The sequence below is a fragment of the Haemorhous mexicanus genome, chromosome 10 (assembly GCF_027477595.1).
Source record: "Haemorhous mexicanus isolate bHaeMex1 chromosome 10, bHaeMex1.pri, whole genome shotgun sequence".
NCBI classification, from domain to species: domain Eukaryota; kingdom Metazoa; phylum Chordata; class Aves; order Passeriformes; family Fringillidae; genus Haemorhous; species Haemorhous mexicanus.
In genome coordinates, this window is record NC_082350.1 from 15,455,577 (window position 1) to 15,523,869 (window position 68,293).

Genomic DNA, 68,293 nt, shown 5'->3' on the forward strand with positions numbered 1-68,293 from the left:
TAATTGTCTGACTCTACTCACTGACACTCACTGAGACCACAACAGATTTTTCACTAAATACCTTAGTATTTGAATTTTGCTGCCTCCAGCTACTATTAACATATTTTGCATTCATTCTTTGAATAAATCTCCACTAATGTTTCCAGTTAAAGTTCACAAACATATATTCAATTTATATTTAATGAGACAGTGTGAGTTCAGTAAATGAGTGCTAATTAATTGAAGCATATGTATAGTGGGCTGAGAGGATTAATTAGTTAATGTTTGCAGAGAGCTCTGAAAAATGTGAAAAACTATCTAAACATGAACTGTGCTTTGGAAGAAAGAAGGAGAGCAAGGAGATGAAGAGATACAGAACATTATATCTAACATTGAATGAACACCTCAAAATAATGCATGGCTTGTCATCAGTGTTGTCTGCAATGTGAAACTAGCCACACATTAGTTAAAATCTGGTTAATCAGTTGGTACTTTCAGTTAAAAGTAAAATGGGCCAAATTCTCCAGCTCTGTCTCCACTGGGACAGTGCCACATAGCATGACTAGCCAAAGTTATCCAGAGTCACTGGACAAGCACCAGGAGGGGACAGCATGGCCCAAGGGCAGGAACAGTGTTTGAAGAGTTCCCAGTGCTGGCTTGCTGAGTCCCAGTGGTCTCCAGCTAAATGTAGAACACAAATTTTTCTAATGCTCCCACCCACTTCCATGGCACCCAGCAAATCCCTGAGCTGAGCACTGGGGCTGAGCTCCTCTCTGGCTTCAGGGCAGAAATCACCAATGCTCAAACCTTCTGCTGCACCCCCTACACACATCTTCCCTCTCCTCCTTCCTCCTCTCAATGATTTCCACTCCTGGGCACTGTCTGTGTACTTGGAGACCTGCCTGGCAGCATGAATGAAGAAAAAGAGCATTTAGAGCTTTCTAGCACAGTCTGCCACTGGCAGGGAGAAGGAAGCTTGGCCAGAGTTACCTCCACTGCTCCCCTGGGCTGTGCTGAGACAGCTCAGACCCCACAGCCCCAAACCCATGCAAATCCACACAGCCCCAGGGCTGAGAGTCTGCTCTGCAGGCATCATCTCAGGGAATGATGGACCCTTAAGCCAGAGGCAGCCAAAGCTGCCCCACCTGCTTTCACTAGCCCTCCCCAACACTCAAAGGATAAGCAGGAAATATTTGTGGGCAGACAGCCAGAAAGATTTTCTTTGACTTTTGCCATGGTAGTTCATTCTGTACAAAGCTGTAGAGAAGGGGCAGAGCAAAGTGAGTCTTTGGGAAGGCTTCTTGAGACAGTGTAATTGATGCAGGGCAGTATAATTGATGTAGGTTTGTATCAGAAGAGCTTTCCAGGACAACACAGTGGTAAACCTTATGCTCCTGCTAAACAGCCCTAGAAATTAATTTGGCTGTCTGCAAACATAGACTAAAACAGTCTGCCTGACCTCAAGGTGAGTCTTTCAACCAAAAGAGGGCAAGGAATGTGCTTCCCCCTTCACCTCCTGAAAACTTAATAAAGTAGGATGAAGAAAGAGAGCTTACCTGTGACAGGCTGCTCAGCACCTGGGCTGTGCTGTGTCCTCAGCAGGCACTGAATGCACAGGAGTACAAATGTCTTCCCACCTTCACATGAGGCACTGAATAAGAGGGAAAACCAGCAGAGTATCTGTGAGGGGTCCTGCTGGGGCTTAGGTGGCACTCTGGTGCTGTGGCAGCAGCTCCAAGGAACAACTTTCCCAGGCATTGTCCTGGGGAAGGCTGAGAGAAGATCAGAGAAAAGAATGATAAACAATTCTTACCTTAACCTGCTGCACCTGTTATTGTGAACATGTGGAATGTGTTATGGAGATTTGTTTACCAAAGGGTGGTTTCTTATTAGCCAATGGTGATTGTATTTGAATTGGTTCCACCTGGATCATGACTCCCTGTAAGGGCAATGGGTTTCTTAATAAGTGTAGGATAATAGAGTGATTGATCAGCCTTCTGAGAATCATGGAGCCAATGCTAATCATTACCCAGCTGGGGGCCCGCAGTGACATGGTACCATGTGTCCCATGCAGGTGAGCTCCATAACCAGCACCCAAAACCCTAAACCAGTCATGTACCTATTGACCCCTGAAGTCAGGGGAAACCTCCCAGCTCTAACTCCCACAGGATGGGACAGTCTATTAAACAGTTTCTGGGCTGCTGTGATCTACCTCAAAAGCCCACACCCAAAGCAACATATTCCTGGAGAGATTTGGTTAGTTACAAACTCCAACAAAAGGCAGCCTCACCTCCATAGGTGCCTCCAGCCTGCTGCAGAGAAAGGCAGCTCAGTGCAGTCTTGGGAGAGATTGTGGCTGTGCCCCAGGCACAGCTCCCCACAGGTCAGAAAAAGCTTCTGCAGCTTGTCTGGATGCAATTCTGCAGCAGTACCAAGGAGGAGAAAAGCCCTTGGGTGGCAGGGGCAGAGAAATCAGAAAGCTCAATAGCCAGATGCAAGGATGCCTGGAGAGCAAAGCAGCACAGGACAGCTTCATTTCTAGAATTGTCTGCCACTGGGTTTCATTATCCTCCCAAAAGGGATAATGACCTGCTTGCATGATGTTTCTGCTGTCCCACCAGTGCCACCCTGCTAACTTGAGGGGCTCTCTGGGAAGCATCCCCCAAGAAAAAATCCATGTAAGCACATGTAAGCTCCAAGCAGCTGCTGCCAGCATGCCTGGTGTGCTGCTCAGTGGAGAACCATGTCTTCTTCCAGGAGAATAATCCTCATTTGTTCAGTAGACTTAGGAGGGTCTCAGTGGTAAGGAATGCTGCATGATTTATTCAGCAGTGCCTTTCTCCTGGAAGGACATAAGCCATTCTCTTAGGAGACCTACAAAAAATCACATTAACACTAATGTGTTCTTTGATGATTAGAGAGTTTCCCTGGCAACACTCCATCAGTGCAGGCTGGCAAAATATATTGTCATAATTGGAGATAGACTTTTCCCCCTTTTGCATTACAAAGTAATCCAGCTGAAGGACTCCAACTGGATTCTTCCACATCTGGTGCCTATTTTCAAATAAAACCATCTCCTCTGAGATTATGGAAGAAGCAAGTTTTCAGGAATTTCCCCACACTGTCATTTGTGTGCTCATGTGGTTTTGTTTAACACAAAGCAAGAACTGCATCTCCCATCTGTTGCTCCTTGGCTCATGCAACATTTAGCTGTGTTTTGTATTAATGATGGTCACCATTAATAAAAGAGTTTGTTGATTAGGAATTTATACCACCTTTATAATTAATAGGAACCTCTTGCTAAATCTCCTCTATGGTACTTTCTGTCCTAAATTCTCAAAGCACTTTCTCTTCCTACCTAGATCCCACTGGCAGGCCATAATCTACCATGGGGGACCCGCTCAGCCTCTAATTGGGAAAAAATGGAGACATGGCAGGGCACCAGCTGGTGCAGCTATTGCAGGAAATCACAGCTATCAGGCTTAATGAGGGAGACCACAGCAGCTATTAGAGAAGCTGTTGCACCACACATCAGTAGAATTTCTATATTCTTCAGTAGATAAGTGCAGTCAAAACCTCAAACATTTGCTAGAAGTGTTGATTAAGTTTGCAAGCACCAGCACCCACTCGGGGATACCAACCTGACCATAATTATCTGTGTGACTAAGTCCTGACAAACACTTCCCTGGGAGAAGATAAGAGGCTTTAGGAACTGATACCTGCCAAGACCTGTTCCATATTCCCAGTCTGGCTACTGAGAAAATTCAAGCAGCTTCAAGCCTCAAAGAAAACTTGAGGCAATCACTGGTGAAAAGACAAAGCCTTGATCTCTCCCCAGAAGTTGGACTTGAAGTCTAATAATGGGTCCTGAAGAAACAGGAAGCATAAATTATTTCTGTTAAAAGTACAGAATTAAAGTTATGTTAATAGAAGTCATTTAGCCATCTGAGCAGTCTCCTAGCAATTGCATAAATTACTGACAGAACAAGGAGTTTCAACCAGAGCATTATTTCATGGACAGACCCTGACTGATTTCCAGGCAAGCAGTAACAAGCACTCTGGAGGGAGCTGCTCTGTCCTCAGATGAATGGAATTAACAAGACACAGAAAGCTGTTTAATAAACAAAATCCCCCTTTTTCTCATGTGAGCTGTACAGGAGCAGAGTCTGTGAACAGGGAAGCCTTTGCTTCTTCTCTGGATTTCCCAGACCGTCCCCTCATCAAGCCTTTGCCACTCTCTTTAAGCCCATCACTTCTAAGCCCCAACTGCTTTGATCTGCAGCAGAGAGCCCGTGGCACTGCTGACACCTCCTGAGAGGGTTTGTCACCTCTGTAAATCCATATGCTCCACTCCAGGCAGTATTTTGACTGGTCTCTCTCTGCCTCTGGGGACAGAATGGCAGGGTTTTGGTTTAAATCTGCTATTCCCCTCTAAGACTCAGCCATTTGTAGCTCATAAATTGCAGTTTAGCAGATAGATTGAGATGTTCAAGTTTATCTTCCCACACAAGTAACAGCAAATTGTAGTGTGAGCCCTGTGTGCAATTTTGCTCAAGTGCCCTGAGGCTGGGAAGTGGCTCAGGGAAGCTGTTTTGCTGGAGATGAGCACTTTCCCAGGCACCATCTTTCCAACACAAAGCTCTTCTCCCTCTGAAGTGGCTCTGGGAAAAGTGATGGATAGACTGCAGGCAGAAGCTTTGTAAGTGGCCCAAATTGAAAACAGTGAAGTAAAACTGCTGGTTTGAGAAAAACATCTCAGAACTTCTTCCTGAGTTGGGAAAAAGGTCATTGGACTTCTTTTATTTGTGCCTGAAAAGGTTCTGTACATTCCTAGGGAACAGCAACAGTCCTGCTGAATCACCATGAGGAAAAGCCTGTATCTAGGCAGATCTGGCTTTGCAGACAAGAAGCTTCAAATAGGACTAGAAGGATTTGAAAGAAGAGCCAGCTGTGCACACATTTACCACAGGAGAGCTGGATCCTCCAGCTACTATCACAGTGAAGTTTATCACCATGGGCAGAAATGAGTTTGGGAAGCTTCTTTTCCTGAGGCACTTCCATGTGGAACCACGGCTGTAACCACAGTCTATCTATAAAGTGCCTAAAGCAATCTCAGGCCCATCCATGTCTCCCCAGCTGAAGGCACAGAGATAGCACAGTCTGGCTGATACCACAGCAGAGGTAATCTAGATTTTAAGGAGACATAAACTAAAGACTTGTGGCAAATGTTTTTAGGGCCGTGGTGGTGTCAGACTGGAAGGAGCATTTCTGTCCCCCCTGAGTTCTCAGTCTGTGCCAGTCATGGGTGATCAGTGCCAGAGGACAGACTGGCACACCTGCAAAGCCACAGGAACACCTCAGGTCTCCTTATGACCCACTGCCACCCAGAGCTGGGTTTGCTGTTTATGGCAGCACACAGCAATTCCCCCATGCCAGACCCCACCCCAGGCAATGTGAGGATTTTGGCCTCATGTCTGCCTAGCCTCATCTTCTGTAGGGAGGCACCACAACAGTCTGGCATCTTGGCCCCCTTCTGCCACTGCATTTCTGGGGGAAAGCAGAGAGAGATGGGGCTGGCCAAGACCCCCTGTCCCAGGTTTCTGTGGCAGGTTCCAGACCCACAGCACTGGTGGGGGCAGAGCCTCACCAGCTCCCTGTGGAAACTGGCTAACCAAATCTTCCTGGTTTTCCAACTGTCTGCAAATCTGCAGCTCAGTAACAGGAGGGAAGGGGAATGGCACAGTGCTCTATCAAAGGCTCATCTCTGAGAAGCAAACCCATCACTGCTGCTGCTTCCATTCAGCTCCAGCACGACCTCTATTATTTACCACAGCTCTCCACAACCCACAGAGACATCAAGTGGCCAAAGAATCCAGTTGCACATACTGAGCAGACTGCAGACTTGCAGAGGAAGGTTTGGGAGGAGAGTGGAACATCTGATCTTAAGCAAAGTTGGGCCATTCACTGGCCCAATTCATTGGCCAATCCAGCAAGGATTATTTTCTCCACATTTTTACTCAACGTTATTTCTTTTTATTTTTCCTTTCTCTCTTTTGATTATAAGCCTAGTAAAAACATGCAAAAAATTAAAAAAAAAAAGAAGAAACCAAATAAAACCGCAAGAAAACATGCAAAAAAACCTCACCAAACAAAACAAACAGAAAAGAAACCAGGTGATCCCTGAAGACTGAGTGTACACACCCACCAGTCCACTCAGACACTTCAGGGTGTGTGACAAAGGCCCTCAACACAACAATCTGCTAAAGGAGACCCTGGCACTGGGGCCTGTGCTCAGGCAAGAGAGGCATCACAGTAAACAGGTTCTCAAATTTATTTCCTGGAGTCTGCCCTCCCTCTCCTTCTCCCTGTATAAAGTAAATTGGCTATTAATATTATTATTGTTTCGGGTTTGTTTGGGGGTTTTTCCCCCTGAATCCGTGCTGTGATGTTATCAGCAACAGAAAGCAGAACAGAATAGAGGGGAGAGGTCTTTCTCTCAGAGAGTTGGGAAAAAAAATTTCAAAGCTAATCCTAGACCAAAACTCACATCACTCACTCCTTTCTACACCTTCCTCTCTGATAGTGACAGACTGTGGCTGGGGACCTTGGCAGGAAGTTCAGGAGCCCCAGAGGTGCTGATAGGTGCCACCCCCAGCTGATGGTGCTGCCAGGAGCCTGCCAGTACCTTCTGGGAACCAACTTACTAAATCTTGTATTAAATCAGTTGATTCAGTCTCACAGCAGAAGCTAAGAGGGTGAGGAATCTGTGGGACAAGTGTTCTGTGCAGGTGTCAGAGGTGAAGGACACAGTCATACTTTTGCAAGCCAGCCTTACAGGTTTCCTGTGCTTCAGCTCTGAAACACCACAGCAGGGTCTCTGCTCCCAGCAGTGCTCTTTCAGAAGAGACTTTTGCTTTCCCACTCCCAGGCAATTCCCATCAGAGTCTGCAAAAGGGCTGAGACCATGCTCATGCCTCCAGGTCTTCAGCTACCTCAGGAACCTTAATTAGATGCACACTCAATCCCTCCTGCTTGGAACAAGTAACTCCTCAAGTTTTCAGTTTCCTAGAAGGAACAAGGAGGAAGAGTCCTGGGACAGAGACCATGGGCTCTTGAACAGAGAGGCCAGGCTGAAGGCTGAGGAAATCTGTCCCCAGCCCCAGAGCACAGGAGAAACCAGGCACCAGGACCCACCAAGGACCTGGCTAGGTCAGCTCTCAGTCTCCCTGCTGCTGTAAGCTTGCCAGTGTACAAGGGAAGCATGTGATGGGACTGTTACAGAAAACCTGGGTTAAACCTGCCAAGAGACCAGTGTTTCACACAGGTTCAGGCACTCATTTGAAGCAGCAGCCCTTGCAGTCCTGAAACATTAAATCAAGATAAATTTCTCCCTAAGACACACCTTCACTTCTCCTTCTCCCACTGTTGCCTGTGGAGGTTTAATACCCAACTCCAATTCAGCTGCCTGGCTCTGGGGAGAATCAAATATGCATTGCTTCCTGAGCAGCAGAACATGAAAACCTGTTTTCCTTCACGGGGATTCTCCTGTTGAGCACCCACAGCAATGCCTAAGATGCCTCTGCCCAATTTCACCAAAGCTCACCTGTTGTAGGTTCAAAGGGTAGAGGAGCACTGACAGTTTCAGCTCAAGCCAGGCAAGGAAAAAGGTATATCCCAAAAGAGTTTCCACAGAGGAGAGTTCCTCCAGCTCAAACCAACACCTCCACAGTAGCTAGGCAATGACTGTGTTTGACAGAGCAAAGCTTGTTTTACTGCACTTCAGATGTCCTCTCCCCAGGGCTCCCACCAGTGCCCTTTCATATATGTTTGAAAATAACATCCAGATAAACTTTCCAGCTGGATTTGTCTTTCCAGTTCAGGTTTAGAAGCTGTGCAGTCTGCACGAACTGACATTGCTGCAGTCTGAGCTGCACGAGGAAATCCCACTTATAAAATGCAAAGTTTGTTTGCCATTACCCTCAGCTCAGCACAGGTTCCAGGAGTGCAGCTGGGATAGACATCACCCAAGGGTGTTCCCTGTCCTGGCAGTGGCACCTCTCTGAAAGTGCCCCTATTGTCTGCAAGTCAGGACAGAACTGCACAGAGCTGCTCCAGCCCTGTGGATGTCAGACAGACAACTCCATGGAACCCAAAGGACAATTGTCCTCTCTGTGTTTCAGATTGGTCTAAAACTGGGCTATAGGGGACAATTATTCTTCAAAATCAATTTTTTGTCATGAGGCTACATTTCAGTTGTCTCAGGAATGGTGGTGCTGGGCTGGTAATAGCTGCCTGCTGAGGCAGCCTCTGAATTCACTGCCCAAGAGAACACTTCTTATTAATAACTTTTGTCACAAACCACAGGTCCTTTTTTTGACTTTGAGGAAACATGTTGGTTTATTTACTGTGTTAAAAAGCTCCCGCTGTCAGGAGTCAGATGATTTGCTTTGGGTTTTCATTGAATTGTGAGACAGGGAGTATTTTAAGTAAGATATTCCCTTTTCCCCAGGAAGGCAAAGCAAACCCCCCAGTTTCTTCTAGAAAAAAAACACAATAAAAATGCTCTTTTCCCTTCCTTTGCATTTGTGGTCTTTTCCCCCATGCCCACGCCACAGTAATCCTGATTTCCCTGCATCTCCCCCTGATTATTTATCCACACAGTTGTTTGCTGGCTGGCTGAACCATTTGGCCCCCAGGCCCTCTACTTGCCACCATTCAGAGGGACACAGCTCCCAGAAGATCCTTGGAATCCTCATAAGCACCAACTCCATCCATGTGCTGAAGGTGAGGCTGCCCCAGGACCACCCATCCAGGCAGTGCTGAGCTTGGCTCCCTACAGCCTGGACATGCCAGGGGTTAATCCAGTGACTCTGTCAATGCCTGGATCACTGCAGAGGCAGGACACAGCCAGGGCTCCCTCCTTCCCGAGGGACAGCAAGGCTCCCCCTTGCACCACCTCCCATGGTGTGGGAGCTCAGCTCATCAAAAAGCAGCAGGGCCTGGAGAGCAGAGTGTTACCAGAGCAATCCTGAGTAGCCAGCACACTCTCCTGGCTCAGTGGAGACATGGCTTTGCATCTCAGAGTGCAGGCAGAAGAAACCCCAGCTTTCCAGCTGGCCAGCCACTCCTTTCTGGCTGCAGAATGCTGCTATGCTGATGCAGAGGGTGCTGCCTGGGGCATGTCTGGATCCCCTGGAGCTGTGGGAGCTGATGTCAGCCTGAGGCAGGCACATCCCACACACATTTCCTGGTCAATAGTCCAAGGTGTGTCAATGCACTGACCTCCTAAGTCATGTTTCCAAAACCCCAGGATTCCCCAGGAGAGGTCTGCTGTTGGCAATGTTTCACATACCTTGCTTGGCACCAGGCACCTCTCACTGGTACCCTCAACCTTGCCAACACTGCACTTCCACTGAACTGGACGATGGTCCCAGATCTCCCATTTTCTGCTCTGCTGTCCTTCCTGTGGAGGAATCCCCAGTGCTTCAGGAAATTGGGCTCTTCAGGAGCTACTTTTCACTAGCAGAGGGATACTAATGAATTGAATTGCCTTTAAGTCCCTGCATGTTCTTTATTTCCAGCTTACCCAGCTAAAGCTTATTTGATTTCAAAGATAATCCAATAAGCATCAGTTAATAAAATTAACTTTGCAAGGACTGGATTTCCCTAGTGCATGAGACAGATTAAGGGACAGGCCAAAAGGGAAACAGAGCTGAAACTTCTGTTATAAAAAGGCATTTCTGTTAAATCCTGAACATTTTCCTTTGTGCAGGTGAGGGTTCAAAGGACTCCTGCCCTGCAGAAGGCCAGGCCAACACTGTCTGTGGGCGAGTAAATCCCTCTCAGGTGTTGAAACAGGCACTGCACAGGTCCTGAAAAACTCAGCTTGTCCTGGCTGGTCCTGCAGGCCCTGGGAAGCAGGAATGATGCTGCAGAAGTTACAAACAAGGCAGACCTGCCAGGTGCCACTCCCTGTTGCAGGCTCTGCTGTCCCCAGATTCACTCTGAACCCTGCCCAGCCCACCCAGGCTGGAGCATCTCCACCATGGGGGCACACCATGATTGTCCTGAGGAATGAAACAAATGGAAGGAAGACTCAGGAGGAGAATGGAATATGCAATATGCTTCCAAGTGAGGACAGCAGTGTCTGAAAGACCTGTGATAGTGTTCCTTTGCATCCTGTAACATTTCTATTGCTGCTTGTGTTACCTGATCACAGCTGGAAGAACTCATTCTCTATTAAGACCAAACTGAGCTTTCTATAAGGCTGAAAACAAGGGTTTGGTAAAAGCTCTCTGCTATCCAAATGTGCTTCTGAATGATTAGCACCAGATTAAGTTCTTTCACTTTTAACCACAGAACCATTTTCTTACCACAGCCAGTGTACTTTTGAGACAGTTAACTCCAAATGGCTGAAGGCAAAACCCATCACAAGGACTCTCCTGAGCTGCTGCAGGGTTTTCAGAGCAGTTTGGCTTCCGAGCACTGACACAGGAGTAATCCCTTTAGTGACCCCAAATACATTCTCAGGCACAAAACATCCTTTGACACTTCAATTCACATATCATGAAAACACCATTTATGTCAAGAAAAAAAAAAAAAAGGAGCAAGATGCTTAGTTACAAGGAAATGCCATTTACCAGTAGTCTGGGGCTGCTACAAGCCTGAGCTCAGCCCATGAAAAATTAAAGGCAGCAGAGACCTCTAATGCATCACATATCAGGAGAACCATTAAATAATCAGTCAGCATCCAGTTTTATAGGCATTTTGGGCATAATTCAATCTCCATTCATTTTAGATCATTTCCTTAATGAAGTAATGCACTGGACATAAATATTTCAGTGCAACTCTCCAATGCTCTTTAAGTAGTAAGCAGCTTTCAGTAACACAGAACCCAATTAAGCTGTACAGGATAAAAACTGACATACAAAAAAAGCTAAAGAAGGACTAGACGCAGGAATAGTGATGTGCCTAAGTCCACAAGACATAGATACAGCCATGCTCCTGAAGAGCCATTAAAGACAAAAAACAAAATCAGAACAGAAGAAAAATCTGGGGTCATTAAGATGCTATTCTATAGCTAGATTTCCTCTCCCTTACATGTGCACCTCAAGCAATTTGAGGTAAGGATTGTTTTTCTGGTTCAGGTTTGCACAGCACCAGCACAGTGGGATGGGTATTTTGAAGGGAATTTTCCAGTGATGCTTTTCCTGCCTTCATGCTCAGCAAAAAGGAAATGGGTGAGTAAGAAACTGGTTTCCTTCAGTGCTTTTTGCTGTCGTTCACAGCACTAAGTGGTAGTTTTGCTACAGAATATCTCTCTTCCACAGATTATGGAAGCTCAGTAAGACATTGAAAATACTTACTAGGAGGTTATTACAGCAGCCATGTTGCAGCCCATACCCCATCCAGACCCTCCTGCACTGCAGGACAGCCACTCCTGTCCCCTTTGGCGGGGACGCTGCCAGGCCAAGTTCTCAGACAGGGTGCTTGGCACATGGGGGCCCAGTACAGCCTTACAGAGGTGCCACACATCCAAAAGTCACTGCAAGCTTCAAAGCTGCAGCCACAGGTTTCTCTGGGATTCACACCACAGTATGATAAGAGTCTTCAAAACAGAAAGCACTGCAAGTCCAGGAAAACCTTTTACTGCCTTTGAACCACAGGCTGAAGTATTTCACACCAAAAGTTACAACAAACACGGGGAAGGTAAGCTAGGGAATTAATTTTAGCATGTAAGAGTCAATTTTGAATCCTCTGAAGAATAAACCAAAACACTTCACAACAGAAGGAGAGAAAAGTTTAAATCCATCAGAAGGATGGGAAAGAGTCTTTCCAAGTGTGAAAAAGCCTATTCCCAGGAGAGCAAGCTGGGAAGGGCTGGTGATAAAAGGGAGGAGTCACTGGTGGAGACTGGCTGCCAGCTGGAGCTGGGTGTGAGTGGTTGTGTTATTTGTCAAGCAGAACTCCCTGTTCTTTGGTGACTTTTGACTTCATGTAATGCTTTAAAACTTGTCAATTTTTTTTTTTTTTCCCCCATAATGTCCTAGTAGCTGATGTGTGGCAGTGAGCAGCATTCCTGTGGCTGCCACCCCAAGTCTGAGGTCATGGCACCTCTGCTCACAGCTCATCACACTTTGAGCTTGCCCTGGGCCTAAGGCAGGAGCCCAGGGAAAAGTACTGCCCCTGATCTTCCCTGGATTACACTGTGTACTGGCCTATTACTTCCATTCTGCTAACTTTTTAAAAGTTTTTGGTTGTTTGGCTTTGCCACGTATTCAACAATACTAAAATCCACATTTTCCTGCACAGTTTCTGTAATGAAATAAACAGAAGGTGTTCAATACTGCAATAAGAAAATTGCCTAAATACTACCCTGCAAGCTCTCAATGCTTTAGGTGCCAATGGCTACCACCACCCATGCTGCCAAATGATAGATATAAAACAAATTTAAAGGAACACAGGACTCCAAAGACTGCTGGTCAGCCTAGAGGAGGAGCCCTCTCTGCTGTCAGCTCCCAGCTGCAGGGTGTTGAAAGGCAGAGTGGCAGCCCAAACTGAGCTCTGTCTGTGAGCAGCCTGGCACAGCCCTGTAGGGAACAACTGTCCCCATCCAGCTGCTCAAGGGATGCTCAGCCCAGCAATGTTCCACTTCTGGGGGGTTTCAAATGCCTTCATCCAACACAAACTCCTTGCAATTTTTTTTTACCTTGAGGACTTTACAGGACCGGGTTTATTCCTCTCTCTGCACACCCCAGAAGTGTGGGCTGGATTTCCCTGTGCCCCTCTGGTCCCATTAGGAGGCACATCCATGAGAGGGGAGCCTCTGGGGGAGCACACACCCGTGTGCTGGGGCTGTCAGCGCCCGAAATCACAGCCCCCGGGAGCACACACAGGTCGTGTCCCTGGGTGCAGGTGCCTGTCCCTAAATCCACACACAGGTGCCTGTCCCGGGGTTCAGGTACCTGTCCCTAAATCCACACACAGGTGCCTGTCCCCGGGTGCAGGTGCAGTGCCACCTCCGCTGAGCTCCTGCCCAGCCTTTCCTTTCTGGCCACTAGAGAGAGCCCTGAGATAGAACTGGATGCTGCTGGAGCATCCCGGGCAAAAATAATCACTTAAAAGCAGAATAAAGCATTTTTCCACCTTCCTGACTCTTGTTTTTTTTCCCCCAAAGAAACTGGTAAATTGTATATTTATTAATTCAAGTTAATTTTCAAGCCTTTGCTTTTAATTAGCTCTCTATTTCTCAAAGGAGAGCTGGATTAAACTGATGAATATCCCTTGTTAAGGATATTTGGGAGGAAAAAAATCTCACCAGGAAAAACTGGACTGGCATTAAAACTGAGTAAAGTTCACTCATGTGAGAAATGCAAAGGTTGCTAATACACCCAGCAAGTGTGGGGTGGAGGTATCAAAGCATTTCCATGGGAGTTTGGGAGTGCAGAGGTATCAGTGTGAGCTCTGGTGGAGTGGGGCTTTTTGCCACACAATATTTGAGTGTTTGCCTTGCTGCCACGCTGGGTTGGAGTGCTGCAGCCCTGAGCTCTGCTCACACAGCTCCCACTTTGGCACTGACTCCCAACCTGCACAGAGCAATGCTCTGCACACCTCGAGGTGTTCAGCACTGACTTCAGTCTGGGCTCTGTGGGACCTAGGAATGCAATTTAAGGAATAAAGCCTCCAGCTTCTTGCCTGGCTTTGTACTGCTTTTATGAACAGTCCAGTAGCCCACCAAAATGGTGACCATATGTAGTTAAATGTGTTGTTGTTTTATTTCTGCAAGAACTGCCAACACTCTGATTTTTAGGTTTAGTAGCTCATTTTGAGTGTTTTCTCTTCAAAATTCAGGTGGGCTGGACTGGGTCACAGGGTTTGGCTGTCCATATGGTGGCATTTTCCCTTGGTCCTGGGGACCTTCTCTCCTTCTCTCCCTGGGAACATGTGCTCTATTAGCACAGCTGAACTGCATGAAATTAGGAGAATATTTAGAGAAACAAAAGTTTTCAGCTGAGCACAAAGTGACTTCTAAATTACAGCTGGGGTCCTGTCAAGAAGGACATCCTGACTTCAAGCAGACAGCTTCCCAAGCCCAGCTACCACTGTGTCCCACAGAAAAGAAAATCACCCCTTCTTGGCTTACCTGCTTCCAACAGGAGCCACTGCTACCAGCCTGGGCCCGCAGGGGCTCTGGTACTTCCACAGCTAAAAGAAGAAAACAGCAGGGCCAGGAGGGTCACCTTTGGCTGGCTGTTCCAGCATCCTTGTGGATGAGACAAGCTGGCATCAATGTGCACAGCTGGTTTAACTCCTGACATCAGGAGAGCTGGCTTAGCTCCCCAGTGGAGCAGGTACCTGCAGAACCTGGGTTTCTGTTGCTGTTAGGCCATTCCAGCTTTCTTTAGCAGACAGACCTGCCCACCCCAGAAGCCTGCACTGCTGCTCCTGGTCCCTGTAATCCCCTGGGGATGTTAACAGGACACAGCTGCTGTCAGATCTGCAGTCAGGACCACCCTGGAGCAGCTGTGGGCCCTCTCTGCCTCAGGTGTGGCAGCAATGCATCCCTCTCCTCCTGTGGGATGCTCTGCACCGGCTTGTCCAGGTTCCCTGTGGCAACAGTGACACTCCTGTCTGTGCACAGGACTCCCAGCCTGAGGCTGGGGACTTTTCCAGTAGGACAGTGTGTCTAGGTTTGCTGGCAGCCTGGAAAAGTCACTTGGAAACCCTTGTTCTTGGTGCTTCCCTTTGCCTTTGCAGGAGAGGGCACTGCAAGGAGCCCCTTCCTCCAGACCTGCCTGATGGGAGGGTTGTTCCTGGACATTAACAGGCACCTTCAGGCTGGTCTTCAGTGTTTCATCAGTCGTCAGCAATTAACAATTAAATAAAAATACACAGGTGAGGTGGGGTTTATGTGTCCCTTGGCAGGCTGAGCTGAACCTTTTGGGATAATGTGCTGCGTGGCCGGTAACTGGTGGCCAGTGCCAGTGGTGGGAATAAACCTTGTGTACATCTCATCCTCTCCCCAGACTCCACCTCCCCTTAGTAAACCTCCTACTGCTGTACCAGCACCTGTTAAAGCTTCTTTTCAGTTTGGCTGGGACAAAGCTCACAGTCCCCAAGCACCCTCTGCTGTCATGCACGTACATGGCCGTGTCATCACTCTCTGGACATTGGCTGCAGCAGGGGAGGATGAAGAGGGGAGGAAGGCAGCACTGTAGAGCACTCTTGGGTCACAACCGGTGCCAGCTCCAAGCTCAGCCCAGGGAAGGGCATGCTGGTGCACTTCTACTCATCTGGGTATAAACCCCACCAGCGAGACACACACAGGCTCCTCTGGCTCACAGTTAAACCCTGCATATGTCAACCATGTCTGCAGTAAAATGAGAAATTATTCAAGTCTAAAATAGCCAGGAAAAGCTGGTCCTGTGACGTGGCATGATGCTGCTGACACATCAATAGGAATCATGTGTAGCATGGCCTGGAGCCCTCAGTGCAGCCAGGGGCTGGCAGGGCCTGGGCTGGCCTCAGATGGCCAGAGGTGAGTCCTGAGGTGGAGTTAGGATCTGCCTGGGGGGAAAGGGCAGGGTGGGAGCTATTACTAAGCAAAAGCAGTGCCAGGGGAAAGGAGACTGTGAAAACTGGTGTCAGTACTCAGAACTGCCACTCACCAGCAACAACATGAAACAGGAGCAGGTTTTGGCAGAGCTGCTTGGGTGCTTGTCTGGGGCTCTCTGGGGTCAGGGAAGCACTGACATTCAACAAATACCCAGCTGCCAGACACAAGTTCTGTGCTTGTTTTAAACTTGGTTTGCAGCCTGATCCTAGGTCTCATTTAGTAAATCTAATTTTTGCCATTAACTGTGACAGGAATTCTGGCCAGAGTGATTCAGGATCAACTCAGGGCACTGTTCAAGGATCCCTGTTTCTAAAAGAAGAAAACAGAGTGATGGACACATGTACCTCAGACCTGAGATAACTGACTGGTGCCAGGAGCTATCACTTGTGTGCTAGCAGGATAGTGCAAAGACTGTGGGGACTAGCTTTGCTCAATACTGAAATTGAGAAGGAACAGTTTCAGGAATAAAGCAGGGTTTCACATTGGCAGAGAGGATGTTCTCCCCCACGTTGTAACCCACCAGGTCTCTGGAAAATGAACTGGGAAGGGTACATACCTACCATGTGTACTACAGCAAGTCATTTGTGCCTCAGATACCTCACCTGGTTTATGTCCTGGGTCTCTGCAGCTGTGATTTGCCTTCTGAACAAAAGGAGCATGGGTTCCAGGTAGGGAACCCCTACCAGCATGGAGCTGGGTGGGAGATGAGGACCTGGACATGCGCACAGGCAGCAGTCTGCAGCTGCCACTGCAACTCTTCCTGCAGGGCAGTATGAAGCAGCCAAAGGGGCAGTCAGGCTGTTGGGCACTCAGCAATGCTGACTTCTAGCAGTCTCCACTGGCTTAACTATTTTCACAGAGGGAGGATACATGGGAAGCCTTGATCCATCACCCGTGGCATGCTGGATCCACCCACCACAGCACACCCACAGCCTGGGAGGTTGAAAACTCAGAAACCAAAGTTGCAACTTGAAAACTCAGAAACCAAAGTTTTCTGGTACAGAAAAAAAGTCCCCAGGGGCTCTTCAGTGTTCTTTTTATGGTCCCCACACCCAGTTCCATGTGCACATCACTGCACCAGGTGGAAGATGTTTCTAAGGGCTCCAGCTGGCCCTGCTCCCACCACAGCCTAGTGCTTTAACAAGTGCCAAGGCTGGCATAAAAGAAGCCTTTCAGAGTAAACAGGCTGACCCAGTGACTGCAGACAACAGGCTGCAATAGGTTGTAAGTTGGCAGAGCTCTTGGCACCCCCGAGAGCCCTGTTTTTACAACCAGGCTCTTCCCCTGCGAGCCATGTGTGTTGTGCTGACTCCACTCACTGATAATACCCAAGGGACTCTGAGATGCAGTTGGTGGAAGGTAAGGATGACATCGAGGCACTGGGAAGCACTGGGGCGGTGGTGTGACACAGACCCTAATCCAACCCAAAAGTGAACTCTGTTGGAGTCAGAGCGCTCACCTGTGCAGCCCAAGGCCCTGGCCCATAGAAGGAAAGCCTGGTGCACCCTGTACTGGGGTGCCAAAGGGCTCTCTGCTCCCCTGTGCAATGCTTAATCTTGGCAAGCAGAGAGAAATGAGTAAATAAGCATTTAAGAAAGGTTTACAGTCCAGATGCAAGATACAGAATTTATATTGTGTAACCCCCTCTCTATTTCAGAATGCTCAGTCAAAAACTGAGTTTGTGACATGACAATGGGATCAGGTCTGCTCATGTTTGAGCTGCATGTGGCTGCATCCTCAGCTGATGCCTTTGAAGACAGCGGTCAGTCCCAGGTCATGTGCCATTCTTCCTTCTTACATTCTGTCCCACCACTGTAGGTACGTGTTGTTTGAGGGAATCTTCAAGCAGCCTTTTTGCAAACTTAAAAGTTATGTTAATGAAATAAGAAAGAGCATCCTATCCTTGCAAATAATCATACTGCTTTATTTTTCAGTATCACAGTCTCAGGAAATGAAACAGTCCAGATCTTTTCCAAGATATTACATAGCCTTTTTTCCATCTGTCTGTCAACAAAATAATCAAATTAAATACAAATTTATTTGTTTGCTACATCTATTACAGTGGAAGAACATAATTGTTGGTAGAAGCAGCTAGGTTTCAGGAACAAAGGGTGGAACAAAGTCTTATTTTCCCCTGCTTCTGTGTAACCCACTTAGGTTTCCAGAAAAGCACACAGAGGGACAGAAGGAATTGGTGAATAACAAAATACAGCGATTTATTGAACAAAATGGGGCAAGGCAATGTTCCCTTTACATTCTATGACAATTCAGGAGTATGAAGCAAAACATGCATACACACACACACAGACATGATACTTTGGTTAAATGTCATTCAGAAGTTCTATGCCAAACCTGGTAAAATTATAGTGAACAGTCAAAATAAAACCAAGAATAGGCTTGCATAGACAGATTATTGTCAGTGTGCAATTCATATTTAAGGATTAGTTGTTACAATGCAGGATACACTTGCAGCTCTGAGGAATTTAAGCCTTCTGACTAATCCACCTCATTGCATGGCTAATATTTAGATTCAACAGGCTGAAAGTTTACCCTGAAGAGCTAAATGAGACAACTGCAGTTATTTATCTGAGGCAATTAACTATATTGCAGTGCACAGATGCAGCTGGAGACAGACCATGGAGTCTACTTAGAGTGAACACTGATACAGTGGAACTTGTTTCCCATGAAGTAGAAAATACTCATTTGTGTGTGCCACTGTCCTCTCTGGGACTCTCCTGAAGAGCCCGAACTGCCCAGGTTAGCCTTGCTCTGTGCTACTGATGGGGAGGAGGTGGTTGATAGTATCTCCAGCCCAGAAACTGAGGCTTGGACAGCTCCTGAACATGAAACCATGTCCCACCACCTGTCCTGGGCAGGGCAGTCCAAGTGGCACCTGTGTGCAGCACAGCCAGTACCTCCCCAGCCATGCTGCACAGCCACAAATGTGCTGGAGTGCAGCAAATGGGGATCTCTGCAGGTTTATGCCTGTCCTCTGCAACAAAAAGAAGACAAGCTACCCATGGTGTGCTCCATGCGAGGGATATGTCCCATAGCCACCTCCCAAAGCAACTGCAAAACTGAGCCCTGAACACCTTGGGAGAGTGGGGCAAAACCAAGTGTCCACTGGCTGGAGACAGATAAAGACCAAAGCTCAGCCACCACCACCCTGCTGGGCATTCCTGCCTGGCACAGGGCAGCCCTGAGGACCTGCTGGGAGCTGTGCCCCAGTTCCTATTGCATCCCACACAGTCCTGCAGGGCCAGTCCTGCCAGGAGGGACAGCAGGAGCCATCTGCTCAGGGGACAAACACCCAGGAGATTGCTCTCTGAAGGAAACAGTGAGTTTCATGGACTGGCTGTGCTCAATTACAAGAGTGTAAACTAAGTAGGGGAATCCTCACACTGTCTCCAAGTGCTCCCCTTTATACATATATAAATTAGCAATCCACAGTTAGTTTGCATACAGGATAACATGAATTAAAATAAAAACCTTGATAATAAAAATATATAATATACACATTGATGAACAGCAATAAACTGAACGAAAACACTAGAATGTAACAGTGGCTGTAATTTGGCACAAAATAAACGCACTGACGTCTAGCACTGTAAAAATAACAACCCATTTTTTTCCATAAGTAGAGAATGTTATTAATCCTGATTCAAATCCTGATAGATGGGAATGCAGAGATATAAAAATACTGTACATACAAGATCCCTTTTATAGAGAGAGAAGCAGACTGCAGCATCTGTAACTTCTATCCTTCTTCCCCAAGAGGAGAAATTCACTGATGAGAATTCATCTATCCCTTACCAGCTGGTATTTCCTCACCCCACCAAGTTCAAACCCATGAAGTTCTTTAAAAAAAGATGAAACCAACCTGTTGGATCTATCCCTGTGACGAGAACTGCTTCTTGCTGCAGGAAGCTGTACAGTCCACATTAAGACAGTGTTTCATAGCAGGGTGACTCAGGTCAGCCTGCTGAAGACATCGAATATCCCTGCGTGTAAGGCACGATCCCGCCAGGTCACCCGACCTCTCTTCTGCAGACCATTGTGCTTTGGACGGAGGTGAGGAGGTGGTGAGAACTCTTGCTGATGAGATGAGCCTACCAGGAAGGTCAGGAAGTGCCAGGATTTCAAGGAGGTGAATTTTCCATGTGGTGCTGGATGCCTTATTAATGCACAGAGTCAGAAAGGGATGCAGGACCCAACCAACCTGGGCAGGGGTCCCAAGCAAGGGCCCCAACATGCTACTAAATCTAGAGCAAACCCACAGGCAAAGCTACTGAAACTTGGCAAGAGTAAACAAGTAAAAAAACCAAGATACTTAAACATTTTTCTGTCATAGGAAAGAAATATTGCTGAGTGGTTTTTTTTTAAGATCAGTTTCATTGTGCCTCTTTCCAGGAACACATGTCCAAGGTGCTGATTTTGCATCTCACCTACACAAGCTGCATCTTCTTGGCTCTCAGCAGAAGTGTGGCTGCTGAGCCCCAAGGAAAGTGGCTCTTTGTTCATCCATAATCTTAGCTCTTGTTGACTTCAGTGGGACCATGGAATCCCTTTTCAAAGTGGTCACTAAAGATGCAAGTCCAGTTGCAACCTCTGCCTCAGGGGGTCTCTAACCTGCATGGCTGCATGAGAACCCCAATATGCATAAGATGAACAACTGCTCTGTTCTTATCCCATTTGCTACCTGCTTTCCTCAGCTGCCATTCCCAGCATTTCTCTCCCTTTTCTAGCAAAGCCTTAGGAACCCCCTTTTCACAAGGACTATGGAGTAATAAAACAGGAGAAACACTTACAAGGAACAGCAAATGAATAAAGGTAGACAGAAAGAAAAAAGGATGAGGACTAAGGGAGGATACAGAGCAAAACAGCCCATAAAGCATTCTGCACCCCTCAAAGGCATCCAAGAAAGCAGCAACTGCTCCTGGGATCCTTCTCTTGGGCTCTTGTCTCTTGGTGTCTTGGCCAGAGAGCTTGACTGGCCACTAAGGAGATCTTACAGCTCCACAGAGGAGGCACTGAGGTGTTCTTCAGACCACCCAGCTTCCAAACTAAATCTACCAGAGTTTTCCCTCATATTCCTACTCACTACCATTGACACCAACAACTTGGATACTCCCAAGCATCCCTCCTGAATTGACAGGTTCTTTGAATCTTCAGGGTCTTCGTGACTTCTCTGACTAGGTTAAGACAAAAGCTATACCAGCCAACTGCAGTGCAAGAAAGTCCATCACAGCCAGACACAGAGGCCCTTGGAGGGCTGAATTCCTAGCTGGTGATTTCCCCATGCCTTCTGCAGAGAATCACCAGTTTTCCACAAGCACAGCCAGTACAAAGCTCAGCCTCTTTCTGATTTGGCAGGACTTTTCTCCATCCAGTTTTCACAAGTGCACAAGCAGCAGCGCCTGGACTAGGGTGTTCGTAGGAAGTATTAATTCTTACAAACTCACCAGGCATCCATTTCACAACAATAATTACTCTGATGGCAATGGAAGGAAAAAGCCCACAGGAAAAAAAAAATGGCATTTTCAGCAGTAGAAATTTTGACTGTTACATGAAATACAAAAATAAATTCTTACAAAATAAAACCTTGGTAGGTTGCCACACAGGGCCAAGTTATCAAATAAGAAAGAAAAAATAGCATCTGGGTTGGTTTTTTCTGAATCCTTTTAAACAACATGAACACTTCTGAATGGACAGAGACAGAATGAGAAGTGGGAACAAGGCAAGGACAGTAAAATCTAGCTACTGACTGGGATATTTCCTGAGAAACAGCAGCAAGCAAGACCTTGCAAGTCACTTAGGAGCCCATGCAGGCAGGTAAGCCACAGTCTAGAAGCAAGGGTATGCAGGTAGTAGGATTCTGCCCATACACCAAGTCCTACATTGTAAGGTTAGGGTGTCCTTGGAGCAGAGATCCATTGGGGTTATGTGGTTCTTCACAGGTACTGAACTGCTGCCAGTGGGCCAGTGGGAGTAGGAGATGGAAGTCTTTGAGTTATTGGTCAAGGCAAGACATGGCCTTGTTATGTGGTATTAAACCTGCTCCTGCAACTTATGTGAAAAATGAGTTGCCTTGTCTTCCCAGTGATTTGGCCCAGTAATTATCCTAACCAAGAACAGCCAAAGTTAAAGCCTTACAGCTGCCTTGGGGCTTGAGTTGTGCACTAGAGGAATAGCAGACAGCCAGGCTCTCTTCCTATTTCCTAGAGGTGCTCCCTCCCCACAAAGCTCCAGAGAGCTGCCAAGGCCCCTTTTCCCAGGCAGATGAGGACAAGTCCCTGTTTCCTGCCCTAGACACAGGTGTCTCCCCTCCTCTGCAGAACCAGAGGCAGAACTGCAGCTGCCAGAGCCAACAGAGAGAGTGGTGAGACAGACTAGGTGCTGGCACTAAGGCTGGGCTGCAGGGGCAAGGCAGCCAAGCTCTCAGCCATGAACTGGGCTGGCCCATGAATAACCAGCCTGCCCTGGCTGAACACACTCCAAGACAGTGTCCAGATGTTCAGCTTTGTAGATTAAAAATACACCTGAAAATAATGGCAAAAAAAAAAAATTAAAAAGACTAAAGAATTTAAATGAGAGGAGGCCAGGGGAAAAGGCTATGTTTTTGTGCAAGAGAAAAATTCTTTTCAAAGAGTGGAGGGAAAACAAGCCAGAACGGAATCACTGCGTGGGAAAATATATACAGACAGCAAACCTGCAGACCCTGCTGTGCCCTAGAGAGCAATGATTTTTTTTATTCCTGATTTTTTTATTCCTCCATCCTGGAGCTGGATGGAGCAGTGGAGAGGAAAAGCAGTCAGCACAGACATCGTGTGGACTGATCAGCACTCTGTGTCTGACTCAGGTTGCCTGTAACTGTAGATTTTGAATTTGATGCTCAGTGCCCATGACCCTCTCTCCATCAGCCCCATGTTTACAAGACATATCCAAGTTCAGAAACAAGTTACTCTACTCAAGTGCATCAGCAACTGAGGTAAGAGTTACAAGAGATCTGACTTAGCTTGAATGAAATTCCTTGGCTTCTAAAACACTGAAGCTCAAAGCAGGTGACTACAGAGGTCCCTTCAGACACGTAGATCTGTTTGTATAAGTCTTCCCAAATCACAGTTCACAGCTTCTTGAACTCCCTGGCAAATCCTAAGCCATGCACACAAGGTCTAACTTCAGTTGGAATTGTCTTTCCTTTTAACTGTTCTATCATATATCCTGGAGCTAAATGCCTAACACACTCTATTCAGATTGTTGGAAACCCTAGAAAGAAATACAGCAGTTAAAAAATTCTGTTTCATAGGCCATTTCTGCCTCCCCAGTTTCAGGGTTTGGCTTTTGCTGGTATATGTTTGACAAGGCTTTCTCCTTCCTGCAAGCTCATATGACTGTCAGGTTGGCTCAGCTGTCCTATCCAACACAGGAAGAAACCCAATTCCTCTTATAGCTCTCTTTGCTAAGTTATCCTTATGTAAAAAGGACTTGTACTTCTGATGTTTTGCTGCATTGCCATAACCCAACTAATTTCTTCAATTTTCCTCCATTGTTCATGCATCTCAATTTGTCCTATTCATCAGAGCTCCAGCCAAACTTAAAAATAAAAAGAAAGCCTTAAAAGAATGTGTGAGGGAGCTGCTGAGCCAGCTGGTTGATTGGCACAGCTCAGTGGCAGCTAGATTATACTGCACTGCTCAAGTCATCACAGATGAGTAAGAAATTGAAACAAACAATTTTCCTTAATATGACGACACTTAAAGAGATGATCCTGGGAGTGGAGAGTGGGCCTCCCATCAGGTCAGGGGTTGAGAAAGTTGCCTGGCAATTCCAGTAATGTTTGCTACAGAAGAGTCAGTATCAAAGCAAAGGCTAGCACAGTTTACTGCTTCCTACGGGAACCTGGAAAACAAAACAGAAAGGAAACAGTCTGTGAGGCTAAATCCTGGTGAAAAAATTACTACCTGCACTCATATTTTACCTGGCCTGCCTTCTTGTCTGTCTGACTTCTAGGGTACTAGTCAAGTCAAAGGCCACAATGGGAGCTATATGTTACATGACTCAAGCAAAAGGAAGGACAGATCCACGAGACAGGCAGACATGTGCATTTCCTCTAGGGTGTGAATGGTGCTGCAGCCCCATTGCACAGTCTCACTAAAGCAAACAGACCCTATAAAGTGCCATCAACCTTCCAGCTCGCTTGATGAAGACAGAACATAAGTTTACCAAACTAAATTTTGGAAAGTGTCCACATTTAAGTCTCACTAGTGGAGTTGGAAGAAATCTGAGACTGAGTTAAACTCAGACTGCCCCCTTCCTTCCCCAGAGGCTCTACAGATAACTCAGACAATGGGCATTCAGATTTAAAACAACTGCAGGGGCAACCCTACTCACACTGCTCTGGGCCAAGTGATTTTAGGAAACAAGCCAATAAAGCAGTGCTGAAGTGCTACAGGAATAAAACCAGCCTGCTCTCAGGACAAGTTTCTGTCTGATCATCCCATCTGCTCACCAGACAGGTGAGGTTCTGTCTTGTATTGGATTGTTTGAGAATAGTGAGTCACCAAAAATCCATCATAATGTTGTCTTCATGACATTTCTTTGTCATTTTCTACCTGGATTTACAGTCATTCATCATTAAGAGATCAGACAGGACATAGAGACAGCACCTTGACAAATTCCAGGCAGACCAATTCCGTTTTTCAGTCTCACAGCCTGCAACGTGCTCAGCAAGTCCAACCCAAACACTGCCCAGCATCACCTGTCTGCTGGGGCGTTAATTCCCCTTCTTTATTTGCATCACTTTCCATCACTCTGTCCCCTGCAGGCTCCTTGTGTGAGGAAAAGAGCTGACAATAACCCAAGTGCTGGACAGCCCTGGGGTTGATCCTACCTTTAGGAGAGTGCTCAGGTTTGGAGATCTGGCGCAAGGGGCTGGGCTGGCTCGTGTAATACCGAGAGTGTTCAAAGCCATCGAGGACAGGCTGTGACCTGCCAAGCACAGTGTCAAAGGAGTGTTGGGAAATAACTCAAAGTCACAACAGTGCAGCAAGAGCAACATCTCAGCTGTCTGGTCTGTTACTGCCAGTTTGATGCAAACCTTGCCTGGCCCAGACCTTCAGCCTGCAGAACAGCTTCTCTGAGTATGGCTCATTACTGTTTCTGCAGTGAGAAAAGCAGAGTATGTACTGCTTGGCATGGACCTCTTTCATTTAATAATGGTTTCAGTTATCAGGAAATTTCCATTATGAAGTTTACTGCAAACTTCACTCAAAAGGGCAGCATTTTAAAGGGGTTAACGCTTGCACAGTTTTACCCCCCGAGTATTTTAATATGATCTCTCTCAATTTCCACCTGCATCTCCATTTGTTGTTTCTTTTGCAAGTCCAACAAGAATTTCTAGGTTCATTTCTGGAATGGAAATCAAAGCCACTGGGGTCACTTTCAGGGTTTAGTACCTCATGAAGAGCATTGAGCCAGAGTATCAAGGAATTCAGAAGCAGCACTAGGCTACAGCATGTTCCCAGTTTGGGATGAGACGCCCCAAAGCAGAGTGCTCTTGCTTGCAGGGTGGTGTTCAAATGCAGCAGTGGGAGCTGTGCACAGGGCTCAACTGGGAGCAAGGACCAAGGAAACAGCTGTGCAAATGCATGGTGATTACTCCTTCCTGCCCAGAGATGACATTTGGTTTCACATCCCCAGAAGCTGTTTAACCCTCTCAGTGTTTCTCTGCCATTTAACAAATGTCACTGCACAAGCTCATCAATCTGCGTCAGCACTGGGCACGGGGACCAAGATGGGCAAGTGCCACGAGCACAGTGAGTGACGCATGTCACCAAACACCTCATGAGCTCTGTGCCCCTCATCGCCCTGCTCTCCACTGAGTCCCTTCTGGGTGGGTCAGGCTGGTCATCCCACACCTCCTCCCAAGGACTCAGCTTCTCAGCAGCTCCCCAGCTGCATTTCCCCATTCTTGCCAGCCAGTTCAAGCTCACCTTGAAGGCCTGTCACTTCTGTGTCGCTGAGTTTCGGGCCCTTCTCTTGACCTTGAGCGTGTGGATTCGCCTGCATCAGACTGATGGGAAGAAGGGAAATTAGTTTGTCTGTGTGCCTTGCTAGACACCAGCCAGGACACTGGGACTGCCACAATACCACGCAGCCCTTTTGTGCTTAGTTTACAAACAAAATTAACTACAGCCAGACATGTAAATGGCAGCATTGGGACTCATTTTCAGTAAAAACCCAGCCTCGCTGAGCCAAACTCAATTTCTGCGCTGAAACGTGACAGCAGTAAGGTAACACAGTCTGGGTGTAATGACAGTGCACAAGGCTGGGCTGAGCAGGAGCGATCAGCTGCAGGCAGCTGAGCTCCTGCAACCACTGGAACTCAGGAAGGAGGCTGAAAACACCTGAGCTGCTGCCATCTGGCCCCAAGATTAACACCACATCCCCTTAAGCACCTTTGCAGTACTGACCATAAAATCTGTTTCCTATCCCCTTCCATGCTTCCCTTCCATGCTTGGCCAGCCAAGTCTCTCTGGTGTTACTCCTACCAAAACCAGGCATGATAGACTCAGGACTTTCATTACACAGCCAATTTTGAAGCAGAGTGACAACTGAGGAAGCTGCATTGCCCTTATACAAACAGAATCAACCACTGCTTTTAATGCTACAGTCAGGATTTCAGCAAAGGGAAGGTCCTGCACCAGGGACTGACAGTGTTTCAGGGAGGCCACAAGGTGCTGTGAGATCCACTGCCATCCTCCAAGGCCAGAGCCCCAAGGACTACTTTGCTTGAGGCTGAAGCCAAAAGCATCTAAGCAAGGAGGTGGCTCTAAAAGGCTCAAGAAGCAGCTGAGTAACAGACAGCAAGACCCTTTAGATGCATCACCACCTTTTGCTCTCACCATACACTCACATCCCTCTGAAAATAGGAATAACGTTATAGCACCTCATTTGTGGTGCCTCCTGAAGCCTGCCATACCTTCCAATCTTGATCATGCCTCCTCTTTTCAAAGGAAGACTTTTCTCTTTCTTTCTCTTTTCTTAAAGCCTTTTTCTCCTCAGCCATCAAGAGACGAGCAATTTCCTAGAAGGGAAACACAGACTCTGTCAGACAATTTTACTGCTCTTGTGGGTTTGAGTCATTCAAACCCTTTCCCATGGACAGCTGCTGAATGGGAAGGATGCAAATCCAGGATTTCATCCATCTGTGATCAGAAATTAAGGGACAGAGCAAAATTAAGACTGGTGACATGCAGCTCCCTGATTTGCCAGAACTGCATTTGCAGAACCTTTCTGCCCTCTATCCCTTCTCCTTAAGCGGGTCAGTGGTTCATCTCACAGCATCTAGGATGGTCTCCCATGGGGCTTAGTTACAAGAAATGCTCTTACAGAACCATGCATTTACTGCCTTTGTCACGGTTGCAACAGGCAGTGCAACTCTCTCTTTCTCACAAAACCCATCTGGGAGAAAATCACAGTGGAGCCCCAGGCTTCCCCTACAAGGAGAGAAACTAACAACTAGAGGGTCAGAGAAAACAAGGGCTGTTTAGCAGCCCTTCTGCAAGTAAAGGAATTCCACAAGTATTTGACTTGTTGCTCACCTCATCTTGGGCTACTTGAGCTGCCTTCTGATCTGCTTCATTAGCCTGAAGGGGGGGGGGAAAAGTGGGGAAGGAAAGACAAAGACAAAAAATTACCATCTCTGAATTAATCATACTCATCAACCTACTGGGCAGGGCAAGCAGGTTCCCATACAAATACACCATCATCCTCTCCAAATAAACTTAGCTACCTCAATACTTACCTCACAACCCAACTCCAATTTGCCACTTCAACTTTTCAGCTGAATTTTGCCCTCATGTATCTGCCTGACCACATCAAAATGCATTTCCCACTCTGCTGCTTTCTCTCTCAAAGATGGGCAATGGCCTGTTTCACTTGTGAGCTGCTTACACTGACCACATGCCATCTTCACCTGCCTGGAATCATCCATTTAATATCACTTTGCTTCAGTACTTTAATTTTGGGGTGTTTATTTAAAAAAATAGGGCTTATAAGTTGGAAGCCAGCTGTCACTCCATATTTGTGTGTATGGAAGACAAAGGTAATGAGCAGAATACACAGGAGCAAGACCTTAGGTCTTACAGTCACTCTTATATATTAAAGGTTTACAAAGTAAAGTTGTCTCTGCTGGTTGCCTTAGTTCCTTCGAGTTGAGCAATGCAGCCTCTCTACTTACCAGGAGCTCTTCCTCCTGCAGCTTCCGAGCAATCTCTGCATCAGACAACTCCTGTTCCATCCGGGGGCCATCGTACATGGCTTGTGTCCTCCCCCTCAAATTAGTGCCTAGAGCATTGAGAGAAAACAATCAAGTCAACCATTCTCCAAATCCTTTGGTAAGGAGATCCCCACCATCTCCTCAGCCACCTGCAAACCCCCCACTCAAGAGAACCAGAGGTCATCACAGTGTGCCACACCCTGTCACAGGTAACAAATGCAACTCCACGGCAGAACAGGCCATGTCCCTAGAAGCAGTCTTTGGTGACAGTAGTGCTAGGAAAGGAATTATAATTTGTCACTCTCTGCATTGATACAGATATAGTGGCAAAACTGGGCAGCAGAGAGCAGCCCAACATTTGATATGAGCACAGCAGAGTCTGAACACACTGCTGAAGCAGCATGGGCTGCAGGGGTTACTCAGGACAGGCTCACATGAGTTTTCAGACAATTTCTTCCTTGGGATGACCCATGAATTTTACAATTCAATGAGAAAACAGAAAAGTAAGCATTTCTGAAGTTCATATAATGTTCAGTTCTTGTTTTGAGTATAGAGTTCTGTAATTTAAAGCTAAACCTGATTAACACCTTCTGCTTCCCTAAGGAAAGTGTTTGGATCATGAAGAAGAGTAATTGTCCCAGTATGCCCAGAGACAGACACACATTATCTTCCTCACGTTATTCATGTGAAGATAGTTAGATGGCTTAAAGCATAAGCTGCCCCACACATTGACAGGTATAGATCTCTAAACTCCTACTTTCACTAGATCACCCCTACTCCACTGTGGCTTTAAAAGAAGAAAGATGGATCTGGATCTTTAAAGCCAAGTGCTTGTTGAGCAAGAACTACACAGGTACACATTTCCCAGAAAATTCCACTTGCACAGAATTGGCAAGAATCTTGCAAATAGAACCCAGTTGGATGCCTAGTGCCACTAGTGAACTTTGCCCAAAATGAATTCATTAATTTGCCAGCACGGTTTTAAATAAGAAGGGGAAGAAAATTGCTGGGGTTTTTTGTGTTTAAGTTAAGTGTGCTCACTTACAGTCATGCATTCATGCATCTCAACCCAACAAAATACAACCATTACCTAACATTCATGGTTTTGTTCCTTTTTTTCTCCTGTACAAGGCAGCCACTGCACAAAATGTATCTCAAAAACAAAAGCTGGGTGTTGGTTGGAGTTTTCCGGGGGGGGGGGGGGGGGGGGGAGTGTCTTTCTTTGAGGATGGTGTGGTGGTTTTTTTTGGTGTGGGGGAAGAAATTTGTTTTCTTAAACAAAAGGATATGAAGGGCATCACTTCCAACAATGCCTTCTTACTCATCCTCTCCAATGCCGTGGTACATCAGGATATAGAGCAAGAACATTAATGGATTAGAATTCTGCTAAATCAGGGAGAAACCTGGGCAAGATTCCCTGTGTACACATTGCAGGTAGATACTGGAGAGAAGCATCTTCAAGGAAGCCAAACATATCTCAGACACCAGTATGGGGCACGCATAGGTCCATCCCCACACATACGCACGCCTTCCCCATCACTTGGTTACCTGGGTCTCGCTGGCAGTCTCCAACCTTCCCCTGGCTCACAGCATGAGGGGAGGGGGAGTGTCTCCTGTGTTCTGCCCTTTTGTAGGCTCTTGCCTCACCCCTCCTATGGTCATCTCTAGATTCAGCATCATAGAGCTTCTCGTCACGTGCCATCCTGTGTGATGAGTGGCCCTGATGGTGAGATCTGTGTTTCTCAGGGTGCTGTCTGCCACCCCGATGCCAGGTCTCCTGCTCTGCCTCCAGTTCCATCTCAAGGACAGGAAGGTGCTTTTCTCTGTCTTGCCTTGGTGGCTTTCTGCTGTGCCGTGCTTCCTCTGTGAGTCCATGCTCCAAGTCCAGGTCAAGACTGAGAAGTCTCCTCTCCTTCTCCTTGCCAGCTGTCCTCCTCTCCTGCAGCTCCCAGCTATTGCTGTGATCATAGGCATGGTGCTCAGTCTCCCTTTCCAGGTCAAGGCTGAGATGTCCCCTGGACCTTCCCTGGCTGGCTGCCTTCTGCTCCTGCTGATGGCCATTGCTGGCCTCTCTCAGCTGAGGAGACCTTCGACGGCCCTCTGAGCTGGAGTGCCCAGGTGTGGGGGCACGGCCGGGCAAAGGTGAGGGGCGTCCTCGGTGCTCTCTCTGCTGGTGCCTGCACCTGCCATGACTGTGTGCTCTGGGAGGTTCAGAAATCTGCTCTCTGGGGTCACCCCAGGGCTGCTCTGAGCAATGGAGGGACAAACAAGGAGGGGGGGGTTAGTGGTGAAGGGGTTAATGGAAGTTCGAGGCCAGACTCGCAGCAGGGAGAGGAAGGAGCTTGATACAAGGTGCTGAAAATGCAGGCAAAGCATGATGAAAGAAAGAATAATAACAGGGACAGATAAGGCTTGCAGCATACAAGAGAGGACACAGTGAAATGGCAGCCTGGCTAGCAGGGCAGCACGGGAGGCAACAAGGTTGGAGCAGAAAGCACAGGTCCAACGCAAAAGTGTGTGAGCACTTCCTAGAAAAGGACAAGTCAATACAGAGACAAATGACTTTTAATGATGCCACTGGGGCTGAAAAACTGCCAAGAGGGCAGCTCATCTCCTGATGACACATCACTGCCGTAGGATCCTGAAACCACCTGGGAAAGATTTGCAAAGAAGGGCACAAGATGCAGGAAAACTTGGGAGACAATGAGGGGCATAAGGCTAGGAGGGGCCAAGCAGAGTGGTCAGGCTGGACCTTGGTTTATAAGCACGGGTGAGCCTTGCCCTGGTTTCAGGCACAAGACCCACATAAAGCAGAAAAGAAGTAAACAAGTAGAATAGGATTTTTCTTTTTCTTTAAAAGCAAGAACAGGATAGCTGCAGCATCCAAACATCCTCCACCACAGACTGTCACGTTTCTTTTGCAGATCCACAAGTTTCAGGGTCTGCACTTATTCATTGTCCAAAAAGAAATTTCAGCTCTGAATGCAAAGAGAGTTATGGATAGAAATTTTAGGGCAGATTAAGACTTCAGAAAACCCAGGCTCCTGACCTCAGCTTTGTAGCTAGAAAAGCTGCTTACTTGGCATTTCAGTGGGATTGTTTCCTCTGTGCTTTCCAGAAAGCAGGTAGAATTTTTCTCTGCTTTTAGTTTCAGTAATAAACCTGAAACAGCTATGAGGATGCAGCAATCTGCCTGCATACAATCTACTAACTGATTTAATTTTTCAACTAACATATTTGCTAAGAAAAATTATCGCACTGAGTAAACTATTATCTCTCTACAGCAGCTTTTCAAAATGATAAAAAAAAAGCCTTGAGGCAGAGATTGATTTGAAACAGAACTACACACACAACCTCCCACCATAAAAACCCTGCAGCAGCAGACTTTCCTCAACTGTCCAGAGTTTGTTTTACAGTGTCTCAAAATATTTAAAATAGATTTCACTGCACATGAATTGCATTCTGTTTTAATGAATAGCTGTCTCACTTACAATCTACCTAGATTTCAGAGGGAGAAAAACAAACCTCACTCCAAAACTGAATGTTCCCTTCGAGTCATTCTATTCAGAAAAAACTTTTTCAGAGCCAGCAAAAATAGAGCCTACAGAAAATTCACCTTCAAAACAAGTCTGTGTGACTTTTACCCAGAACAGGTGTATTTTTAAAAGTCCAAGAACTGTAACAGGAACTGCTGTGGTCGCTCTTTAACTGGTTGGATTTTTTTCTGTTCAATTTTAGATCATACATATGACCTACAGAAAACAAATACCCAATCAAACAATCCAAGTGACTTACTGAACAACAGAGACCAGAGCCTGAAAGCAAGAGTCAATTTTTGAACAACAGTCACAAGGGTCTAAAAATTAATTCAATTTTGTCATTGAGGAAAGCTCAATAAATACAACAGCAGAGAGCAGGAAAACACAAAAGAACAAAGCCTGGCTGTGCTGGGAAAGGATTGTTGCAGGTAACACAACCATGCCTGACAACCCAAGCAGATAATTTGCTTTTGGGGTATCTCAGGGTGATTTATTCATCAAGAGGTGCTGGTTCCTGTGGCACCTTCCATGGGGGCCGTGTAAACACTCCACAGACCCTGGTGTTAGCCTCTGAAGCAGCTAGTGACTGAGTGAATACAAAAATGGTTTTCATGGCACAGGCACTTCTGGGCACTCTGCCTTTTCTTGTGTTTATTTTTCCACTTTTATGGAGCTCAGGTTGCTTTGGAGCAATAGGCCTAATCTACATTCCTCCTGGATGTGGATAAATTTTACCTCAGTCTCAAACAATTAAAAAAAACCCCAAAAACACACTTCACCCCCATCAAAACAAAAGAAACTTGAACAAAACAAGGGCTTTTTGTTGCTTTCAATTCACAACTAATGAGGACAATACAAACCAAGGCTGCTGAAGCCTAATCAAATGGTGCTCAAGTAATTAAGAGTTCCCAGAACAACAAGCTAGATGATCCAGGCATAAAATCCACTCCAGTCCTTTATAGCTTTTAAGGAGCACAGATCAAGAGCAGCACTGCTATCACTGGTCAAACACCTCCTGCCTCACATTCAAAATTATGGATTATTGCAAGAAGAAAACTTAAACCCACAAGACATCCTACCCTCCAAGTCCAAACCACAGTCTTACTTCAGGAAGTCACAGGCTTTGTCAGCTGATTTGTTACAAAATCCATCCTGTACTACCATCTCTGCATGCACACTTTTGCCTATGTTGTATTTTTTCAGACAACTCCCATTTAATTCTGAAAACCTGAAGAGCGGGTTGGCCATAAGACTCCAAGATCAATTATTCCCAGCTTTGTACATGTAGAAGGACTTGTGATCATGAAGTTTCCACTTGGTTACTGTTTTGCACTTTTGAATTTTGTGCTTTGTACTCTCTTGGCTATCTTTGAACTTCTTCCAAATTGAAACTAAAATACTTTGTGTAAGTTCAAATAAAGGACTTTAAAACTGCCAATAGCATTGATGTTAAAATGAGAAATGAGCTTTGATCTTCATCTTCACAGTCTGTTAATCAAAAGCAACCCATCTTCCCCACCACATTTTTGAAGAAAGAACACAGAAACCACCACCAGTGCATAGCAAAGCCATCCCCAGATTGCTCCATAATTAAATACACCCTGATTCTCTCCTCCCAGTTTAAAGAAGGTCTGTATTCAATCACAGAAGCTGACCAAAAGGAAGCAGTAGAGCACTGTGGATCAAATAATTTCCACACTGTACAGTCCCAGATGATAATCACAGCAGAGACATTCTGTGGAGATGACCTTGTTCTTCAGTAAGTCATTCAAGGCAGTTGTGCTAATTTTACAGCTTGGGTACATACCTGCAAGGAGCTATTTTTGAAACACATCTCCATGAACCAGCATTTATTCCTTCATGTAGCCGTGCCAGCATCACAAATGAGCACGTCTCTCTTCAAATGCAAGATGGAATTTCACCAGCATTTCTCCCCCACACCCTTGGTGTCACACAGCAGTAACTACCTTATCAGCCACTGTCTTTTTCCACAAGCACTTCTAAAACATGCATGTGTGGCTGTACTTGCACATACACAAAATACACTACCTATCCCTGTCATTAGACCACCTTCAAGGACAATAAAAACTATTCAATTGTCTTCTCTGGCTTTTTTTTTTTAACTAAATATTTCCTGATTATAAAATAATTTGATTCTGACCCCAGAAACTGATGTAATGCTACAGTGCTAAATGCAGGACTGTAGCACAAAGTTGAGTCTGAGGGACAAAGAGTTGTCAGACCACCAAGTTCACCTACACTGCCATGATCCAGACCTTTTATCTTGCAGAAACATACCTCCATTTTCTGCATAATAGCTCTCTTCATAGCCTGTGTGTCCCTGGGACTCTGGGTAGTGCTTCTTGCGCTTTTTTTCTTCCTGCTGTTGTAGGAGACGGGCAATATCCTGCAGAGATGGAAGAAAACAAACATTAAATCACCACTAAAAAGTATCTCCAGATTCTTTTGATCAAATTCTTAATTCAATTATTAAAATCCTTACCAAAAAAATTGAATTTTTCAGACACAACAACAGTTACTCAAATTCAACCCCCGGACTGGACGAGGCTTTCAAATTAATGGGTGACCCAAGGCACCATGTCAGCAACCAGTAGTCAACCCCATCAGTAGCCAACCAGTCATCAACTCAGTCCACTATTGATATTCCAACACCATGGCAAACTCCCAGGTTCCTGCTCCTCCTGCACACAAGCCTGCTAAGCCCTAAAGGCCAAAGCAGGGCAGAAGAGACTGCGTGTGCGACCTCAGGCTTTCCACAAGGATTTGGAAGTCCCAGAAGTGCACAGCCACTAATGGGAGTGGGCTTCATCTCCTCCCTGCACTCTACCAGGGAAAGAAAAGCACAGAGGAAAGGACTCCAGCTAAAGGTACTTCTGACTGGAAGGAGTTCCCCAAGCAAACTGTAACTCACTTCACACTGGCTGTAATTTGCAGGGACTACAGGATGCCAGGCAGGGAAATGCATCAGTTTGACAGACAGAGACTTGAAGGAAAAGAAAATCGAAAGGACATTAGGAAGAGCGAACTAGGCACAGGGCAGGAGCACAGTGGGGACTGCAGCCATTTGTCTCCTGTCACAGTTTTGGTAGATATGCCAAAGAGAAGAGCACTCCATTTTCCTAATTGGTTTTCCTTCGAGATGACTAATGGGTCAACAAGGCCTAGGAACTGCAGACAGCTCCCTGGGGCTTGCTCCTCTGAGGCCCACCAGCTTGTGAGTCAGTGAAGCCAGTCTGGAGCTTGGGAGCAAAGCTGGGAGATACCAGCAGGGCATGCTGCCCCTTTGGATGCTATTCATTTATGCCTTCCTAATCCTCAGGACCTTTACAGAGCCATGCATGTAAAGTGGACATTGCAGGCAGGAAAGGCATGGCTGAAATGCAAACTAAGACTAAACACCCTCCAGAGCCAAGCCAGCACTGGAGGACATTGGATGGCTGCTCAAGTACAAACTATTATTTCAGGATTCAGGTAAGATCTGCTCTGAAACCAGCTTCATGGAAAATCTGGGGATGTCACAGGCTCCTTCCAAAAAAAAAAAAAAAAAAAAAAAAAAACCCAAACCAAAATAAAACCTCCACAAACTCCTTCCTCTGACAAGGTTAACCTTTCTAGCAAGTATTGTAAGTCTATAAATATATGAGCTAAAGCACATTATCTCCAGGACTGAAACAGCTCAGGATTTGCAAATCCACACAAACCACTTCTTACAAACAGGATTCATAAGCAGGCAGGGTAGGCAGGCTTAGTGCTTCATTTAAAATACTCCAGGAAGGATCTGCCTTGTCCTCAGCTACATTTCAGACACACTCAGAAACTTCCCATGTACCAGCAGGAAGAGAGAGAATATTTATGACTTCTCCTTGCTTTAAGGCACAGTCAGCTGAAGCCTGCTCCCAACTGCACAAGATGGTCAGCAGGAAGGTTTGACAGGCTGCAAGGACCTGTTGTCAGACTGCTGACATCCCTGCAGTTCTCTACATAAAGCAGGAAGGAAAGGTGCAATTCCACAAGTCAACATTAGTTTTGCATCTCCTTCACCTTCCTGATAAGAATATGACACATTACTACCTTTTAAACAGAAATCCTGTAGCCAAAGTGTTCCTCCCACCCTGTTAGCACAAGCTCCTCTTGGAAGCCAAGCCCTTCCCATCTGTCTGGGCAGCCTTTCAGTACTTCCTTGGAATTAATGGTAGAATAAGAAAATGAAGACTTGCAAAAAAACCCAATGCATCTGTCAGTTAAGGGCAGATTCTTATTTCAGGCTCTGCCAGGAAATACAGCCGTATGTTCAAGCTCTTCCTGATACAGAGAATGCCACCAGGTGCCTCTTGAACATCTCGAGAAAACTCAGGCTTCTCAGGAAATCATCTGAAACTCCAGGTTCTCACAGGTGTTCCTCTACTCTGTGGGTTTCTTGAAAACTCAATCTGACAGGCTGATCCACTGAGGTGACCAATAAGCAAAACCGTCTGTATACTATGAACAAACCACACATCCACTCTCAAGCAAAAGGAGCAGAGAAACATTCTGAGGTCACAAAAGGAATCTGCTTACAGATTCCTTACAGCAAGAAACTGTAACAGGGTGTTCAGGCTGTGAAATACTAAATTGAAAAATGGAGAAGCCAGAAACAGATGGCTGGGCTGAGAGTCCATATGAAATCTTTGCATTAAAGACAAAGAAATAATGGCCCAGGATTCTCCCAAGAGCAGTACTTGTCTTCTTGCATTTGAGAAAGCAAGCAGGTCTTAAGAGTGTATAAACAATTACAACTTCCTACAACAGGGCAATAAACACCTCAGCAAGACTTACCTATTACTTGACCTCTTCATTAGCAAGGCCACTGTCATCAACAACCCTTATGACCCTTGAGTGTGAGGACTATGACTGTATCTTATTCCTGTAACAGGACTCCCCAAAATCTCTCTGCATACAGAGATCTGTCATGACCAGGACTGCCACCATGCAAGCCAACTCCCGTGGCTACTGGCCAAGAAATGTCTGCCCTGAAAAGGCTGCTACAAATAGCCCTGCCATCCCTGCAGCTTTAAAGGTTACCTCGTCTTTTTCCTCTTGCCTGCGGCGCTCCTCCGCTTCAAACGCGAGCTTCACTTGGATTTCCTGAGCAATCTCACAGTCCTGGCGTTCTCTAGAAGGCAAGGAGACAGGGATTATAGGCAGCTGCAGTCACAGGCATCAGTCAGCCTGGAGAAAGGGATAAAAGAGCTAAAAAAAAAAAACCCACCCAATTTACACAAAAGAATTATTACTCAGTGTCAGTGCAGAGCTATGAATCCTCACCAGGGACCAGGACTCCCTGTACTTACTGGTGGCCAAATTTAGAAAATACTTCACAAAACATCCACGGAGTAAAATGTAAAAGAGATTCATGGGCAGATTGCTAAGAAAGGAGATAGGTACCACAAAATAGGGCAAGCCAAGGTAGTGCTCAGGAGTCTGCAAACAGCCCAATTCTGCTGAGTTTTTGTCCATGTGGTATCTAAGGAGAGGTTCAGGGGTATGGTTAATGCAGGCACTTCTGGGAAGTGGCTTTCACATGTAAGCCAAGGTGAAGGAAGTGCAGGAATATGGTAGATAAGCCAAGTGGAGGCTGGAGGTGGCAGTTCAGTAATGAATGAGAAATGCCACTGAGGTGGGACAAGATACAAAAGCAGGACCAGTGCCCAGAGGCAAGGGAGCAACATGTGTCAAAACAAGAGGGAAGAAGCCACTGCCACAGTGCCAGTGTGGATGGAGGAACACAAGACTGCATTAACTGGGGACAGGGAGAGATCAGAGCAATTGAGACGTGGGAAGTTTGGCTGTGCAGACAGACCAGGAAGGCTGAAAAGCAACTGCAAGAACAGTGCCACACTCGGCAGCATGCTCTGATGTCCAGCAAACAGGCTGGAACAATGGCCAAGGATTCCTCAGGACAATTCAAAAATGGGCTGGGGGATCTGAAAAGAAAGACTGAAAGTTCTCTCTTTCAACACTGTTGAGACTGAGCCAAAGACCAGCTCTAAGCATGTCAGCAAAGTCAATCCCCACAATTGCAACTACTGAGAGGCAAGGCATAGGAGGAGAACAGCTGTGAGCAGCAACAAGCAGAGCCTGCCTTCTTAGAATACACTGACAATGATCAGATAGGTGATGAAAACACTACCAAGAGTGGAAGACAAGCAAATAACTGAAGCAGACTGAGCTATATCAAAGCTGTGCTATGTGGGCTGGAGCAACTAGCTCTAGGCTTGAGCAAGAATCTGGGCATAAATGACCTAGTGAATCTGGAGGCAAAGGACTGGGAGAGAATGTAGGACATGAGAAGAGGAAGTTAAAACACTCAAATGCAGACAAGCACGTTTTGTTGCAAAACCAAGAAATGTGGCATGGCTGGAGCAGCCAGTGACACAACAGAACCTTCTTTCACAGAAAGTAAAGAAGAAGAGAAGCAGAAGGGGTGGATGTGTGGCAAGGGTGGAGAGGAAGGACAAGAGGGTTTAGAGGACAGATGTCACTAAGAAACAACTCATTTGTCATAGGCAACAAAAAAGCACACACAGCAGGAAGGAAAAGAAGATTATTTCTGTCAACAGCTCCTTGGAAGCAGACCTCTGAACTGGAGTTATCAATAGGTCAAACATTTCAGGACACAAGTTTCTTTCATCCAGGTAATAAAACCTGGCAATTTTTGCGTGTGCCTCTGTGTGGTTTTCATTTGACTCTGGGGGACAGATCTGTTCAGAGCTGCAAGAGTTCACACAGCAGCAAATCTAGCTCTTGAACCTGCTTTTTAAAAAGAGACTTTGGCAAACCTGGCACCAGCAGAGAACCACAGCTCCCAGGAAAACAATAGTTGAATAAGCAAATCCTAGGGAGCAGGCTGTCAGTGAGCCTGATAGTGGATCCTTTACAACCCCAGGCTCTGAGGACATGAAACTAGGTAGAAAATAAGTTAGAAAGGTCAGACACATCAAGGCATTGCACGTCTCCAGTTCCCCTGGCACCTGTGAGCAGAGCTAAGGTGCCAAGTTCATCAGCACAAACTGACTTGGTAAATGCCTAAAATACATCCTATTGCAAACAAACAGGACAGAAAAACAACTAATCATCTTTCAGATCCAAGGCAACAAGGTCATTGCCTCTCTGTTACCAGCAAGGAACACCAGAAGTATTGCAAACACAAAAGCATTTTCTGCTTTCTGATGACACATCTTGGAATACACCACATCAATTCCTAAGAACAACAGTTATAGAGGATTTGATTTGGAGGTTTATTGCTCAGCAGTGATTAAATACTGAGACTTGATTACTTAGTCAACATAAACTAATGTATTAACTTGTGTGAGCAGAAGAAAATAGGTTCAAGAGCTTTGACAGCTCTTCTTGCCCTTCATGTGAACTCAAGTGCCAATCAGACCCCAGAAATCAGCCAGAGCAACATAAACATCACCATTTCTGAACCCATCCCACTCATGCGTCCTTCACTCCTGGGCAGCCAGGAGTGTTAAGAAAGTCAGGAAAATTCTACATCAGTTTACAAAAAAGAGGAAAAAACCTAAAAGTTTGTGTGATCAGAAAGCTTCCTCCCATTCACAGTCAGTGCAGATACTAGTTGTTGCCAGATAAGGAGAAAAAAAGAGATTGTTTAAGGGAACTGTTCAAAGGAACTGCTCACATCAGTGCAACAGAACTATCACACACTGAGAGCAAAACAGGGAAAGAACATATTTTCACACTATTTTATTTTAGTAATCTTGCTACTATGCTTAGCAGTGTGCAGGCTGCTCAGCTAGATGCAAGAGATGCTTTTAAAGAAGCATGAAAATCAGGTTTGATGCTTCCCTGAATTCTTAAAAAAAGATGTTTCTGTTCTCTCATTTATCTTCACAAAGTCTTTGAGAGAAATTAGGATTTGAAAGAGAGAAGAAAGCCAATAAATTTGAAGAGCTTTTTTTGTTTCCTGTTTCTAAAGACCCTTAGTTCTGCCCTCTTATTCTTCCCATCACCTTGTAGCATCAAACTGTTCTACTACATGACACAGAAAGTAACTACAGAAGGGATTATTTTGTTGCCAGAACCTGCTACTCTTGGACAAGGAAGAGATAGTGGGAATGTACAAAGAATTAAGGAAGAAAAAGATTCAATTACAAAAGGATACCTCCAACTTCTTTTACTACTCTTGCAGAAGAGCTCCTGCTCTCAGAAGCACAACTACTGCTGACATAACGTTTTACATCATCAGTTTTGCCCGTGCTTTGGCTCACAAAATTTGTAAATCCCATATTACAGAGTCCTACAACAAGAAAATTGTTTGCAGCTCCCAGCAAGTAACAAAGAAGAATCATGTCTGCCATACAAAATTAATTTTTATGTTGTCATTTACTCACTCACATCTCTAATTGGTAATAAAGAAATAAAACTATTGAAAAAAAGCAGACTTGAGAGATACATATGTACACAAGGTCTGTCCCAGTGTGCTGGGAACATTGAAACCAGTGGCTGATCTGTCACGCCCCAGCTTCAAAGCTTTCATGAGCTGCTGCTTTGAAGCCAGTCCTCTATCTCCCACATCTGCAACACAGAGCTCTTCTGCTCTGTCACTGGTCCTGTCAGATGAGCCTCCAGGCTCTGTGATCCACTACCAACTGCACCTGGTGGGTGGCATTCCAGAACTCAAAAGTCAGGAGGCAGCATAGCTGCTGGGAAATGCATCCTGCCTTGCAGACCTTGTATTTGCAGGGACCCCCATCCACCCACCTCACATGAGTGGGATCTGGCTGAGCCCCATCCCGTGAACCATCGGTTACATCCAGTACCCTGCCAATCCACTCGGGACTGGAAAGCACAGCTTGTTTTGCCCTGCACTGCCATGTTTCACTTCTACACCAGCTCCACAGCTGAGAGCCATGGCACACAGAGAGCCAAACCACAGACCACAGGGTTAAGATGTGGTGTGTGGGGACTGAGCAAACCTGCAGAGCAAACTGGATCAGTCATTAAACACCCTCCCACAGTTACTGCAGAAGTCAGTGACTGCAAGAGAAGGCTTGTCCCCCAACACCCATCCCCATCAAGCCACCCTGGAGCAGCAATTCCCCTTCCCAGGTCACTTCACACTGAATAGCTGCAAGCACACACAGGAGCTGGGTGTGATGCTTTTGGTGTCCTATGCAGCAGGGCACCAAAATCATCACATCCAGTTCCTCAAAAGCATTCACCAGGCACAGGGCAAACACACCAATATCTGCAATTTCCACACGAGAGAGATTCCCTGTAGCACTGGTATTTCTGTGGCACAGTTCTTTCACTCTCAAACTTCAGCCAGGGACAAGGTCAACACAAGTGGCCAAGTTACCCCATTTTCACAACAAGAAGTAGAATGGGAAGGCTCCTTCTCATGGACAGGCAACAGTATCTAAGGCAGGATGGGCTCCAAGACCACCTGCTCCCATTCCTCTGTGCCAGAGCCTGGTATCACTACTTTTACAGCAGCGGATAGCCAAAGAAAAAAAGAAACAAAAGCAAAAGACTGATGAACCCTACACACTGTCAACTCAAAGCAGCTGATATTAGTGCTCTGACCAAATGGGACTAGCATTCCCATTCCAAGATCTCCAGCACAAACTCACAAGTCTTTTTGGTGTTTCTGGATTTGAGCACGGGCTTTCTTATCCTCCTCTTCTTGCAGTTGCTTGGCCATCTGCAAGTCATGTTGCACCAGACGATTACGCTGAACATTTGTGGCCAAGTGATGCTCAACTGGAAATAAACACAGAAAAGAACCCTCAAATCAGGCTGCAGAACTTCACTGAGTGAACAAGATAAACCAAGTGGGAGGGAGATTCCAGCCCAGAAAAGAAGACAGATCTTGGCAGGGAAACACCAAGCAATCTCTCTAAAGGTGGGAAAGTCCTGAACTGAAATTATGCTAGCAGCTTGAGATTGCCTCTTTTCAGCACTGAGGGGGCTGTATACGGGTCTGACGGCAAAACAAGTTCTGAGTATCTTAAACACATCCAGGAAATGGTTTTTAGGCTTTGAATTTCATTTTCTGACCAAAGAAAATCACCATAGACAAACGAAGCGGGTCTGGGAGGGACCACCAGAGGCCAGTGAGGATGAGCTGAACCTAAACCACTTATTATGGATACTTTTCTAATTTGTTCTCAATAACCTCTACAGAAGAAAATTCCTCTCACTCTCAGCAGAATCAGTTCCAAAAATCTCCCTACCTTTATATTTAGCAACAGAGCAACTTAGTGCTCCAGTGAGTCCTTTACCATACATGGATATTGCCTGCCAGAAAAAATGGCTACATGAGCTACAGCCCAGAGTCCTCTTTAATTCAATGGTCTCAGGTTCCAGCACCAAGGGCATGAGCAGCTGCACCCTTGGTGGAGCACCAGGAATGGCATTAGCACCTGATACTGTCAGATACCAAATCTGTGAGAAGCTGATTAGAGAGGCCACCACACCTGAAACTGCAACATAAACATACCTAAACTAACAGATGAGCATGTAAAAAAAAAAAATTCATTTAAAAAGCACCAGTCATTCTGAAGTTTATGGCTGTCCTTTTTTTCCTCCTTTATAAACTCTTCTAGTGTAAAGCTGCCCTACCTCAAAATGTCTGAAAAGGAAGGCTCCTTTCAAAAGGCAGACACTGGTAATTCTGAAATAAGTAAACAAACAGACCTCTTCTGGTTGTACTTTAGGTCAGACTATAAAACTTGAAGCTTCCAAAATTGCTAGTCATTTCTAAAAACCTTGCACAGCAACAAAACCCCAAGTGCACTCCTACATGCAATTTTATCATAAATGGCATAAACAAACTCAACTCTAAAGGAGAGCACAAAATTGAAATATAAAATGCAACTATCTCTGGGGTACAATGTGAGCTGGAGCAGAGTGAAGCGTAGCGTTACAGGATAGTGAAGACAGCAATAATAAACTGTATGGCATTAAAAGGAAAAAAATTAAATAAAAGCAGGAAGCATTTTTCTTAGCAAAATCAAATAAAGCCAGATATCTGTTGGGACAAGCTTGCCTCAGTTTGCTCTGAAGATTGTTGCTACTTACTCTCTTGTTCCTGTAAATTATGGGCCAAGGTATGATCTTCCAGAATAGCGAAGTCTCGACACACTGAACAGGGAAACAAAGTAAAGAGAATTAGCACCAGAAAAACCAAAAACAAACCAAAAAAGCATCAAACGAGCCATGGCAGTCAGGAGAGCATATGAACTTCTGACAGTTTCTACTAGCCAAGGTCTGGAATTGTGTTTTTTTCCCCCACTCCTATCATAATGTCTATTTTTGTGTGTGTTTATTTCTTTGTCCTTGTTGGCATAAAATGCCTTCTCCACTCTCCCCTTGACCTCCACTTCAAGAACAGAATAGTCCATGCTACCACTGGATCAGACCTTACGTACAAACCTCTGCATTCCATTCAAAGAGAATATATGTTATATATTTTTACCAATGCCCACACTGACTGCATTCAGCTAAAACCAAGGGCAAGCATTTGTGTTTACTGTGACTTTCTGTGCCAGGTTAAAGAGTCTGAGAATAGTATTTTCATGGCACAGAGGGTAGGTGCACACTGGCATCTCTCCAAAGCTGAGCAGACTGAGCTCCATGGCTCTCACTGCATTTCGCTCAAGGCATTTCTACCAGCTCAGGTATGATTTTCAGTTGTTTCCTGTAAGCTTCACTGACTGTCTAAAAGCAGATGCTGAATTTGCACCTAGAACTCAGATATGGAATCAATCACAGCATTATGGGCAGGGAAAACTACAGCTTCTTCAAAAGATGCTGAAAATTACCTTGAGACAAGGGAAATGGGAAACAGACGAACTCCCTTTAGCACCAGTTTAAAAGCAGCAGATTTTTGCCAATGCCTATCACTTTCCCACTTGAACTTTCAAAGGAATGCTCTACCTACACTGCAGAAAAACACCAGAGTATATTTTTAACTTGTTATGATAGGCAGTAGGGCAACAAAACACAAGCCACATACATACTGGGACAGGGACAGACACACAGCATCAGGCTCAGCCTTTTGGTGGCAGGTTCACATCAGCTTCTCTGTGAACCAAAGACAGAAAGTGACCTGTCCCCCCAGACTGCAGAATGGGGCCCCTTTTTACAGATCTGCCAGACCTGGGGTTTCTGCCTGCTTTGAGGGGAGTTTTAGGCAGTGGCACCAAAAAATTTACACTAGAGAGGTCTGCCATTTATTTTTCCCTCAATGGGACAAGCCAAGAATCTTAACAGCATCCAAAGAGGGGAATATCTCCCACCTGAAACACATCACAAAGCAGAGAACTACAAGGTGCTTCTGAAGCCACAGAGGGAAGTACAAATTCCTCCTGCTGCACTCCACTGGCAAAACTCTGGGGAAGACCAAGATTTCTCTTTAGCAGAGCACAGGCACAGCTTAAAAGATAAACTGAAAATAACCCCAAAACCCCCAGAACGCATTAAAAGTACAAGGGGAATTTATGAGGATCCTGTTTGTGAAAGGGTTCAGAGTCAGAAAAGATAAAACATTTCCACTGCCACAAAGGAAATGAGAAAGTAGCTGCATTTTCTAAGCCACGATCCCACAAGCCTTCCCTTTTCTCACAGATGCACGTGCTCCTCTAGAGAAGCATCAAGACATTACTCCACAGCCAGGTATCCTCACAAAATATCTGGAAGAGTTTCTAGTTGTCTGTACCAAGAGATCAGATAATGCTTTACCATAGTCAATGGAGTTTTTGGTTCAGTTTCCATTGAAAGGTGTTTTAAGATGACAAAAGCTCTTAACAGCCAGAGCAACACTTAGGGAAGGACAGTGACACGCAGCAGGGTGGAGATGAGGACAAAGGTTACAGTTATATCATCCCACAGTGCCCCACTTTAAGCATGAATAAATCTGGATGGTGTAATTAAGGTTTTGCTGTTGTTTTTTTTCATTGCAACTTCTTTTAAAAAAGGAAAGATGATATGAAACTCAATAGCATTGAAATGCTTCCAGTGGCCATTTCTGTACAACAAAAGAAATGTTGCCTTGAGCCACAGATCTGGAAAAGCCACAGCTGAGTCACAGGCAGCAGTGCTATTCACAGGTGACAAACTCAGAGTGCTTGGTGGTCACCAACACTTGCTTTTTACAGGATAGGGCAAGGGAATCTAGCCCTAGAGACTAATTCTGTGATCCCTAATACTGCTTCAGCTTCCTAGAACGATTGTGGAACAGCCACCTTCTGCTCACAAGAAGCATCATCTGGCTTGCTGGAAGAACCATCCAACACATCCATCTCAGAGGTTTGAGCCTTACCATGAGTTCAGAGCTGATCAAAGACACCTCAGCATAGAGCCAGTCTGCCCAAATCTAGGTTTGTTATTGCTGCCATGCATTCAAGAAGCAGCACTTGCTCTTGACTGTTTAAAAAAATGAACAAACAAACAAGAGAATGGGAGGATGGGAGGGAGGTGTTACTTTTAACTGTAATAGGTCTCTGAGCAAGTCCACAGCACAGCTGCCTGAACAGCTGCCCCAGCAAGACAAGGCACACATCACAGGAGCAAGGATGAACATTTCAGAGCTACACATTTTTTGTATAAGGATCACTGCTGCAAGAAATGCTTTAAAAAGCACATCCTAGCCCTTCCCAAAACCATCCTGCACAGGCTCGCACACTGCTCTGATCCCTGTGGTATTCAAGAGTTCTGACTTGTTAGTCAGTCACAGTGCTGACGGCACTGGCAGACCTTTGCTCCATCCTCCCCAGAGAGGCACACAAGCATAGGAGGACTTTAGCTTTGTTTTTGGGTTTTTTTTGCTCCATTCTGCCCACACCCAGACACACTTCTCTGTTTGCAAAAATACACGTTACAGAAACATGCTTGGCACATGGGCAAGAAAGTGGGAGGGCTATGGTAGGACACTGCTCCTTGTCTTTTGACAGTCTTGTACCAACCCCAGAAAAGTCTCAGCCCTATCACTGAACTTTATTCCTACAATGCAGCAATGATTGTTTAACCATTTTGGATTGACAGGCAACTAAAGACTTCCTAAAGAAAGCATAGGCTCAAAATAAAAAGGCAAAGTCCACATAGACTTGCGTGGCATCGGCCTGCTTCTTCTAGCTGCTCCTCCAGAGAAGTGCTGGAAGCAGTCCAGGGGTCTCCAAACAAACAAGCAAAACAAACTCCTTAAATTCTCAGTTCTTATAGGCTACAGCTGAAAGCTGCTGGATGTCACAGACATAAAGCAGGGACAAAGGCTCCTGTTTAGGTTGTTTTGAAGCTCAGTGACGGGGCCAAGAAGCACATATAAGTAGCATCTTCCCTGGTGCAACTTCCAGCTCCTGACCCAAAGCCACCTAGGTCCAGTGCCATCCCTAACATGGCCACACAGTACCCAGACCTGGGGCTGTGCCCTGCCACTGCCTGTCCCACATCCACACAACACTGACAAAGCAAGTGGGAAATGCTGCCCTGGGATAAGCCACCAACTTGCAGGGCTTAGACATGAATAAAGGAGCTGGGTCTTAAACCAGTGATATTGACCCACTAGTACAGAGAGAGGGAAGCTGGACAGTTACCAATGATATGCATACTGGAAACTTCTCAGTGTCTGGGTTCCCTGGTGCTCCCATCTCACAGAGGACAGACACAGCATGGAGCGGACTGGTGGGGCAGCAGAAAGCCTTGGCTTTGTTCACATATTTGGAATTATTTGAGCATTGCTGAAGAAGCCATTTGGCTGCACACAATCTCCTGTTACAAACCCAAGCAGACAGCTTGAGCACACAGCCCCCTCTTTGTGCTGCTGTGGCTGCTGGCAGGGCAGGCAGCACAAGAAGACCTTTCGTCACCGTCAGAAACTTGGCTGGGCTGGCTGCCTCCAACTCATCTGAGCACATTATCCTCAAGTCCCATCAGCCTGGGAACAACGTGCTAAGGAAGATGAGAACATCCCACTATGAACACAACGAAGCACTGTCAGACAGCCAGGTGGCAAAGGATGGGGACACCTGCACCTCCCTAGCAGATTTGGGGCTGATGGCAGTGCAGAACATTCCCTCACAATTAGACCCAGTACCCATGGCACCGAGCCAAGCATGACAGCAGCTGCAAGTGAGGCCAAGGAAACCAATCCTTGAAAACTCACATCCAACAATGAGGCAAACTATGAAATTACTGGAGATGTGGACTGGCCAGGCATGGTCTGAAATGAAGTTTCGTCAGCACTAGTTCTCACTCCCTGCCCAGTATCAGCAGGGTACAGCACAAACATTACTAGGTACTATGTACACTAGGTTTGTGCTGAGAATAGGATGGCCCCAAGGACAACAGACTCAATTTCTCCTCTCTGACAGGCTTTGTATTTAAGGGAAAAGAAATCCATTTCCTTGCTCCCTAACTGTATGTCTAAAAAATGAAAGGTGAGATTAATATTACCTTCGCTGTTGCAAATTAACTTGACTTCCCATCCCTGGGCCCTGGCTGGGAGCCACCAGGCAGTCAAACAAGCAGCAGGGGTGCAATCAGAGCAGCTACAATTGGCAAGTCCAGCGAAGCGTGGAACATTCACAACAGGTTTACCAAGTCTGATTGAGCCAATCTACCTTGGCACAGCAGGGAGCAGACCAGGAAAACACTCTGGCACAGCTGTCAATAAAGAAATGCCTGCCCAGGAATCCCAATGGCTGCTATGGCAAGCAGAGGTGCCAGCTGAGGAGGATGAAGGCAGCAGAAGCATCAACCTCACAGTGATAGGATCCAAAATCCATGCATGGAAGAGGGAGCTCACTTGAGGAATCCCCGAGAGCGTCTCTGCAAGCTCCAAGCACAGGTCTTCTGGTAGATCCCACTGGAAATATGCTTTTTGTGCATTGGTGCATCGGAGGCTCTTGGAAACGTGGCTGCAGCCCTGCATTTATGGCTGACATAAGAAAGTCCCTAGGTACAACAAAAGTCCCTAGCTCAGCAAAATTTCATTAAATAACCTCTTCCATTTCATATTCTGCCACCCATATAACTAACTTTCTCCAGCATTACCTCAGCTCCACAGCTCAGCATTTTTAACATCCCAAACTGTTTCAAACAGATTGAGATAATCACAAGAGAGGAGCAAAGGCAGCCTTAGATGTTGCTAGTGATACTCAGGTGTATGACAAAGAGAGAGGTAACACCCAGAAATGGGTGCTGTGGTGCACTTTCTCAACAAGAGGTCAGCCCCTACTGGCTTTTCAAGCAAGGTTGGCAGCAAAACTCCCCCCTCAATTCTGCCTGAAGTCTTAGAGCATGTTTTGACATCCACTGTGGGTCCCAAGGGCCCCCTTGGTTCAAGTGGCCCATGTAATGTGTCCAGGACACATGCCAGTTCAATGACCCAGGGACCACAGATGCATGTTCCGAGCATTTCCTTTTGGGTTGTAAAAACCATCTCTTGCTCCCCACCCCCTCCACTCCCAGCGTTTTCCCGACAGCACTGTGTGCTGGGTAATTCACAAAACAAACTAGGTGTGAGTCATGCTTAGTTTAGAGCATCTGCAGTTCTTGAATTCTAATCTAAAGGACAGGAGGGAGAAGAAAGACAAAAGTAACATGAAAAAGCAGTATCATCAGCTAAAAATCAGTTTTAGGACCTACAGAGCTGATAAATTATTGGCAAGTATCAAATACAGCCTTTTACAAGCCAGCAGTCTCAGAAGGATGCCTGAGTTATGTAGATTCCTGCAGATTAGAAAGCAAGTTGGGATCTCTTAGAGACTCTTACCAGCAGGGACTGGTCAGGCCATTCCAAGCCAGATAAGCCTTCAAAATCTGGGAATTATTTCCTTGAAACAGAGCCAACCTGACCAAGTAGCCACCCAGCTGGAGGTAAAGGGCTGCCCTGAGGGCAGCTTCCAGATAAAACACGCAACTGGGATGTTTTCTTCCCAGTCGGAGCAAAGCTGCTCTGTGAGATACATGGCCCAGCCTCAGCAATTCCCATTTCTGCCCTCCCATTTCTGCCCTGCCTCTCCCATCACACCAGGAGCTCCTGCTGCCACACACGGGTGCTGACAGAGGCTGGCTAGGACATGTCTGGCTGCTACAGTTACACAGAAGACATTCCTAGGGCCTTGCTCACTAGGCCTCATCATGCCAAGGAAATCAGAAAACATTCAGGGAGAAAGTGGATCACAGACAGAGGGCAGGGCTGGGCAGTCTGAGAAAGGGAACAATTTCTGCTCCTGAGCCACAGCACCAGAGCATCACACATAGCTGGGAGCTATGAGGCAGCACAAGGAGACTGGGTGACTCTGTGGGGAACCAAACTGAGGGGTCTCAGCCTATTTCTCAAAAATGTAAACATGCAAAATAATAATAATTAAAAGTAAATAAATCACCAAACCACCAAGTTTTTTTACTAGCAGTCTTGGCCTGGAGCTAAGAACATCTTGGGATTTGGGAAGGTTATTCTCTGTGCTCTAAGCTAAATGCCTTTGAGGTCAAGGCCATGAGATTTTCGTGCTCTGTCTGCACCATTCTCCAACATTAAGCTCTCACCTGCCTAACAGTGCTTTAAGAAGGAAGACAATGCCTTTTGGAATCAAACCCTCAGAACTCTATTATATTTTTTTAACCTGCCTTGGGACAGAAATCATCAACATTCACAAAGTGCCTTCTCTGAGGCTACTAGTTTGGCAGTCTCACTTCTGTAAAGAAGCCTGCACACTGTACCACAGACCAGTCCCAAAGCTGAGAGTATCTGCTAAAGGCCTCAAAGCAGAAGGTGATGTGCTTGCAGCGTAAACAGGAAGCTGGAGATACTCAAGACAGAGGAAAAGTAGCACAAGGCACCTCAAAAGGTTATCCTTTGAGCAAGCCCCAGCTACAAAATTTGATAAGATTTATCATTCTGCTTTTCTACAGAAGGCTGCCATGTTTTTCATCACTGGATAATTCCACCCTACCTGGTTTGATCTGCAATGTTTCTAAATAAGAGCAAATCATCTTATTCCCAAAGCTTAAAACACAACCCATAGATTGAGAATATTAAAGACCATCTCTTCGACTTCCAGAAGAAAATGCTGAGTTGGTGCATCTCAGTCACAAAATCCTAGAATACTTAGGTTGAAAAAAAACATTAAGTCATCAAGTACAACCACTGATCTGGCAGTGCCAAGCTCACCCCTAAAGCATACCCCTTAGTGCCACATATACACATCTTTTTAGCATCTCCGAGAATGGTGATCCAAACACTTTCCTGTTTCAACCACTGGTCATCCTTATGCTGAAGATGTTTTTTTTTAACATCCCATATAAACTTTCTCAGATGGAACTTGGGCCAATTCCTCTTGTTCCATCACTTGGTACTTGGAAGAAGAGGCCAATGGCCACCTGGCTGCAACCTCCTGCCAGGGACTTGTAGAGACCAATAAGGTCTCTCTTGAGCCTCCTCCAGGCTAAACACCCCCAGCTCCTCAAGGACTTGTGCTCCAGACTCTTCCCAGCTTCACTGCCCTCCTCTGGACTCACTCAGCACTTCAGTGTCTGTACTGTAGTGAGGGACCCAGAACTGAGCACAGGATTCGAGGTGCGGCCTCACCAGTGTCCAGTACAGGGCGATGGTCACTGGCCACACCATTGCTGATCCAGGCCAGGATGGCATTGGCCTTCTTGGCCACCTGGGCACACACTGGCTCATGTTTAGCAGGCTACTGACCAGCATCCCCAGGTCCTTTTCCACTGGGCAGTTTTCCAGCCACTCTGTGCCAAGACTTCCAGATGCACCTAAAAATGGCATTGAGCCTTAAGAAGTAATGACATCCATGCTTTGAAAGTTCACCCTTTTCTGCCATGTCCAGTTGGGTCCCCAGACACAGAGTACCCTGAGTCACAAGAACTGTCCAATACTTCCAAGTCCTACAGCCAACATTTTTGTTACAGCTGCTGCTTTCTATTGAAGGAGCTCAACACACAGAACATATTAACACTTTAAAGCAGAGAGCAGATATGATATGTGTTAATGTCTGCAAGTCATTACCTGCAGGCTCAAAACGCCCATCTCTGTAGAAATTTCTTGATTGCCCCAGTGTCCATCCACCTGTCCAGGACTGCCTACACCCAAAAGACCACCAGTGAGCTCAGCCATTGCCTTGTGGACCCACCAGTAACACCCAGGTGGGTCTCTACTACAAAAACTTCAAGGTAGGGATGGCTTGGCTGGTTTGACACCACAGTCAAAGAGCAGACCTCAGGAAGCCAAACACTTCACTCACAACATCTGAGATTGTAACTGAGTCTGTGCATGGAAAAAGATAATCTCAACCATCAGCGAGAACAAAAGCTGTTTGTGTAGCTCATCCTGTCCAGCATTTGACACAGCTTCAGTTGACTCAGCTAATACCACATGTGCAAAAGGAACAGCCAACAATAAAGGCAGGGAGTTTTCCTAGAAGACAGTTTTAACCACTACCTCCCAACCATGGACCACAGCAAAACAAACAACACTTGACTCCAACAGCTGTGCTTTACCCTTCACCCTAAAGGCAAACTACCGTAACACATCACTGGAGAGCAGGGCAGGAGTTGCCTTCACCAGGAGAGGTCAAAATCCCTGGCCCATAGAGGCCCCATGAGCACCACTGTAACTGTAAGACACACCTTTAGCTGTGCCCTATGGATCACACGATACCCCTTTTCTGGAAGGTTTTTTTGTGCTTCTTTTACAGACAGAATGTCATGGCAGCTTTAAACCCAACACCACTCATTTAAATTGGTGTAAGGGAGGGGTAATACAAAAACAGTCTTTTATCAAGTGCAACTCAAAACATCCACCCACTCAGAAAACTGCTGGGGCATGGAGCTTGCATCTCAAGAGATTTGCACTGTATGTACACTCCCATACCCCACACCCATCTCCAATAGCAATCACTGTATTCTGTTGTTTTATCTGTTTAATTCAGCTTTTATTTCAGCATTTTAACTAATTTTACACCACTCAAAACTTTCGGAAGGACACATTGAGTTTCCCAGATAAGCAAAATTTCTCTTCTCTTACACACACTAAGTTTCCCACATAGGCAAAACTTCCATTTTCTGATGAATGCACAGCTAAACCCCTTGTTCAGTTCAGCTGTTTCTCTGTAGAGAGGTGGCAGGCCCACTTTGTGGTTCAGGATGGCTTTCAGGAGCCATGGCACCCTGGACTGCAGATATTTCACCAGCATTTCTCAGCCCTCAGGCTGTGGTGAATAACCTCACACAGCAGCTCCAAAGAGGCAGCTGGGAGCAGAGATAATGCAAAGTGTCAGCTCTCACAGGGTTCTCCTCTAGCTTAATCCTGAAAGATAATGTAGAAAATACAAGGGAGACAGGATGCAAAAAGGAAGGTTTGAATGCCCCTCTGGTACAGCTTCATGCCCTGACTCAATTTAGTGACTGCTTTACAAAAGGCTGACTGCTGGAAACCTCACACCCACACAGAAGCTGCCAAGTACCAAAAAAAGGTTCAAGTTCCCCTCTAAACCCCACAGTGTGCTTTTACATGACAGTGACCTGCAGTTGTACAGAGAAACAATAACCTCTGGAAAAAAGAAGCAGAATAAAGAGTCCCCAGAGATGCCACCTTCTCTTCAGCCTTTGGACGACTAGAGCCAACCCTAAGACTGCTCCATGGCTTGTAGCTAAACCAGAGCTGCAGCTGAAAGGACACACCATAGTGGCAGTGCGCATTCAAACCAGCCAGGTTTTATTCCTCCAGATCACATACTAAAAGAAGCAAAGCTCCAGCAGGATGGGCCTCTGAGCAGCCTCCCAGCCTTGATGGAAACCCTACCAGCTGCTGCATCCGAAGCAGAAGGGATCTGAACTAACCCTGCAGTCAGCTCCGATTCTTGCACAGATTCCCATCAGCCTCCTTTTCCCTAGAAAGGTGGCTGCTAGGATGCAAGCAAAGACTCCTGTCTGCCACCCATTCAGCTGCTGCCAGCACTGCAGAGCTGCTCTGCAAGAACAACTATCCTCTACCCAACCAACAGAGGTTGTTGGTTTGTTTCAAAAGCCTTTTCCTTTGCTCCGCTAGCTCCTCACGGGTACTCTCCCCTCTCCCCCCTTGCTTCCTGTGTATAAGTTCTCCAGGTTTATTAGTCAGCTCTGGGGAACAAAAAGTACCAAAGCTGGCCCCAGATCAGTCAAAATTCCACATCCATCTACAAGTCAGAAATCAGTAAAGCTACAGCACTAACAATACATGTTCCCTTTCCTGTCACAACCTTTTGTTGGCACACTGCCCTAAGTGCAACTACAGATTTAAAACCCCGGCATACAAGGGTAAGAATAAGTCTCTGGCTTCTGAGACCAGATGGACAGGGAGGCAGAGCAGTTTTGAAGCAAACTGCTTTGTGGCATCTGAGCCCACAGTTCATATACATTGCAAAGCATGAGGAAGAAGCAGGCTGGCAGCCATTTCTCCTCTCCAAGAGCACTAAAGGAACTCCAGGTCAGTAAGGTAATTTTTTTTGCTTTGGGAACTGTATCACCTTCAGGTGACATTGCATACTCACAGCTTCTTAAAAAAAAGAAAAAGTAAAAAAAAGAACAGTTAAATCAGGACCAAGTTAAGTTCACCTGTTACACAGCCAGAGTTGGTGCTGTGGGCAATGCCAGCTGCCTGGAATACCAGGTAACTGAGTCCTGAGCTGCAGACAAACCTGCTTTTTCCACCTTGCATCAGGGATGTGTGGAATCCAGGCAGGGCTGTGCAGCCCTAGCCAAGGACTCAGTCCTTCCAGCACCGCAATTAAGGTCAGGAGAGCCCAGCCTCTTCCCAACATCAACTTCCTTTGGAAACCTGGCGCCAGGCAGTTGGCCTGCAGGAGAGCACAGCCCTGCGAACTGGAGAGCTCTCTGCCTGCCATGAAAACAGCCAACACCCTGGTGGCTTGGAAAATTCCCAGGCCTTCTCCGTGCTGTGCTCCACCACCTCACCTCAGCAGCACCGCCAAAGGCTCCAGGAGCTGCTGCTGAATTTAGTTCATAAATCCTTCCCATCCCACCAGCCAGCACCTCAATAATAAAACTAATACCAGAGCAGAAGGAGAGGCCATTTCTTTGCACCGGGATGCTACAAGTAATGCTTGCTGTAACCAGAACAGATAGATATAATAAGCTGCTTTTGCAGTGCAAGGTCATTGTACTGTGCAGAGATGGAGAAGCTTTTCATCTACACCAGGGGAGGCTTCCCTGAGCCAGACCAGCATTACCCCAACCCATGTGCCAAGTCAGTGGCAACAGTCCCTCTGCAAGGAGCATTTCCAGCCAGAGCACACTCCAGCCTCTTGTCCTGTCTGGATGTAAAGAGCCAATGCTACACATACAATGCAGAAATGAATTAAAGCCCTCCCTTCTCACCACCAGGAAATACTCCTGTTTGCATAAACTTCCTTCCTTCCTTTTGCCCCATTACATCTCATGTCACTCCTCTCAGTGTCCTTATGGAATGTCTGTGTCCCACTGTTTTCAAGTATTTCCTCACTTATGTCCTTTTCCCCTTTGTCATCACTTATTGAACACCACATACTGAGCCCACATAACATTTCCGCTTAGAGTTGACTCCTCAAGCTACCAAGTTCTGGTTCAGCAAAAGGGCTCAGGAAAAGATGAACGAAAATGCACACAGGAACTCAGTTTCACTGCACATGGCTTGTTACACCTCTTTTGAAAATGGAAGTGAAGAAAAGTGACTCACTCACAAATCCACTTTGACTTTCTGTCCTGAAGAGCACATAATGCAGGGCAGAGCTACCAAGTGCACACAAACCAAACCTCTACCAAGCCAGGCCAAAGACAAAAAGATCTCCCTATTTTAGTTTGGCTGACAGAGCATTGTGGCGGCGACATCGTGGGTTGGTGGGCAATTAAAATAACCATCAGTTGAGCTTCAGGAGCCCAACACAAAATAATTGGGCAGGTGCAGATGGGCTGTGCTAGGCTCTGAGCAGGCTTTCACCTACACCTTTCTCCCCAGGAAGAGTAACACTTCTGGCAAGCTTAATTCACAGGGTGCCTGGGGTTACAGAGTAAATTTTATGAGCACTAGGGCCTGACTGATCCCCTTTGCTCAAGGTAAGGCTCACAACAGCACTGCCTTGCACCCCTTACACAGCCAGCCTGATGCTGCACCCTCCTGTTCTCTTCCCAGCCCAGCTAAAAGTCCATCCCCACAGCCGTACAGTGTCAAGGCCACACGGCAATCACTCAGTGAGCTGTGTGGTATCTTTTCAAGTACTGAGAAAGAAAACAGCAGGAAGGCTCCAATTTCTACTTCTCAAAAAAAAAAGTAGAAATGAAGTGTCAAGGAACCTTCACAAAGTCCTATACATGTTCTGTGGAAAAGCCAGTGCTGTAAGGTGAACAGAGAGCATTGCTGACACACATCAGCCTTCAGGGAGATTGCAGCTTTCCCAGTGGAAATGTCCAGCAAACATGCCCTTTGCTCCCTGCAATGCAGCCAGCTAGCAGCAGAACAGCAGCTGTCATTATCACCTTCTTGGAGAACAGCTGAAGGTCAAGCCAGCAGTGAGTGTCAGCCAGAAAATGGACCTAAAGCTTCTCAAGTTTTAAGGCAGTTTCACCTGCCGACCAACCTCCTCCCTCAGCCCTTCAGCCTCCAAAGCAGCACTACACAGGAGTAGCAGTGAAGGAGCAGGAAGCCAACAAGCTAGGGACATTCTGGAAAGGGGAGAAGGAAGCAGGCAGGGATCTTGCCGCTTTGTCCTATAAATCAGCACATTCACGTGAACTGGATGACTCTGAGCAAGAAAAAGAAAGCTTATTCCAGCAAAACAGAAGTTTCACACAGCTCCAAGGCATATCCCATTGTTTTTCCAAGTGAGATTTTTCTTGCACCAGAGAGAGCAGAATTGGCCTTTCCTGCTCCTTGCAGCAGCCATCTCCAACTCCTGCCTGGTATCCTCTGACGTTTCCCATGAAAGATTAAGCAGAGGCCCATGGTGACCGTAAACACACTGCTCAGTTGGGAGCGTTCTTCAGAGACCAGCAATGGGTGATGGACGAAGTCACAATGTCGTATTGTAAATGGGAGAAAACCCCTTGCTGCTATCCCTGTATCCCCAGGAATGAGTGCAAAAATAAGATGTGTCCCCTCTTAACCCCATCCAAAAATCTGTCAGGAGTCAAGGAAACATCTCTGCAAAAAGCACCAATGGAAGTCTTGGGGAGTCTTTCTGCCAAAGCTTTTCGAGCAATCTTTTTGCCTCAGGACAACCTCCACAGCAGCTCACAGAAGACAAGTGTTAAGGATTTAGGGATGGGAGGAGGCAGACCTGCTTGTTCAGCTGCCTTTCAGAGCCAAGAGCATGAAATATGCTAATCCTGCCCCATCTCTGCCAAGCACTGCAGACCCAGAACCACTGAATGCAAAAATAAAACTTTCACCAGCTTTAACCAGAAGTGAAACGAATGCCACAGCTTCAGCTACAGAATTCATGCATGCTGGAAAAACAGATCTCCTATTACCCAGAAGAGCTGGATGTGAGCCAGTGACCTGTGTCTATGTCCCATCACTCTCCACCTCTCTGCTGCCCTCAAGCCATCCATCTTGCCTGAATTTCTCAGAGCCCTTAAACCTTTAAAGGAAGTCACAAAGCAGAAAATCATGATGCTGCAAGGAAAAACCCCAGCTGGAGCCAAAGGGCATGGGGCAGGTGGCTTCACAATGACCTGGCTGACCCTCAGCTGCTCTCAAAATTGTTGCCCTGATTATACTAATCCAGTTAAAGGCCAATGCTTCCTTCAGATGAATACAGCTGACAGCTCATCCCTCAAAACCATTCCCCTGAAAAACCCCTAAGCAGAATCTTTCCTCATCGGACACTGTGCCAGCCATTCACACTTCCTCAATCCTCTTCCACCTCTGACAGACATCAAATTTCTCCTGTCCACTCTCGTGTTGCTGAGCACAGACAGGCACCAAAGGCCTCATTAAAGGCCAATAACCTCAGTCTGCTCCATGGAAGCCCGGCACATTGCACCTCAGAGCTCATCCCCCTCCCCAGTCACTTGGATGGTCAGTAGCCAGGAGGTTTTTATTGCAGGGGTCTCAGCAGAGGTCATGTTAAGCTGCAGAGGTCAGCAGAAAGGTCTGTAGCTGGGTGGAAGAGGAAGACTGATGCTAACAGCAAACTTTTATTCAACTTATGCTAAGGCAAAAGAGAGCCAGCCAGACTGCCTGCCCCAGAGAACACCTTGCCAAGACCGAAAATATTCAAGCTCTTCCTGTTTCCCCAAGGTCATAGTCAGAGCTGTATCTTTTACTACCACGTTTAGATACTGGCCTCTCGGGCAGCAGATTACAACCAGCAACATTTGAATGTACAGCTCCCAAAAGTCAAATCAGGTGCTGGACAAAGAGTAGAAAGCCGTGTGAGCATTGTTGTATCTCTCCATGCACAGGTGCCACAATCAGCCTTTGTCAAGGCTGGAGCTCAGACAGTAGTGGCAGGGTCAGTTCTAATCATCAGCCCAGACATACCACCCTTGCATTTCTTTACAGTACTACTAAAAATAAAATTCAATAAAACCACTTCACCCAGTGCAAATTTCCACAGTTCTCCAGAGCTGCACACTACTGGGGCAGAGTTTAGAGTCCCCCCCTGCCCCACCTCTCCCTTTTCTCTCTTCACAGAGAATTCAAACTAGCAGGAAGATGAGGAGCCCCTGGGAGAATGCCCAGACCTGGATTTTTTCTGCTGCTGCCAACAACTGATGGCTCTTGGAGACTGCAATGGATGAAGGACTGAGCCTCAGCTTGAGCAGGCAGGCATTCCCTTCACAAAGATGTTGCCTCAGACCTTTGGAAAGATAACAGCAGACAGGACCAGAGGTACATCCTCCAGAGATGGGTATGGTTTGCACAGCTCCAAAACACCTCCCTTGTAGCTCAGCCTGCCTGCATGGAGCCAGAAACGCCTCTCAAGTCTAAGGGCTCACTCACAGCAGGCAGCCAAAAGAGGGTGGAGCCCTTCCCAAACACAGCTCCTAGGAATGCATCAGGTCACAAGAGATGAGAGGCAGTTGGAGATCAAGCGGAGCTCAAGACAGTTTTATTTGCTTTATAAGTAGCTAATCAAAATAATGTTTCTAGGATGTTTTTATCACCAAAAGGCTCACAAATGAGACCTCTAGTAAAAAAGATCTACACACACAAAGCTGAGCAATCTCCTGAGGTAGGTCAAAAGAGCAAACAGCAAAGACTGCTTTGTGAAAAGCAAATATGCCAGAGACACTTGGGAGATGAACAGAAATGCAGGCAGAGAAGCACAGGCCACAGATTGCAACTAACACCAAAACAAATAACTTACACGAGGTTTACTGACCACAGAGGTCGGATCCACTCTATAACTCATGGAAAAATGGGTCTGTAACACCAGGTTGCAGCAGCAAGGTGTAGTTCATACTAGGAAAAGGGTGTTTTGAGGGTGTATTTTACACCAGTAAGCCCTTGCCCACAAAATAAACTGGACCAGCTGAAGCCGTTTTCACCAGGAAAATGCCATCCACATCAGGCCTTGAGCTGATATAAATGCTTTTAGAGATAAAAGAGGAAAGTAAACACAAGAAGCAATACTTCCTGCAGCACCTAGCTACAGTTATCAGATCTTCACTGCCATCACTCCCACTTTTAGAAGAGCTTTTGAGATCACTCCAGAAGAGGAGGATGACACTGTCTTTCAGCAGTGTGGCTACCTGCACACAGGGAGAGCCTGGACATAACACCTCCTCTCCTGAAGCAGAGCTGGTGAAGAACTAAGTACTCAAACCAAAAGGTTCTTCATTGTTAATGAATGACTAAGATGACCTTTACCCTAGACAAAGAAAGGGAATGCTTTTTCCAGAAAGATCAACAGTGATTTCTCTATCAGGAACAATAAATATTTCCCTCGGTATGGCAGGCAATGCTTTTCTTTCCTTGGCTGGCACTGACACAGAGCACGAAAAGACCTAATCCAAACCATAGCTTAGTCTCAACACTTTCCAAAACAAAAACAAGCGATGCCATTAAACAAAAAGCGTGACACATGCCTGAGGCTTTGCAGAACATGGCTCAAACCTCATCTACTTTGCACATTGCTCTGGCACACTACTTTAATCCCATTGCTATCAAGTAACAACAGATCGTAGTAACAGGACACTCTTGAAGCTTAATCCACACTATACCATAGGTGCAAATTTCCCAGGGACTGGTTGAGTTACACTGTAATGCTGTACATGTACTTTCATTCAGAATGTAAACGACCTCAGCTCAGCCCAGTTAGTTCAATTCAAAAATTAGTAAAGGCAAATCAAATCCAGCCTACTTAAATTGTGAATATAAGCATCTACACAGGGATTTATTTAACTTTAATCAACCCACTGGAAAGGTTAATTGGATTCATTTTCTTGAGTTACCAACCATGTGTAGACAGACTCTAAGGATGAGATCTTGACCACACTAAAATGGCCAGTAACAGTTCTGCTAATGACTTAGCAAGACGAATATTAACCCCAAAAACATCAGCTCCAGCTTTTGTTCCAGTAACACCGAGGTAAGCATTAAAGGATGACAGGAGGTCAAAAGGAAACCCCAGCTGCCTGCGTAGAAATAGGTTTTCTACTCTTGGCCAGCTAAGTCATCAAATTCACAACTGCTATTTTGTAAGGATTGAAATTTGAAAAAAAAAAAAAATAAAAAAAAAAAAAAAAGACCAGTGGCAAGAGAAACAAGTTTAAGGAAGTTTGGTTTATTTTAGGCAGGAAACCATTGCTCTCTATTAGTAGAGAGTAAATCTAAACTAACTTGATTATGACAGAGCTTCTACTGGTTTATATCACAAATCACTGTCAGAATGAACAAACTATCTCCTACAAAGCCTTCTAAACCCAAAGCAGCTCCAGGGCACATTTAATTGGGCTCAAAGGCACACGTGCGAGGCAGACACTGCGGTAACAGGGAAGCCGAGGCCAGTGCAGCCCAGCCGAAGGTGAATCCGTGCTCTGAGCACAGGCCAAGCCAGCGGGACCCCTGAAAGCGAGGGGGGCACGGGGGCTCTGCGGGGCGGGAGCGGCTGCTTGGCGCTCCCAAGCCCAATGCCGGCCAATCTTCAAAAAAACCAGTAGGTTAAGTGTTTGTAACCGGGGCCTCAAAATCACCAGTCCCCCTCAAATCGCCAAATCTATGGATATTCACAGTTCTTATGCCATTTTTCCAACAGCCCGAGCGGAGCCTCCGACCCCGGCCGAGTCGTAACTGCCAGGGACGGACAGATAGACAGATATCCCTGTTCGTCCATCTCCCGCAGGGTGCCCCGGCTGCCTCACCCCCCGCAGGAGCGCAGCGCCGGCCGGTGCCCCCAGCCCGGCTGCCCGGGCGCGGCGGGGGGAGCGCGGCGGAGGCGCCGGCGGCAGCCTCGGCCCGGCGCAGACAAAGGGCTGCGCCCTCCCCCAGCGCCGCTCCTCGCTCCTCCCGGGGAAAAGCGGCGCTGCCAGCCCGACCCCCGCCGATCGCCCGGGGAGGGGAGCCGGAAGCGAGGCCAGCAGAGCGGCCACGGCTCTGTGTCCAGCGACTGCGGCTCTGTCCAGCCACTGCCGCCGCTCCGCCGCCGGCCTCCACCTCTCGTCCCCTCCCGCCACCCGCCGGACACCCCGCACCGGCAGCGGGACAGCCCCGCCAGCCCCGGGAACCCCGGGGCCACGGCCGGAGCACGGAGCGCCCCGTCCCCTCCCGCTGACCCGGCTCCCCGCCAGCGCCGCGAATGGCAGCGGCTCCTGGAAACTGTAAAATGATAACGTTTAAGAAAAACCACCCCAAACCAACAGTTTCTCTCCTGCCTCGCTCCCATTTCCCCCACACCGCCCCGTCCCGTCCAGCGCACCCTCCTCCCCGCGCCGGGGTGAGCCGCACCTTCCTTGACTCCGGGCAGCTTGGAGTGGTCGATGCCGATGCCGGCCATGGCCGGGCCCGCGCCCCGCTAAGGGCGGCCCCGCTGAGGGCAGCGCGGCGGTGCCGCCCGCGCCCCGCACCACAAAGTTGGGAGCGGATGGAGCCGGCGCGGCCGGGCCGTACGGCGCGGGAGAGCGGACAGAAAGCGCCGGGCGGGGCGGAGCGGGGCCGCCTCGCCGCCCCTCGCCCCCCTTCCGGGGAGGCGGACGGGGGCGTCCCGGGCTGCTTCCCCCTCCCCTTTGCCGGCGGGGCTAGGGCAGCCGCTCAGCGGGACGGGCAGCTTCCGAGGGCAGTTATTCGTACAATTGGGGTTTTTATTTTATTATTATTAATATTAATATTATTATTGTTTTGTTGTTCGGCGGGGGTTGGGGGTGGTGTTGGCTGCTTTGAGGCTACGGCCGGGAGGCCGGGGCGGCTGTCAGACCGCTCGGACAGCTCCGGTCCCCCAGCGCTCTCCCGTACCGGGTCCGGCTGCCTCTGCCCCCTCATCCCCAAACCAGCCTACCCCCTGCTCGCACTGTTCCGCCGGCCTGGAAGAAGCAGACGTGTCCCGGGGGAGCCTCGGTGCCACGGCCCCGCACCTTGTCCCTCAGGGCGGGCGCGGTGCCGGTGTTGGCACGGGCACCTCTCGAGGAGAGGCGAGACATTCCCGGCCACGGACGCTGTGAGAGGCCTGGGGACCACGGCAGTGCTCTGCCACACACGGATTGTGCCAGCTCTTGGCGGAGACGGGAGGACTTACAGCTGCTGCCCTCCTTGATTTGCCGGCAGCAAAGAAACAGAACAAGATGATGTTCCGTGGGCAAAAGGGAGAAGATAAGAGGAAGAGGATTTGGGGTTTAGGGATGTCTGAGCTTCTCTGGGCTGTGCTCAGCGCAACCAGTCACTCATGTCAGCTGTTATGTTTGATCATAATGTGCCTGACACTGAGGACAGTGCGAGCAGAAGAAGTAGTTAATATTGCCACATTCGAAATGAGTTATTCCCAGCAGCTGTTCCAATGACCCGTGGCTCCTGTGCCACTGGTGAGTAGGGGATACAGAGGCTGGGCCCATTTCCTACTCCCCCTCTCCAACAGGCTCTGGGAAGCTCTGACATGTGGGTGACTGGGATGTGAGCTGAGAGGGAAACAGAGTAGGATGTCAGATGTCAGAAAAAACATCAAAGGGAATAACATTTCCATTTTAATTAAAAGCAAAAACATTGAAGAAAATTACAAAAAAAAATTATTTCCACAAGGTTAGCCTTGTGCTACTCCTGAATTTTCTAATCCTGTTTCTTGAAACTCAGGAACTGTCTGTCCCAAATTCTGCCCCTTGCAAACAATACTTCACCAACCCCAATGTGGGTATGCATAGAGTGATTTCAATCTGACTGCCTTCACCTTCCCTTCTACTTTTTAGCCTCGTGCACAGAAAAAGCCATGGAGTTGTGTATTTGTGATCCCTTCTCACATTGCTCACACCTAGTACACCTCTCCTGTGTGCTGGCACACTCAGAGCTGATGGGCCTCCTGCCTAAAGGGATGTAGGACACACTTAAGAGAGGTGAGACGTGCACAGCTGAGCCCTACTCCACAGGTTCTCCATATGATCACACAGATGGGGATTAGTCACAGGGTCTTGTCCCTCCAAGGGGCAGCTCGCACAGATTATCTCCTGTCACAGTCCCAGCTCTGCCCAGCTCCTCCTTCTAATCCCCCTGCCATCCACACCAGCAGTACAACTGGACTTCTTGCAAATAATCCCCATGGTTTCAGCCAGCTCTGGGATAATGACAGGTCTAAAATCCATTTCTAGTTTCTGAACTCAGATATTCCTCTGTACATCCTTCACTTTTTTCATAATCAAGCTTTTGGATCACTTAATAAGATCTTTTATTGGACAAAAGTGAGGACAAAAGAAGAGGCCAAGCAACCAGGATTATAGAGCAGAAGTGGCAATGAATGTACTGATTTGACCCGGGTCACACCTTTCCAAGCCCAGACTATGGTTTTGTCCTGTCCTTCTCTCTTTATAAGGTATTCAAGTCAGAGCAGCAGAAGCTGAAATCCTGGAGCATTCACATTTACACGGCAGCTTTAATGCAACGGAGCCACTTTATGGCCCTACATTTATGAACAAAGCTTTAAAGCTGTCCATCCCAGTGGTCATGCACTTTACTCCACACGCACAGGTCCTTGCTCTAGTCTTCAATAATGAATTTATATCATATTAAGTTGTCTGTCTAGGGCCAAAACCAGCAACATAAATTAGTCATAAATCTGCACTGTATTCAAGAGATTTCATATTGGGATGATGTGGCTTTGGCCGCTCTTATGAGTGAACTGTCTTCCTCCATGTGTTTAACTTCACTAAAGTAAGAGCTAGTACCCAGTATTCAAAGCCACAGAAGAGTGGTTCCTGATTTCAGGTTTCTAATACACAAATTATTGTCTCCTAATGCCTTCCTGTAGCTATATTTATTTATCTGGCAAGGTCTGCTGAAGCTCAAAGATAGCCAGTGGATGGTGAGCTCTGCTAGAACCTAACTACTAGAAACTACAGGAACACAAAGTAAAGGACATTTTGTTCTTGCTGCTGGAAATGTGGAAATGCAGGGAACATCTCCAGCTGTCAGTGCACAGAAAAGCTGGAGCAGGCTCCTGGGAAGGATAATGCAGGCAAAACCCTGTCAACACTGTCAACCTATTCCCTAAGGCAGTGTATTACACACCAAATATTTTCTTTGCCTTCTTGACATCAGATTTCTCTCACATTTAACTTGATTTTTGAGAGATTATTCAGATGAAGTCTCTGAAATTGGAAGATTACAGAAGATCCAAAAATGACCACAGCAGTACTGAGGGTAAGAAGGAATGAAACAGGAACCAGGGAATGAGTTTCTGATATAATGCTAGCACTGCAGCAGCATCACATCTTAGGCTCCCCCAAAAGGCTCCTCAGTGTGGTCAATCTCAAAGTGCCCTCCCAACTCTCACTTGTGTCTGTAAGCTGCAGCTTCTAGGCAAAAAGCATGAAAGGTGTTTGTTCTGAGAGACTGTCATCAGCTTTTCTTGTGCAAATTGTACAGCACCTAGCTTGACAAAGTAGTACATGTTGCAGTGGGTAGGTGAATCCCAATAAAGCTAGGAAAAGTAACCACTTCCTTTTATTGAAGATAACAAGACAGTGACCCTTCACTCTTTTATAAAAGCAGGTACTTATTCTCACAGGACCTTCTGTTGGAAGAAAAATCCATATTGTTTCCCATGGAAAAAGCAGAATTCGATCTGACTTTAACTCTTCTCTCATGGAGTAATTTAATTCAGAAGATATTTTGCAGGGCACTAATCCAACCCCCTGCTCAAAGCAGGACTGGCTTCAAAATCTGATGAGGTTGCTCAGTGCCTTCTCCAGGTGAGATTTGAAAGTCTCCAAGGCTAAAGATCACACCACCTCCTGCTATAATTTTTCTCCTTGTGTCTTGGTGGACTTCTCCTGGCTGCAGCCTGCAAAACTGGACCCTTGTCCTTGCACTGTGTGCCCAGATTGGCTCTGCTTTCCAGCTGCTCCTCTCCATGGCAGACCACATGAGGTGTGTGCTCCACCAGAGACCTGGGGCAGGGGCTCAGACATGGCACTGCAGCTGGACTGTGCCACCACACAGGTATTAAATGCCAGGGAGCTCCAGCACTGGGCACTTTGCCTAACTGCATCCAGGCGTCTGATCTGCCCCTAAACACTGGAGTAAACCCAGACTGTCATGCTGGTACACCACACAACACTTTCCCAGCTTTCTCAGCACTGAAAACACTCCTGAGAGTATGCACAAAGGAGAAGTTGGGATACTTAAAAACAGAAAAAAAAAAGCAACACAATCTGGACTGGCCCTAAGATAAGTCACAGTGAGCTTTGATGAGCAGGAGCTGCCAGACAGCTTTGGGACTAGGAGCTAGGATTGCTTTATGCTGCTAAGATCTTTCTTCAGGCAGGCAGAGACTGTTTTGTGCTTGCTTCTTAAATAAACTGGGCACCTCTCCAAGTCTCCTGCTGTCATTTTAGGTCAACAGGATAACAACAACTGTGAAATAAATTAAGTCTCATCAAGATGTTCACTTTCGACAGAACAGTCTTTGTTAAAGTCTCCTTAATGATGGCAAAGCTCACTTCCAACTGATGGGGCTGCTGTCCGAATAGCACAGAGAATAATTATCTACAGGCAGGAACTTATGTATCCATTAATGGTTAATGCAAAGGGATGGGGAAAAATAGTTCTAGGTCTCTCATGCTATCAGGCATTGCACAAGCCTATAACCAAAACTAGTATTTCAGAGGTGACTGATGCCGGAGAACTTCCTTCTGGGGACATAGGCTCTGTTTTTTCTCTCCAAAGTCAAATTCCTGTATAAAGCTATAAAACCCAGTGCAGGACTCCATTCAATCTGCAGGAAGCCTGAAGGATGCAACTGCATAGTTTCCCCCCTGTGATAAATAAAAATCAGGAACAGAACCTGCCCCCAGCCCAGAGCAAGGGTGCTGCAGGGCCTCCCAGGGAGGGAGACAGGTGTTGTAGTGATGCAGGCAGAAAAAACAGGGAGGAAAAAAATAACACTTCATACATCAACCTCCCTGCATTTCTAAGCTAAGACACTTCAAGAGAAGTTTGAAGTCCTGTGCCAGAAGGGGTGGAGGAGAGGAAGCTAACATTACAGCATTGGCAAGGAGCGCCAAGAAGCAGGTGTGTAATTTCCGTAGGTAGCTGAATGGTGCCTTTGGGAGTTCAGGCTCCCTGAAGAACAAGGAGAGTAGAAGCCTGCAAGGATTAAGGTATTAAAGCTCTCCAGGGGTAATGAATGGGGTGATTGCAAAGAATGAGCAGAGGAAACATAACTTGTGCTTACATGTAACATAACGAGGAGGACTAGGAAAATCATGAGCCATGCCATAACAGAACAAGGGGGTTTTTTACTGTCAAGTTGGAGAGTAAACATGTGCAATCTGAACTGAGATATGCCTTCTAAAAATCTCACTTAGAGGAAAGTATTATTAAAAGTGTTACATAGTAGATGAGAGAAGAAGAAAGTAGCTAAATGTGTCATTCCTTACTCTTATGTCAGAAGAACAGAACCCACCAGAATAATACATTATTCACTCAGTGCACTACAGGGAGCTGCCTGCAAACCCACACAATCGAGGCATAAGAAGCATAACAAACGTGGCAGCTAGTGATGAAGCACCTTGGTCATTCTCAGAGATATACAGTCACTACTACCTGGATGAAACCACAACACACTGATGTTGTAAGAGGGAATTTGATGAGGGTTGAAGTCAGTGAAGTTCTTGCCTAGCAGTGACTTTGCTGTATTCCACTAAGAAAAATTTCTAGGTCTACCTAAAAAAAAATTGCCTAATATGATTGCACCTGCCCCTCCTCTTCTGGATTAAAAAAAAAAAAAAAAAAAAAAAAAAAAAAAAAAAAAAAAAAAAATCCTGTATTATCACTTGTGCCAGCTTTGCTTCCCAAGCTCCCAAGCTGCAGGGTGGTAAGGCATGAATATGTCCTCTAGCTTCAGCTGGAGCCCTCATTTCAAGTTACTTTGTATGTGCAAGTCTACAGCCGTAAAATATTGGTGTTCCTTCAACAAAACACCCTTTTGCGTGTGCAGAACTCTCACAGAGTCTCAGTAGATGAGGGAGCAAATGAAAAGCTAAGTTAGAAGACAGGCTCTCCAAAAGGCAAAGTTTATGGTTATCTGCACAAGTTTCACCAGAACACTACAGCTCTGTGTATGCTCCAAGTCATCCCTTGGGTGACTTGTAGTGACAGTTTTCCAAAAAAAAAAAAAAGGGCAACATTTATCAATAAACCAAAACACCAGATGGTACCTGAGCAGGAAGAGGGGGAAAGGGGAATGACAGTGAAAGCTGGCACTGTTAGCAGATAAACCTTAAAAGTGCCCTTACTGGTATTTTTAGCAGGAAATTACCCAGCCTTGTCTTTACTCAAAGTAATACATGCACAAGCTACATTCATCATCCAGGATGAAACTGGGGCTTGGAGAAGGCAAGTCAGAAAAGAGAGGGGTCAAGCTCAGGGTAAATCTGGTGGTTTAACCAGGTCATACCAGATCATGCCTCTTCATGACACTGTCCTGGCATAGAGGTCAGATTAGTCAGATTAGATTACACAGGCACACCAATATTTACCATTCAGGAGCATCACTGAAAGTGTCTTTGAGACCAGCAGGTCACAGCACATTTCAAAGCAGAAGATGTTTCCATATTGCCTTCCTCTCCTCCCCAGGAACCTCAGCCAAGTCACCCTAGTCAGCAGGGAGGCTGATTCTGGAGGAGGTGCTTCAGCTGAGGATTAAGAGGCAGAAGTGAGAACTGGGGCATGACTGCCTCTGCTCCCTGTTTTCTCCCTAGGCTGCCTCATCCCACATCCAACACCTTTAGAGCCCTGATTTGTTCTTTCAGCCCTTCACTCCAGGGCAACACTTCGGAGCTGCCTCGTCCTCTGAGAAGTTGAATGGTTTCCTGGCAAACCCTGGACTGGAAGCAAAAGTCAGACAGGCAGCCCAGCTTCACTCCTTACCCTCCACGGCCTAAACCTCAAGGAACTGCTCCTCTTTAGTACGATGCCTGTCAGGTATGAGCTGGTGATGCTTCCCTCTGTGTGTGATCTTTGGTTGCCTGCAGTGAGGTGGCAGCTGAGCTGCTCTACACCGCCTTGGACCTTTCCCTTTTCTTTCTCTAAGCAAGGATACAGTTGAACCACAGCCTCTAATTTTATATCAGTAACAGGCCAAGCAACAGCTGAGCCCCAAAGACAAGAACATAGAAGGGGAACAAATTGCATGAGTCAGACTAAAAGCTTCATAAATATTGACTGGTTTTAACAGTCCCCTAAGGAATAGAGAATCTCATAGAATCTTTATAACTACATCTCCCTCCCCATTATGCAGTCCCTCCTCTCAGGAAGCTGCAAGGGGAGGTAGTCTCCTGGCTTATGAGCACAATATTTTAATTTTTCTCTGCACTCACGTTGCTCTGGCTGGGATTTTGTGCCACACACCAGGAGGATATCTGAGCGCCTTCCAGTGGTGCTTTAAATAACATTCTGGAGAGTGCTTTGTTCTCTCAAGTTTGCTCCAGCATAGAAGTGACTTGCTTAGAGGAGAAATCAGACATTAAATGTGTAAGACAAGAAGGCTGAAGAGCACAGGGTGCGTTTCAGTGTCTGCTCCTCTGATTCCTACCAGATAAAGCACAGCTAGAGACTCAGAGGAGCAGACATGCAATAGGAATGTAGACAGAAGAGATAAACAGTAATAAGTGTACAGTGGTGATACAGGCTTTGGGATTAAACTCAGGTTAGGTTGTTTGTAGGCTGCAGCCCTACCTACATTAGAGACAGCGTCAAAGCCAAAGCAACTTCAGAGAAACTGGATTTTTATATAATATACCTGAAAATCTTAATTGCTGCAAGGTTTACCCATCCACCTGGCAGGGAAGAAGAGTCCATGCACAGAGAGAAGCTGAACATTTGGAGGAAGATGATGTCAGAGAGAAGAAAGGGCCAGCCGTTCCCTAAGGAACAGGGAGCCAGGCGCAGTGACAGCAGGACAGGGACCCATCCTGAGAAGGGCAAGCAGGTCAGGATCAGAGACTGCAGCCCGGTTCAGCCAAGAGCCCCAGAAACTCAGGGAAGCCCATGAAGATGAGGCAGATCCCAGGTCAAGATGGAAGTCAATACACTGGTCAGCATCAGGCCTGATAACAGCAGCCAGAGACAAACACAGCTCAGTGAGCCTCAGACAGGTCCACAGAGACAGGAGATATCCACAGCCAAGCAGGGAAATCCACTTGCAAGTCTGGGTC

At 46.5% G+C, this 68,293-nt stretch overlaps 1 protein-coding gene across 2 annotated transcripts; it reads right to left on the minus strand.

The window, feature by feature from the left end:
• Positions 1 to 17,495: 17,495 nt before the first annotated feature.
• On the minus strand, positions 17,496 to 60,558 carry CCDC50 (coiled-coil domain containing 50). Of its 2 annotated transcripts, XM_059855483.1 has the most exons (12): positions 60,387 to 60,558; positions 42,521 to 42,583; positions 41,071 to 41,200; positions 36,497 to 36,587; positions 33,713 to 33,821; positions 29,424 to 30,122; positions 27,837 to 27,943; positions 27,199 to 27,243; positions 26,577 to 26,681; positions 25,588 to 25,667; positions 24,486 to 24,583; positions 17,496 to 23,494 (listed from the first exon to the last, which is right to left on the minus strand). In XM_059855483.1, the coding sequence occupies exons 1-12, from the start codon at positions 60,433 to 60,435 to the stop codon at positions 23,475 to 23,477; spliced, it is 1,596 nt and encodes a 531-aa protein (XP_059711466.1). In that variant the 5' UTR covers positions 60,436 to 60,558; the 3' UTR covers positions 17,496 to 23,474. The 2 variants fall into 2 exon arrangements, with proteins under 2 accessions (XP_059711466.1, XP_059711467.1); XM_059855484.1 differs by lacking the exon at positions 29,424 to 30,122 and having other exon boundaries at positions 60,387 to 60,553.
• Between the last annotated feature and the right edge of the window lie 7,735 nt (positions 60,559 to 68,293).

Coding starts and splice junctions, on each gene's coding strand:
- CCDC50 (XM_059855483.1), bottom strand. CDS start 60,435: ATGGCCGGCATCGGCATCGACCACTCCAAGCTGCCCGGAGTCAAGGAA. Junction 27,944..29,423: donor AGACTGCCAGCGAGACCCAG/GTAACCAAGTGA, acceptor TCAATGCTCTAG/GCACTAATTTGAGGGGGAGG. Junction 27,244..27,836: donor TGCAGGAGGAAGAGCTCCTG/GTAAGTAGAGAG, acceptor CCCCCCCTTCAG/GCTAATGAAGCAGATCAGAA.